The sequence below is a fragment of the Balaenoptera borealis genome (assembly GCF_965194805.1).
Source record: "Balaenoptera borealis genome assembly, chromosome: 18".
Taxonomy (NCBI): domain Eukaryota; kingdom Metazoa; phylum Chordata; class Mammalia; order Artiodactyla; family Balaenopteridae; genus Balaenoptera; species Balaenoptera borealis.
Window position 1 is genome coordinate 67,287,335 of NC_138877.1, and position 72,089 is coordinate 67,359,423.

The following is a 72,089-nucleotide window of genomic DNA, read 5'->3' on the forward strand; positions in this document are numbered from 1 at the left end:
ATGAAGCTTCAGCTGCCGGGCCCTTCACTTGCATAGAAGCCTTGCAAGGAACCTCATTTTCTATTCAGATTTTAATTTTTCTTACAGAGGGCCCTCAGATTGTGTACGTTTCAGGTCCCGTAAAACTTGGATCTGCCTCTGCACCCTGCGTCCTGATGTATTTTCAAAAGAATACTATCTAAATCTGACCACTTCAGACATGATCTCTGTTGATCCAAGCCACCACCTTCTCTGACCTCGAGTACTACAGTGACCTCCTAATGCTCCCACAGCTTCCTCACTTCCCTCCTACAGTCTATTTCCTATATAGCAGCCAGAATGATCTTTTGAAACTGTTTTTCAGGTCACATTCCTTACTTAACCCATTGGCTTCCCATTCCACTTAGAATAAGTCACACCACTGAACTATCACAGTGCCCCTGGGTCATCTGGCCCCTGCTTACCTCCAAGCCCCTTTCCTCACAGCTGACTCCCCTCTAGCTGTACCCTTCTTTCCTTGCTGGAACACACCAGACTCTTTTTTTTGCCTCGGGGCTTTTGTACTCGCTGTTTCCTCTGCTTGGGGGATTTCCCCCATTTCCTCATGTGTCTCCTCATCATTCAAGTCTCAGCTCAAATATCACGTCCCCTCAAAAGACTGTGTCCTCTGGGTGGAGACCCAACTCCTCCCCGGTCATTCATGATCCCATTATCCTCTTCTTGTCATGTGTCACAATAAGAAGTGATCTACTCAGTTTACTTTATTGTCTGGCTTCTTTCAAAGGACTGTAAACTCCGTGAAGTTCCACTTGTTCACTACGCATCTCTGCAGTGCCCACTGCAGAGAAGGTGCCATTAAATATTCGCTAAATAAATGAATAAGGGAAATGCTTGTTAAATAAATAATATAGTAAAATATGGTATGAAGAGGTACTACATGTAGAGTGGGTAGAATTGAGGAATATGAACTATTATGAAGTTTTTTTGTTTGTTTCTTCCTTATTAACTGAAGACTGTTAAAAATCTATCCTGCCAGTGGATGCAAATTTGAGATGTGCATTGATGTCACAATTAGTATTCCATTTTGTATGTCATCATAATGCATGAGGTAAAATGTATATGTCATTGGGTCCAAACTGTAAGGTGCTTGCCATAAATAGCAAGTAAGTGGAGAGGAAAATATACAGACTAAATCTCATCTGGATCTCCTCTTCTCCCCACGTATTGGCTTAGGAATGCCCAGAAGGTTTGAGGGTTATGAATGTTATCAACCATGTATTCTGAACGGAGCTAAATATATTGTGGAAAAATAGAAAAAATAGGAAAAAAATCAGTAATTGAGATCTGCATCAATTTCCTTCAGCTCTCTAAGAAAAAGCACTTTTTAAAATATCAGCTTTATTGAGCTATAATTCACATACCATAAAGTTCACTCTTTTAAAGTGTACAATTGAGTGTTTAGTATATTTACAAGAGTTGTGCATCCCTCACATTCCAGAACATTTCATCCCCCCAAAGAAACTCCATACCCATTTCTAGTCACTCCACATTCCTTCCCTTCCTCTCCTGCCCCCTCCCCTCCTCTCCTGCCCCCTCCCCTCCTCTCCTGCCCCCTCCCCTCCACCAGGCTCCTGGCAACCACTAATCCACATTCTGTCTTTCTGAATTTGCTGATTCTGGACATTTCAGATAAATGTAACCAAAAAAATGTGACTTTTTATGTCAGGTTTCTTTCACTTATAATGTTTTTAAGGTTCATCCATGTTGTACCATGTGTCAGTACTTCATTTCTTTTAATTGCCAAATAATATCCCATTGTATAGATAAGCCACATTTTATCTATTCATCAGTTGGCAGACATTTGGATTGTTAATTCTTTTTGGCTATTATGAATAATGTTGCTATGACCATTCATGTACTGATATAAGTTTTGTGTAGACATATGTTTCCATCTCACCTGAGTATACACTTGAGTAGAATTGCTGAGTCATACGGTGGTTCTATGTTTAACTTTTAAAGAACTGCCAAACTGTTTTTCAAATTGACTGCACCATTTTATATTCCCATCAGCAGTGTATGAGGGTTCCAATTTCTCCACCAATCTCTCCACCAACACTTGCTATTGTCTTTTTTATTATAGCCATCTGAGTGGGTATGAAGTGGTATCTCATTGTGGTTTTGATTTACATTTCCCTAATAACTAATGATGTTGAGCATCTTTTAATGTACTTATTAGCTATCTGTATTCATATATCTTCTTTGGGTAAGTGTCTATTCAAATATTTTGACCATTTTTTAATTGCGTTGTTTTTTTTGTTTTTTTGTTTTTTTGTTTTTTTTTTTATTTTTGGCTGCGTTGGGTCTTCGTTGCTGCGCACAGGCTTTCTCTAGTTGCAGAGAGCGGGGACCACTCTTTGCTGCAGTGCACAGGCTTCTCATTGCAGTGGCCTCTCTTTGTTGTGGAGCACGGGCTCTAGGCACGCGGGCCCTAGAGCGCAGGCTCAGTAGTTGTGGCGCACGGGCTTAGTTGCTCCATGGCATGTGGGATCTTCCCGGACCAGGGAGCGAACCTGTGTCCCCTGCATTGGCAGGCGGATTCTTAACCACTGCGCCACCAGGGAAGCCCAATTGCGTTGTTTTTTTGCTATAGAGTTGTAGAAGTTCTTTATACATTCTGATACAAGTCCCTTATCAGATATTTGATTTGCAAATATTTCTCCCATTCTATGGATTGTCTTTTCACTTTCCAGATGGTTTCCTTGGAAGCATAAACATTGAAGTCTTATTTATCTATTTTTTTTCCTTTGTCTTTTTGTGATTTTAGTTTTCTTCTGAGAATGTTATAGTTTTAGCTCCCACATTGAGGTCTGTGCTTCATTTTGAGGTTTGTATTCGGTGCAAGGTAGCAGTCCAGCTTCATTCTTTTGCATGTGGATATCCAGTTGTACCAGCAACCTTTGTTAAAAAGACTGTTCTTTCACGCTGAATGGTCTTGATACCTGTATACATCAGCATTCTCCAAAGAACCATTAGGATATATTATAGAGAGATTTATTTTAAAGAATTAGCTACCATGATTGTTAGGCCTGGCATGTCTGAAATCGTCGGGCAGGCCAACAAGTGGAAATTCAGATAAAAGTTGATTTTGTAGTCTGGAGTCTGAAATTTGCAAAGCAAGCCAGCAGGTTTTTCTATGTTGCAGTCTTGAAGCAGAATTGCTTCTTTCTCTGTAAACCTCAGTCTTTGCTATCAAGACCTTCCATTGGTTGAATGAGACTCACTCACCTTATGGAGGGTAATCTGCTTTACTTAGATCAACTAATTGTAAATGTTACTCACATCCACAATACCTTCACAGCAACATCTAGACTAGTGTTTGACCAAACAACTGGGCACCATAGCCTAGTCAGGTTGAAACAAAATTAACCATCACAGCACCCTTGTCAAAAATCAACTGACCACAAATAGGTTTATTTCTAGATTCTCTATTTATTCTCATTAATCTATGGGTCTATCCTTATGCCAGTAGCACAGCGTTTCGATTATTGTAGCTTTATGGTAAGCTTAAAAATCAAGGTGTGAGTCCTCCAATTTTTGTTTTGTTCAAGATTGTTTTGGTTCTTTGTAGTCTCTTGCAACTCATACGAATTTTAGGATCAGCTTGTCCATTTCTGGAAAAAAAAAAAAAAGAAGTTGAAATTTTGATAGGTGTTGCCTTAAATCTATAGATGAATTTGGGGAGTATTGCCATCTTAATATTAAGTCTTCCAATCCATGCATATGGGATGTCTTTCCATCTATCTAGGTCTTCATAAATTTCTTTTAGCTATATTTTATGATTTTCATGAAAGTGTTATACTTCTTTTGTTAAATTTGTTCATGAGTATTATATTATTTTTTGATGCTATTATAAATGGGATTTCCTTAATTTCATTTTTTTTTGATTGGTCATTGCTAGCGTATAGAAATATAATGGATTTTTGTATATTGATCTTGTGTCCTGCAACCTTGCTGAATTCATTTATTTGTTCTAATAGCATTTTTGTGAATTCATCAGGATTTTTTTCTATACAAGATCAGGTCATCTGTGAATCTCCAGTACAATGTTGAAAAGAAATGGTGAGAATGGACATTCTTGTCTTATTCTTGATCTCAGGGAGAAAGCATTCATTTTTTTCCCAGTAAGTATGATATTAGCTGTGGGTTTTTCATAGATGGCTTTTATCAGGTTGAGGAAGTTTTCTTCTATTCTTATTTTGTTGAGTGTTTTGTTGTTGTTTTTTAATCACGAAAGGGTGTTGGATTCTGTCAAAGGCTTTTTCTGCATCAACTGAGATGATCATGTGATCTTTGTACTTTATTCTATTAGTATATTACATTGATTGATTTTCTTATATACTAACCTGGCATTCCTGGGATAAATTCCACTTCGTCATGATATATAATCCTTTTTATACTTTTTATATGTTGCTGGATTCAATTTTCTATGATTTTGTTGAGAATTTTTGCATCAATATTTATACTGGTATGTAGTTTTCTTTTTTTTAATTTATTTATTTTATTTGTTTTTGGCTGCATTGGGTCTTCATTGCTGTGTGTGGGCTTTCTCTAGTTGCGGCAAGCGGGGGCTACTCTTCGTTGCGGTGCATGGGCTTCTCATTGCAGTGGCTTCTCTTGTTGCGGAGCATGTGCTCTCGGCGCACGGGCTTCAGTAGTTGTGGATCGCGGGCTCTGGAGCACAGGCTCAGTAGTTGTGGCGCACGGGCTTAGTTGCTCCGCGGCATGTGGGATCCTCCCAGACCAGGGCTCGAACCTGTGCCCCCTGCATTGGCAGGTGGATTCTTAACCACTGCGCCACCAGGGAAGCCTGGTACATAGTTTTCTCGAGCTATTTTTCTTTGGTTTTAGTATCAGGTTAACACTGGCCTCATAAAATAAGTGTTCACTCTGCTCCTAATTTTTGGAAGAGTTTAAGAAAGATTGGTGCTAACTCTTCTTTGAATGTTTGGTAGAACATTCATTTACAGTGAGGACATCTAGTCCTGGAATTTTGTGAGAAGTTTTTTAATTATTAATTCTATTCAGATCTTTGTTACAGGTCTATTCAGATTTCTATTTCTTCTTGAATTCACTTTCGAAATTGTGATTATCTAGGAATTTTCCCATTTCATCTAGGTTATCTAATTTGTTAGCATACAATTGTTCATAGCATTCCTTTATAATTCTTTTTATTTCTGAAAGTTTGGTAGTGATGTCCTCTTTTATTTCTGATTTTAGTAATTTGAGTCTTCTTTTTTCTTGGTCACTCTAGCCCAAAGTTTGTCAATTTTTTTTAATGTGTTCAAAGAAACAACTTTTTTTTTCTGTATTGTTTTTCTATTTCCTACTTCATTTATTTCCTTTTCTTGTCTTTATTATTTCTTCTGCTTGCTTTAGGTTTTGTTTGCCCTTTTTCTAGTTTCTAAGAAACTAGATTAGATTATTGATTTGAGATCTGTCCTTTTTAATGAAGATGCTTACAACTCTGAATTTCCCTATGGGAACTGCTTTCACTGCATCCCATAAGTTTTGGTATCTCATGTTTTCATTTTCATTCATCTCAGTATTTCCTAATTTCTCTTGTGACTTCTTCAAGCCATTTGTTATTTAGGAGGGTGATGATTAATTTCCACTTATTTGTGAATTTCCTTTTGTTCTTGAATTCTAATTTCATTTTACTGTGGACGGAGAACATACTTCATATGATTCCAATCCTTTTAAACATACTGAGGCTTGTTTTATGGTCTAACATAAGATCTATCCTGGAGAATGTTCCCTATGCACTTGAGAAGAATGTGTATTCTGCTGTCATTGGATGGAGTGTCTTACAGATAGATATCTGTTAGGTCTTCTATTTCCTGTCAGTCTTCTGCCTAGTGGTCCTATCCATTATTGAAAGTGGAAATTGAAGTCTCCAACTATTTTGTTGAATTTCTCCCTTCAGTTCTGTCAAGTTTTACTTCACGTATTTTGGGGCTCTGCTGATAGGTACATGTGTTTATAATTGTTAAGTCTTCCTGATTGATTGACCCTTTTATCATAATAAAATGTCCTCCTTTGTCTCTGACAACAATTTTATCTTAAAATTTATTTTGTCTGACATTAATATAGTCATTTCAGCTCTCTTTTGGATACTGTTTGCGTGTATATCTTTTTCCATTCTCTTATTTTCAACCTATTTGTGTTCTAAGGAAAAACATTAAACTTAAAAACTAATCTGTTCTGCTAAGTATATTTTTATCTCAGGTATTAAAATACAGCAAATGATGGTTTTTAAATCCATTTACCACCTTAAATGAAAATAATCAACATCAAAATAATAAAAGATATTCTTCCTTCCCCCGTCTCTTAACCAGTCCTTGATTTAACCCATAAGGATTTATTCCACAGGATCAAATTTGGAGTCTTACTTACCTTCTAAGGGTTCACAAATCTATTTAATATCCATCCAGCAGGGAAAGGAAATTCCTAAGCAAGGAACACTGCTCAGAAAGTACTGTACCATGTCTCCAAATCCCTGAGACTCAACTCGGAAAACTGGAAGCAACGGAAAGCACTATAAGGTAACTGATTTTCACTTGGTGACAAGTCACTTCCTAAATCTAAATGAACAAGGTATTCAGAACACCTATGTTTAGCTAGTTGGTTATTTTATTCTCTAGGAAAGCACAGTCCAATAAAAATATAATGTGAACTACAAATGCAAATCACATATGTAAATTTTAAAGTTTCTAGTAGCCATATATTAAAAAGAAAAAATAGCCAAATTTATTAATATAGTTAATAATTATAGCTTATTAATAAATATAATAATATATTTTATTTAACCTAATATAATATCATTTCTACATGTGACCAATATAAAATTATTATTCTTAATTTCCTACTACCTTTGAAATTTACACTTAAAGCACACCTTAATGCAAACTAGCCACATTTCAAATGATCAATAGCCATAATGGCTAGTGGCTACCACATTGGACAGTGCAACTGTAGTATTTAAAGCTGAAAATGGCCTTGAAATCCTCTATGATGATCAAGTCAAACCTAAAAACTTTTTCTTAACCGCAATTATTATGTATTGCTTATATAAGACGAGTATAAAAACGTAATAAACAGGTAGATGTGCAATCAGCATTAAATTTACAAATTTTGGAGGTTCCAATCTGCATTAGTAATGACAGCTAATATTTATTAAGCATTTGCCCTATGCCAGGCACTATGCCAGGTATTTTAAAACATGGTGAAAGGTACTCCTGTTATCTCTGTTTCATAGAAGATGAAACTGGGGCTAAGGAAAGTTAATTAACTTGGGCAAGATCAAGCAGCATGTAAGTTGTGAAGCCATTATTTGAACTCTCATGCTGGCTGGCTCTGGAGCCTGTGTGCCTGGCCTCCAAATTCTACTGCCTCCCTAAAATGAATCCAACCACCTGCAGACATGCGGTGAATTTCATATGTAAAACTATGAGAGAGAGAGCAAAAGAAACCGAGGCCAAATTTCCCCTGCCTGTGTTCCGTTCAGCAATTTGCTGAGGGCCTATTGTGTGCAGTGCCCTTGGGAATAAGGTTTCACTCGCCCCTGGCTGGCAGGCTCTGACTGAAACTCACTGCTCCAGAGAGGGGCTTGAACATTTTGATAAAAAACAGCTGAAGAAATGTGAACTGTTCAGCTTTTTTATTTTCAGTAAACAACTTTTCAACAGTTCTCATCTTTTTTGCCGGCTCTTGTCTAGCCAACTGATAACCTCAGTACTGGAAAGAGAAATCTTCTTTATCAGCCCAGTGTCTATTAACTATTCTTTAATCCATCCACATACTATTTTATTCTGCATAATTGAAAGACTAATAGAAAATATACATATATATTTTATACACACACAACTGTGATTACACATTTATATCACATGTAGCTTTAAGAGCTATTACTTATTTAAGGTCTATTTGTTATTTAACACCCAAATCCATCTAACTAATAATAGCTGACAATTACCTAGTAACTACTATGCAGACACCATGCTATGTGCATTTACAAATACTATCCTAACTTTTACAGCACTCCTATGAAGAAGTATTATTCCCATTTTACAGATGAGGAAACGAAGCCAACCTTTTTTCTTTGTACCATGTTAACTATTAATACAAACATCTGTAAATAACACCATCACCTTAAATCTGTGTACAGTTACAGATTATAATACTTTCATTTATACCATGTAAACTGACTCTCATAATAAGTAGTGATACAGAAAGTACATGTGCTCGCAACTACCAGGACAAGTAACTGTAGTTCTCTGGAGTCCTGGGGCAACTTAAAAAAAATTACAGATTGTTCATTTGGGAGAATCTTACTTTATTTACATTCAGCACCCAATAAACCAGAAATGACAGGCAAGACCAAATTCTACCACAGCTGAGAGAAGCTTTCACAGAAGTTTTATAGGCCTAATTTCTCCAGCCTCCTCTCATTTCTAGAACATGCCCATCAACAAGGAAGCCCATAAAGCCAAGAGCAGTAGCCAGAGAGGATTCTGATGCTCTCTCGTTAAGGAGTCTTGCCTCCTGTAGTATTATATCATGATCAGACAGACAGTGCAGTGCCTTGTAACAAACTTCAAATATCCTAAACTACCTAGATTTCAGGTCCCAGTTGAGAGAAACTTGCCGTTTTCCATTTTTCCAACCTCATCCTTTTTTACAGGGGGTTGTAACCGAGCAAATATACCTCCAGAACTTAATAGAGGTCTCATAAGCTAAAGAGAAGGGCATCAAGAGCTCGTTGTTTTCCCAGTGAATCAGCCCAAAGCAAAGGCAGCTAATTGGGAGTGAGCAAGATTAAAAAGTTTTCTGCCCCTCCATTTCATTTCCAATTATAATGTGATGTTAGAACTTTTGTGATTAGTAATATCATACCTTAAAAACCATTATTATTCCATCTTATAGATGAGAAATTGAGCTTTAAAGACATTAAGTGCCCGCTCAAGTTCACATAACTAGTAAGAGACTAAAGACCCAAATCCATTCAACCCAAGTTCAAGGTTCTTTACCTTATACCATCTAATCTGCTTTGGAAATAAATTTCTATTCTTGTGGGCTGCCTTTATACAATATCTGAGCTATTTTCTTTTGGGAAGAGAACACTCATAAAACAAACAGGACTCTCTCCATGGGAAATCAGTTTCAAGTGCAATAAATTCCGAGAAGTCTGAGCATTACAAACTCTCCAAAAATGGCAGGCAGGCCTGCTGCTGAAAGGACAGTTCCCACCTAGTAGGTTTTCTGGACACCAAAACGGGTCTCAATTGTCAGGATGTCTGTTATCCACCCCAAGTTTATAGGAATTTCTCCCATTAGGGAATCTCTTTATTCATTACCCTTAAAAATCTCCTCCTTCCCTTTTGATTAGATGCTGACAATATTAAAATAAGGATGGGCTGTCACTGCATATTCTAGCAGTTGATGTCACCACTAATACTAACTTGTTTTGCCTCTAGCCTGAAATAATTTTATGCTTTTTTGCCTCATCAAAAAACAAGCTTCCTATTTAGACAAATCTGTAGAATTATGCCAGAATTTCTATTATTTAAGAATTATTTAACAAATATATGTAATCTACACAGTCATTGCCTATAAAAACACATATTACAACAGGTGTTAGATCAGGCCATCCTCTGAGCAAGGCTGTAGGCAACTCATCTTACTTCACTGGTAACTAGTCACTAAAAATGGTTGTTTTAGTATGTAATCCCCCAAATCTTAATAACCTTGGGTGAGGTAATTAAGCTTCCTCAAACTCCAGACATGCCCACTGCAAAAACAAAAAAACAAAACAAAAAAACAAAATCTACCCCAAGTTAATGTACATAATGGTCTGTCTTTGAAGAAATGTATTATAAGAATGACAAATTGTCACATCTAAGAAACATCAAATCTACAAAGCTGGGTCGGCAGACCTCTTATAGAGAACCCTATCACTGTCATAGATAAAACTTTCTAAGGGACTTTTCTCCACGAATCAGTTAGAACCCTTTACAATATCTTGGCTGGCAATCACAGTTTCATGTGGATCCCAAGCCTCAGCCCAGAGGTTCTGGACACAGTGGCCTGGATTCTAACGTACAGGCAAGGTTTATCATTCATTCAAAAGCAAACGTTTTAAGTGGACCTTCAAAGACCAGAACCTCAACAGAATAGTCAACAGGAAATTAAATTCCCTAAGTTAAATACTATGAGTGGCCAGAAGTGTAGTAGTCTCTATCGCACTCAGTGCGGAAGCTTCTCACTAGAAACTGTCTTTTTGAGGCAGAAATGAATTGTGTTATTTTCTCCACCGTCAACCTTAACCCAATGCATTGGACATAGTAGGGGCTCAACAGAAGTGCCCTTTGATTTGAACACTACTGCTCTCTCAGCCTTTGGCAGCTCCAGAAAAGGCAGATTGGGGTATTATCTATGCATTAGTCTACTTCAGTTGAAACCAGGTCTCTGAGCCCCTAAGGACGGGTGTGAACCAAACACATTGAGAAATCAACCCTACAAGCCTGTGTTTCTTTAGGGAAGGGGGCGGGTCTTAACTTTCCTCAATCATTGAAAGAATGGGACCCCAAAACAAGGAATTCAAAGGAATAGTCTAGGATCCTGGGGTGGGAAGAGGGGGAGGCAAGTGTGCTACGTGGCCACTGAGGACGACAGCGGGCTGGGAGTGGGTAGGCCTGGCGGGGGGGGGGCCTGGGCCTGAGTAACCCCTCTTCCGGGCAAGGCCAGGGCGTGAGTCACTGGTGAGCCTGGTGGGAGGAAGGGGTGGCCTGAGGCATAGCCCTTGGGGAGGTCGGAGGGTCTGACTGATGGAGGGATCTCTGGAGCTGGGGGTGGAATTAAAGTAGGAAGTGGATTTTGAAATCCACTCTCTCTCCCTCTGCGGTGGGGTGTCTAGGGCTCCAGGGGCCGGGGGACTGGGGCTGGGGGCGCTCCTCGGGTCGCAGGGAGGGGCTGCCGGGCAGCGGGGGAGGAGACCTGCCAGCCCGCGGCGCCGAAATCTCCCGCGCTCTGGAGCTGGCCCCTCCTCCCCCGCCGGGCCTCACGCCCCTCGCCGCCGCCAGGCCCGCCAGCCGGCTCCTCCCGCTTTTCCCGCGACGCAAGCCGCGGCCACAGGAGCCACCACGTCCCCGCCCCGCCACCGCCCGCGCCAAGCCTGGCGGTCCGCCGCGCCCCGCCAGTGACGGCACTGCAGGGTGCGTGGCCAATCGGCTCGGCCCCCGAGCAGTCGGTGTCGGCCCCGCCCCTTCGCACCCAGGGCCAATGGGGCGCCGGCGCCGGCGTCCCCGACGGGGTGAGGGGTCGCGAGGCCCCGCCCTGTCCTCCCCTTTCCCCTTTGCCCCGCCCTTTCCCGCCCGGCCTCCTAGCCCCGCGTCGCTGCTGGTGCCGGTCCCCGCGCTGGGCCCGCCCCCGCCCCTCCCGCCGGCCCGCCAGCGCGCCTCACGGCTCCTGTTTCCCCTCCCTCCTTCTCTCTCTCACGCCTAGCGCAATGGCGGCCGCCGCGGCGGAGCAGCAACAGTTCTACCTGCTCCTGGGAAACCTGCTCAGCCCCGACAATGTGGTCCGGAAACAGGCAGAGGTAACCGAGCTCGCCCCCCCCGCCCCCGACTCCGCGCCCCGGCCGGCGCGCCGACCCTTCCCGCGACGCCGCCCGCTGGGCCTTGGCCGCTCAGCCGCGGCGGCGCAGGCCGGGCCAGGCGGGCGGCGGCCGCTCAGCCCACGTGTGAGTCGGCCCTCGGCTCCCGGCGGTCCCCCCCCCCGGGCTCTTCCGGCCCTTGCAGCCGCGGCGCCAGTTACCTCCCCGTCGCCGCTCGCACACACGTGCGGCCGCTGCTGACACGCTGCCCCCGCCCAGATGGGGAAGCCGGGCGGCGGGGTGGGGTGTGGGGCGGGCCCCGGGGCTCCCCTCGCCCCTTTCCCGCTTTCCCCCTCTCCCCCTCTGGGCGCCTCCCCCGGCCTTCCAGCTGCGGTCCCACCCTGCCCAGCGCTTTGGTCCCCCAAACCCTGGCTGCTCCCTGACCCGTCACCCCTGCTTCTCTCCTGCCCCTCACTCTTCACACACCGTCTGTCCATCGCTTCCCCATCCCTTCCTATTGAAATGTGCCTTGCCTTCTCGCCTTCTTTCCACCTGTTTACATTTAGTCCTCTTTCTCGTTCTGTTTCCTAACATCAGAAGCCGGATTTCCCTCCCCCCGCCCCCAGTTTTGTGAAGTTGCCTTTAGGATTTCTTTCTAAGCAGCTTGCACCGTTACTTTGCCCATCCTTCGGATACATTTTCTTTGATCTTTAGAGATTTGTGGTCTCATAAATGGGATGTTCTGGGACTTCCGTTGTCTAACTGGGCCAATGCCATATATTTAAGCCTTTAATTTCACTAAATCTAGCCTGAATCTCTCTTTTTTTTTAACCACCTCTGGCTCCTGACCTCCAAAATGTGGGGCTGTGGATAAAGTTTCAAGAGACAGTATTTCAAATGTCTCTGCAAGTTCATTTACCAGGTAGCTGTAAGGCACACTTGGTTCTGTAGAAGACTGTTGTTATACTAAGCCCTGAGATGCGATTTGAGACACCAAGGGAAGGGCAGAAATTTTCCAGTTCCTGTGAAGTGCATTATCAGACCCTATCCTCAAAGTTGATTATATATGGAGTTCTTTGCAACCACGTGATTGAAGATTTTTTATAAGAGTCAGTGAAGGATGTTCAGCCAGATATTCTTACGGAGCAAAAATTTATTTGGTACATAGGTAATGAAATTGGGGGACAAATCCTCTTCTAGATTCACGAGTTTTTATAGTTGTTTTTAAAATCACAACATCATTCTTACTTTAAATAGATGGAGGGTCTGCTGCTTATGCTTGGTGGTTTTCTAATCCGTGAAGTAAATACACTGGAAGTTCAGTTCTGAATGAAAAACACTTTAAACAACTGTTAACTTTATCCTAATGACTTTCAATTCATTTCTTATACACATTAAGGGTAAAAATTCAAACTGCAAATAGTTTGGGTTTTTTTTTTGGCTGCGCAGCGCGGCTTGCGGGATCTTAGTTCCCCAGCCAGGGATTGAACCCCGGCCATGGCAGTGAAAGTGCTGAGTCCTAACCACTGGACTGCCGGGGAGTTCCCTGCAAATTGTTTTTTTATGCCATTCCCCAAAGGTAACCACTTTTAAGTGTCTGGTGAATCTTCCTTGCGAATATCCTTATAGGCGTATATGTATACGTTGATTTTTTTACATGAATGGGCTTATAGTACGCATCCTGTTGTGCAGACTTGGAATTTTCACTCAGTAAATTTCACATTGCCACATAAGAGGGTTTTTTTTTAAAGCAGCAATGAATGCTCAACCAACCACCTATGAATGGATGTTGAGGTTTCCATTGTCCTGCTCGTAAAAATAGTGCTTTACATTGGAGTACATGTATATTATCTTTTCAGACTTTAACAGGTTTATTTGTAGAATATTTAGAAGTTGTATTTGTCCTTAGAAGTGATGTGCATTTTTATCTGCATCAGTTTGCACTGCTATCAGAGGGATGTGATGAGCCTATAAAAACATTTTAATGCTTTCTGCTAACTCTAGAGGTAATTTTTCACCAAAATAAGTTCTTAATCCCAACCCATAATAGAAATTTCCATGTGTTACAAAGCAGAACAGCATTGTAATTAGTAAGCTAGTTTAATTCTCCCTCTTCCCTCCAGTTGCTTAAGTCTCTATTGTCAAGCCTAGTGGGGAATCTCTCTTCTATTGAACTGAATACCAATGTCTGGTTTAGCTTGAATTCCGGTTGGTGCCTGTTGTAAATCTTTTATCACTCCCATCAATTTGGGGATGGTTAGCAGCATTCAGCACATTTTCTCATAAAGAACAATTGAAAATAAGTACTGTTATTCTCTTAGTCTTTTTATTCTGAGTGAAAACATTCAGATACTATACTTTTACTTTCATTGTATATCCTGGGACTGTATTAATATGTAAACTAAGTACTATAATATAGAATTTTCTTAATCTGACAGAAAAAAAGGTAAATGTTTGAAGGGAAGCTCCCTAGCACCATGTAATATAGTACTAAACTGGTCTGTAAATAGAGCTTCTTAGGAAAGCAAAATATTTGAAAAAGAAACGGCCACACATAACAGTACCTTAATACCACATTTTTCCCTTTTTTGCCGTATGAAATGAGCCCTTTATAAGTGATCAAACTAAATAATATTGAGTATTACAGTCTGATATAACAAATACAGAATTTTTTTTTTTGAAGTAAAGAATTGGCAAGGGCTCAGTAAATATCTTTGTAATTTACTCAGTCAAAATAAAAATACTTAGTTGACACATAAATACCAAACTGTTGACTAAAGTGACTTGTTTTATATTCAAATATGAAGTCAAGTACAGTAAAAGACTTACTGTTATATATTGTTGAAATCATTGAATGGCTTCAAAACTTTAAGAAGTTATAAACCTTTTTCCATTGTATAAACCATTTGGTAGGCTTTATATTTTATTTCTATTAAATCTTAAAGGATTTTTCTCTTTAACTTTACAGAAAAAAATGTTTCCGGTATTTTAAGAAATGATTTAAATGCCCGTCTCAAAAATTTAATAATTAACATGAATACATTGAATAAATAATTGACAGGTATTCCAGAGTCGAATGTCCATGGCATTCATGACTAGACATTTTTATATGACATAAGCTTGAGTAATCACTAATCATATGCATGGATTTTATATTCCCAGTTTTTTCCATTGACTTGTTCCTCATTGATTGTAGTACAGCACTTCATTAATGAGATTTGAACTGAAAGAGGTCAATGTATTGAAAATTTTACCTGATTTTTGAGGAACCAGGGTGTTTACTAGGTAAAAGTTGTTTGTCCCATCTTTACATTTCCATATACATGGAGGCTTACCATAAATATTTATGGAATAGTGAGATGAGTGCATTTTAGCATTTTTCCTTTCTGGGGCTGGGGGGTGAACTCCGCTTTCCATTGTGTGATTGTGTATGGTGGTGTCAAACGGAATGAACTTTTATGTGCAATAACACTTGGTAACATTCATTGAACCTGCCTGGGCTAGAGCTAGAAATATTCTTAGAAAAATTCTTTGCATTTGCTGTACTCTAATGTGCCAGGTGCTGGGAATACCATGAGGAAGAGATACCGTCTCTGTCTTTGTGGAACTCAGTCTACTTAGGCTAAGAGAAAGTTGTTCTTTTGACTTCATGGCTGTGTTCTTTTTGCCAGACTTTATCCTTGACTAGTGTCGTGGTGTAAATGTAATACTAGATCTGGATTGCCATGCTGGAACATATCAAATGGGGAGAACCCTCTCTCAGGAGTCAGATATCATACTAAACTCTCCTTCCATTGACTTTTAATTTGTTGTGGAATACAGTTTACTATTTGATTTACTGTTTATAACAAGTTTTCTGAGACTGGTATCTTAGTGAAGAATTTCTTATCCCCAAAACTTGATTTAGACCACTGGAAATTTAAGTGTTAAACATATAAAGCATCTACAGGGCATTAGGGGCTAAGCTAGTACAAGGAATAAAAAGACATTTTTATTATACTGTAAGAGACTTTGTTTAAATGAAAACGCTGCTGGTTTTTGAGTTGCTTTGATAAAGATTAAGTGAAAAATCTCAAGGTACATCCATTTTTGCAATCATTTTGTAGGTATCTACATAAATTATCATTTCTGGATAAGTAAATTCAGACTATCTTCTCAGCTGTGAAAACTTTTTGTCACAGTTTTCAGCATTATTATGTTCCTGTGTGCTTATGTACTAGAGGGGAACTTGAGGTCATCAGAAGATTTTGAATTGTCCTTTTCCCAAAATGTGTTCTTCCCGAGATTCAGATATGTTTGAGAAGTTTGAAAACTGTACAGCATTGCATAAATAGACCTGGTTGTTTAGTGGAGTCAGGCCCCAGAGGTGAAACCCAGAGAGGGCATTCAGTGTCAGGGAGATTTTGGGTACAGCTGGCCTCAGAAGAACAGAATTCTTTCTACTGTTTATTGTCTGTGACCTTGAGCAAGTCATTTAACTTCTGAGCCTTTATTTCCTTATCTGTCAATATCCCAGGGATACCACAGAGCACTAGATAAATGGGAGATATGGATTCAGAGAAGCACAATTTTCCCTTCCTTGTCCTCATCACTTCTGTCTAGAGAGAAACTAGGTAGATTATAGAAGATGGTAGCAGAGCAGACAAGCTCTTTGAATTTAGACTGCTGAGAAATTAACATGTTATCTACATTATTAACCTTCAAGTGGATAGATGAGAATAGAATATTTACTAAGAGGCTTCTTGGAAAACAATTCCAAGTGTACTTAAAATAATGATTACTGGGGCTTCCCTGGTGGCGCAGTGGTTGGGAATCTGCCTGCCAATGCAGCGGACGCAGGTTCGAGCCCTGGTCTGGGAGGATCCCACGTGCCGCGGAGCGACTGGGCCCGTGAGCCACAATTACTGAGCCTGCGCGTCTGGAGCCTGTGCTCCGCAACAAGAGAGGCCGCGACAGTGAGAGGCCCGCGCACCGCGATGAAGAGTGGCCCCTGTTCGCTGCAGCTGGAGAAAGCCCTCACACAGAAACGAAGACCCAACACAGCCATAAATGAATAAATAAATAAATAAATAAAAAAAAATTAAAAAAAAAAAAAAAAAAAAAAAAAAAAATAATGATTACTTTTCCACCTTAAAAGACTGACATTAGAAATTGTATGCATGCACATGAATCTACACTTCGATTTACTTTTGTACACGTCATATACTTAGGTCTTATTTTTTGATCCACTCTTATCTACCTTTTAATTGGCATGAATTTTTTTTTACTGTTAAACAATTTGCTCTCATTTTACGTTATTAATGGAGAAGGAAAGAAGTGTCCTGAGTCACAAAACCTAGATGTCTAGATTTATTGAAATGATATTAAGTTTCCTGACCAACTTTATCCTGACCATATTCATTTGTTTATGTATATAATATGGTTTCGGTATAATCTTTGCTTGAAAGAAAATGTAGCATAAAGAAGTTGAATATTTTCCCTTTCTCTGACTTGCTTCATCTGAGGGTATTTCTCTGGTGGTTGTAAGTAGTAACTTGAACCAATTCTACATCATTTGGTCTAAAAAATGTTGACAAGATAAGCAGTTTTCCATGATGTAAGGGGATATTGAGTGAGCACTTCACAGCATGGTAGCTCAACACTGGTCAAGTTTTTGGTTCTCTTAGGCCTTGAGTTTTATTAATCACAGAGGAGCCTAAGGTAAGAAAATGTGCACATACATTAGAAAAATCTAGTTAAGAGACAAAGGTGGAAAGGTACTTGATAAGTAACTTCTTCAACATCCTCTTTCCTGACTTGTCTGAAGTATGTTCTCTTGCTCAGGAGAAAACTTTCACACCATACCTAGGGTGTTGGACTCCTCATGCATGGATCTTTCCTGCTCTTCCTTTCAGTTCTATAAATGGTGTACTCAGGAAATTTTCTAACATGATATTCTAACCTTTAATGTTTTTCTTTTTCATGTAGGAAACCTATGAGAATATCCCAGGCCAGTCGAAGATCACATTCCTTTTACAAGCCATCAGAAATACAACAGCTGCTGAGGAGGTACTACTTTATTTATTTTATTTTTTTTTTAAAGGCAGGATTTCATTCATTTTTTTTTTTTTTTTTAACTTTTGGGTTTGTTTATTTATTTATTTATTTATTTATGGCTGTGTTGGGTCTTCGTTTCTGTGTGAGGGCTTTCTCTAGTTATGGCAAGCGGGGGCCACTCTTCATCGCGGTGCACGGGCCTCTCACTGTCGCGGCCTCTCTTGTTGCGGAGCGCAGGCTCAGTAGTTGTGGCTCACGGTCCTAGTTGCTCTGCGGCATGTGGAATATTCCCAGACCAGGGCTCAAACCCGTGTCCCCTGCATTGGCAGGCAGATTCTCAACCACTGCGCCACCAGGGAAGCCCCGGAGGTACTACTTTAATTCTTTGAATGTGACTTTCTTACAGTCGGGTATTAGATAGTCCTCAGAGTGGGTAATGAGAACTGTTGTTTACTGCATAGACATTACCAGAACTCTGAACTTAATTCTTTGTTAAAAGCTACTTTGGAGTTATAATTTTTTTGAAATACTCTGTATTAAAAATGAGAATTTCTTTTTTTCCATGTTAGATGATTACATAAAAATTATTAAATGTAAGTTATTTTTTTGGTAACTATAAAAATTTTTCTTCCTTGGAACAATTCATTCTAGAGGAGGAAGTTGAATTCATTCAGTGTTTTAATGTGTTGCCAAATGAAAAAATACTTTTTGTCTTTAAAACTTTTATGCTTATAGCTATTTCTGGGTGGTGAAGAATACGTGCTACAGATGTGTAAGGACAAAGACACACTTTGTTAGAATCCTTTAAAAATCATGGTTTTCAGCAAATTACTGTACTAAATTCAAATTTATAGTATGTTACTGCTTCTCTGCATTTAGCTGCTAACTTTTTCTCAAAAGTAATATCCTTGTATATAGTTAATGTTAATTGAATATCCTCTCTTCTGGAAAAGGCATCAAAATACCCAAGTGTAGAAAACTTACTCCACCTACGAAACATTGCATTAGAATTTGTAAAGTGAGACTTCATTGCTAACAGTCACACGATATGGAAAATGCTTATATTAACACATGATGGAAATGAAGTCACACTAAATCTTCTATATAATGTTACACCTGCCTTCTTCTAGTCAGTCAGTTTAAACTGGCAATTTAGTGTTTTCTGATAACACTTAGAAAACACTATAATAAAGTGCCTTCGTTTTTTTAAAACAGGTGACAAAAGGCACTTCTTCACCTTTGTAGCATACTATTTTTCTTTAATTCAAAATAAATGTCAAATATGAGGACAAACATAGAAGTAACTTAAATCTCTAAAATAGTTGGCTATTTTAATTCTTGAAGATTGATGCAGGTTAGCTGCAAAACAAGTTTTAAAGCCAAGAATAATGTGAAAATTATTGAATTTTATTTCTAAAAGCCTATTTTGAACCCTATTTAGATCCTGCTTTGACTTAGGAATTAGATGATTATGAACTAGCCTCAGCATCTTCATGATTCAGTGTATGTGTGAGAAGAACTGCACCAATTTTAACCACTGTTTAACCTCTCTGAATCCTTTCTAGAGCATAAATTAAAATTTTTTAAAAGTTTGCTATCAGCCAGAGTGATTCAGATAAGCTTTCTCAGTGAGAAGTAAATGGAGGGAAAAAAATGGCAAATTTTATTTGTATGGCTTAATTCTTTTTGTTATTGTTGGTCACAGTCTCAAAGTAATTATAGTGATAATGAGTACCTGCAGTCCAGAAAAAAAGAATATGAAAAATTGGGTTTAATATTTTCAATGGCTTATTGACTTCTTATGATAAAATTTTAGAATGGCATTTGTCTCAGCTTTTCTTTTGATACTCTGAATGAATATTATACAGAAAGTGCCAAATTTAAATACATTTTACAAATTTGAAAATGGGATAAGAATATACACATTGAGATTAGGGCTTTTTAGATATGGGGAACTTGTGATGTTTGTTTGCATGAATGAAGTATAAAGATAAATGGATTTTTTAAATTAATTAATTAATTTTTATTTTTGGCTGCATTGGGTCTTCGTTGCTGCGCGTGGGCTTTCTCTAGTTGTGACAAGCGGGAGCCACTCTTCGTTGTGGTCCATGGGTTTCTCATTGCGGGGCTTCTCTTGTTGTGGAGCACAGGCTCTAGGTGCACGGACTTCAGTAGTTGTGGCTTGCGGGCTTTAGAGTGCAGGCTCACTAGTTGTGGCTCGCGGGGTCTAGAGGACAGGCTCAGTAGTTGTGGCGCACGGGCTTAGTTACTCTGCGGCATGTGGGATCTTCCTGGACCAGGGCTCGAACACGTGTCCCCTGCATTGGCAGGAGGATTCTTAACCACTGCGCCACCAGGGAAGTCCCAGATAAATGGATTTGATATCGATTTATCTAAGAGGCTAATGAAAGGGCGGTGATACAGTAAGATTGGCCAGGCTGGGAGCATAAGATTAAGTAAGAAAGGTACTTTATACACTAGAATGAGAGCCAGATAGGGAAGTAAGAAAAGAGCATTATAGGGTTTGCGATTTATATTAAGATTTGTTTTTCTCCAAAGAATATATTTAAAATAGGAATTAAAGACAGGTTTATCATTGCTAAGATATGTGTTCCTATTCAAGATCTAATATGTTCAAGGCTTTTCCTCAGCTATAAACAAATAACTTTTGTGTGGCATTTTCTGTACAGTAGACTAATGTGATTAGAAAGATTTTTATGTATGTTACCTATTATTTTTTTTAAAACTCTAGCGAAATGCTTTTGAAATGAATTGTAAAACTAGAATAGTAAAGTACATCAATGGCAGAGTGAATGTAGCTTGTTGGAAATTTTTTCTCCAGTAAGACACCAAGTTATTAACAATGTTATCTATTTATAGGCTAGACAAATGGCTGCCGTTCTCCTAAGACGTCTGTTGTCCTCTGCATTTGATGAAGTCTATCCAGCTCTTTCCCCTGATGTTCAGACTGCCATCAAGAGTGAGCTGCTAATGATTATTCAAATGGAAACACAGTCTAGCATGAGGAAAAAAATTTGTGATATTGCTGCAGAGCTGGCCAGGAATTTGATAGGTATGTGTGCAAATATGTTTATCATTATGTTGTTGAAGAAAATGAATACATATATCTTTTTTTTAAGTGGAATCTTGGAGGAAGACTCACAGTACTTGAGTATCATTTATTCTGTTCGAAATGAGAGTGATTATGGATTCTGCATTTAAAGCCAAAAATTACAGATGTTTGTGAAATGCAGATATAATTAATACTTACCTATTGATCTTCAAAACTGTTTCTCTGTGTGGAGAAATAATTTTCTAGTTTACTTGAGAATTGTCAGTTTTATTTTCCCCTTAATCTGTAGTTTTGAAAGCATAGTTTAACTTATAAACCTGCCAATAGAAGTAGAAATCAGTGGACTCCAGGTGGTTTTTTGCTGTTAAAGTTGTGTTTATAAATTAAGCACATATGCTTATTATACTACTATAGTTCATTATTAAATACCCAGAAATATTTTAGAGGATAAGGTAAATGAAAACACCTAAAAATGCATTTTATCGGCAGCCAGAACTCTTTTTGGTCACACTAAAAACATTAATGATATAATTGGATATGCTTTGTTATTTTTTTTTTGACAGATTCATACATGTGATTTTAAACTTGGTTCATTTAGGTGGCATTTTTAAAGGTTGAAAAGAATACCTCACTGAGATAAGGCTAACTGGGAGAATATTGCTAGTTGTGCTTAGTAAATTATGACACAATTTTTTAATCTCCACTACTAGTAATGCAGATGTTCAATTCAACTTACTGATACAACGAATTCTTAAAAACCAATAGGAAACGTGTTAAATTTTTATATTTTAAGTAAGTTCTAAACCCACAGAAACTTGAATTTTTTTTAACTAACTTGGGAAGTTCTATTTTCAAGTTTTTTAAGTGTGCAGATAGGAATTTTTATAGATTACATCATTTCTAACTCAAAATCACTAAATAATGGAAGCATTTCCAGAATGTTTCAAAGTGCTCTCTCCATAAATTTTTTTGTCAGCACCCTACTCACTTCAGAGAAGTTCAGCAAATGGGGGGGGAATTTTTTTTAAAAAAATGCATAACTCGTCTGTATTTTCTATAACTCTTGAGTTCTTTGTGACAATAAAACCAGTGAGTCTCTTAACTGGTACAGTAGATTTTGGTGGTGGTTCATTTTTATCACAAAGTATCACAAAAATCTATATTTTAAAATCTTGTTAAAACACAACCACATTGATAACATCCTATAGTACTTAAAACTGCACAGTGTGATCACAGCTCTGGGATTCCCATTCCCATTCTCCAGTTTGCAAGTAATAAATATTTTGGTTTTAAGACTTGTTACCAAATATTGGCTTTGCCTGCTTTTTAAACTCTTTAATAACAAATAGTACGTATGAAAGACAACCAGTCCAGTAGTCAAAGTGTGCTTCCTTTTCTCCAGAACCCACTCCTGAGAAATAACCACTGCTGATAGTCTGTGCTTATGTAACCCAGATGCACACAATTGCTTTTACTAGATTATAATGCCAGTTTATGGTGGAAGGACTTGATTTTATTGGAATTTTTGTAAAAACATAGAGCGGGTGACATTTTCTACAGCCACATATTTTGAATGAGGCTTACAAAATGAAAGCATTCACTCTTGATATTTTGAAGTTTTGATTTACACAGGTTATGCCTGGATTTCTTTCCTTTTAGATGAGGATGGCAACAACCAATGGCCTGAAGGTCTGAAGTTCCTTTTTGATTCAGTCAGCTCTCAAAATGTGGGACTGCGGGAAGCTGCCCTTCATATTTTCTGGTATACACATTGATCTAATTTTGGGGGGGAAGTTTAATGTTATGAGTGCCCAAAGCACATTTTAATTGATTATTTTAGTCTAGCTTAACTTTTTAGCCTTAAATAATGCCTTTAGATAAGCTTTGTATTTGTGTTGGAAGCAAAATTGAAAAGAACAAAGCTTTTCATTTTACATTATGATCCTTTTTTGTATACGGGGATTCTCTGCAATTTTATTTCTTTCCTTTGTCTTTTATGATTCTGAAAAAATTTCTGGGACAGTTTCTTCCTTAGGAGATTGACACAGTACCAGCTGTAGCTTTTAGAAAGCCACTTTAATAATGGCATCTGGAAGAAGAGAAAGAAAATGCTGGTGAATCCCCACTGTCTTCTGGGTCTTCTGTGACCAAGCTTTAGAAAAACATAATATTTTAATAACCTCATTTATAAGTAAATGATCTAAGTTTAGAATTAAATGATTAACTGCATTTTTAAAAATTTGGCCTACTGTACAGTTCTACTTCATTTAAAATAATATACAGTTGAATTTATAACTTATCAAGATCATATGCATTTTTTTTTGAGATCTACCTTAAGACTAGATATTACACCATTTTCTATTTTAGTTGTCAAGTGTATCTTTATATCAGTAGTCCAAATTGGAGAATTAAGTAAAAGTATTCAGTTTAATTATTTACCACATTTAAAGTAGAGCAGAACTTGGACTGCCTGGATCACCAAGGCTGGGAGCAGAGTGTGAGCGTGGTTACTACAGTTACCACCTGAGCCCCTGTGCTTGCTCTTGTCCCCTCCTGCACTTCAGGTCAGCTTCCCCCTGAGACAGAGTGATAAGGATAAAGCAGAGAGCTGGGGTGGGCGTGCACCTGGGTCGCCTCTACTCCCAGTCTGATTCCACTGTGTTTGTTTTCTGTTCACCTGACCCCAAAATAGGATTGCTTGGAAAATGGGTAGATGAAGTCCAGCCTTAAGGATTCATGTAAATTTTAAGTCAGTTAGACACGTAATTAGATGTTCTAGCTGACACCTTACTAAGATATAATGTAGTTTTTTTTTTTTAATAAATTTATTTATTTTATTTATTTTTGGCTGCATTTGGTCTTCATTGCTGTGCACGAACTTTCTCTAGTTGTGGCGAGCGGGGGCTACTCTTTGTTGCGGTGCGCGGGCTTCTCATTGCAGTGGCTTCTCTTGTTGCGGAGCACAGGCTCTAGGCGAGCGGGCTTCAGTAGTTGTGGCTCGCAGGCTCAGTAGTTGTGGCGCATGGGCTTAGTTGCTCCGCGGCATGTGGGATCTTCCCAGACCAGGGCTCGAACCCATGTCCCCTGCACTGGCAGGCGGATTCTTAACCACTGCACCACCAGGGAAGCCCCTATAATGTAGTTTTTAAAGGATGCCTTGGATCATTTTTTCAGGAACTTTCCTGGAATTTTTGGAAATCAACAGCAGCACTATTTAGACGTCATCAAACGGATGTTAGTTCAGTGTATGCAAGATCAGGAACATCCATCGGTAAATAATTTCAATTCCATTAATATTAACACCTAATTTAATATAGCACCTAACTTGTGAAAGAAATTTATGTGTTTGGAGATCGTCTTTGCTTTTATACTTTAAAATATAGCTACTAGTTTTACTGATAAAGAAAATTTTCAACTTGAGTAAGAAAACTTGAACTTGCATCTATTAAGAATTTCTCATGATTGGCATTTTTGCTGTCTTCATTTTAGATCAGGACATTATCTGCTAGAGCTACCGCTGCGTTTATACTTGCAAACGAACATAATGTTGCCCTGTTCAAACATTTTGCAGACTTGTTACCCGGATTCTTACAGGTAAGAAAACAGTTTAGAATAGGTGATAATTATGTCCTTACTGGTTTTCTGTTGCTTACATTCTCATCAGAGTTCTGTAATGCATTCATTTATTCAATAAATATTTGTTGCCTACTATGTGCCAGCTGGGGATACAGCAGTGAACAAAACACGCAAATCTCTGTCCCCATTGAGTTAATATCTTTTGTCTTTGATAGACCTTTGGTCTCTTAGTTTCAGATTTTTTCTATAAGGTAAATGATATGAGCAATTTATGGTTATTATTGAATATGTAATCACATAGGTTATTTCCATTAGAACAACCAAATAACCTATGAAATGTAATGCCCATTTTTACATAAGGAGAAACTAAGGAGGAGAGGGTAAGAAACTTGCCCAAGGTCACAGTGTTGGTAAGTGGTGAAGTCATGCACAATTGAAACCCAAATTGGACTGCAGTCCTTACTGTTAAATACAGGGCTTGTAACAGTTTGTCCTGTAAAGTAAGTAGTTTATGGTTAGTTGACGTTATTGGATTCCAAGGATAAGTTACTATTTGAAGGACATCTGCCTCAATCAGAAAGTGAGATAAGCTTGGGTGAGTTAGAGTAGTTACGCTCAACCTTGTCAGTCCTCAAACCCCCTTTTATAACAAGTATTTTATAACTTTCCATAGTCTTTCTTAAAATGAAATGCATAGTAACAACTCATGTACACGTACAAGTTTTTAAAATATCAATGTATGTCCTTAAGTGGATACAAAGAAGAAATAGAAAGTAATGTCTAATAAAATGACATGCTTTTCCACATATAAATGCTAGGGCGTGACCACAACAAAGAGACAGTAGACTGGGTGATTTCTAAGTGATCTATACAAATGCAGTAGCTAAAAATGTGGACTGATACAGAGGTATCATTGGCGGTTCGAACACCATGATTTCTGTTACTGTTGGTGATTTGAACTGGTGATTTCCAGAAATGGTGAAGTTCTGGACAAAACAAAATATCTATTCCTTCTCAATTTATACAATATTTACATTTTGCGGGGGATGGGGACATCATGGTACATTAAAACCAGGCAAAAAATAATTTGTGAGTTAGGTTCTAAGTTCAGATCATTATAAATGAGTTTTTCATTTATGTAAGTGTCTGGCATAATCATGCAAGATGCATGATAAAGTCAGATGAGTTCCTCGTAAGCATTTGTGTCACAGATGTAGGACATATAGTACCCCTGGCCTTTGCATTTCCTCCATCTGTGACAACCAGTGAAGCACCTCCTGAGAGGAATAGTGCCCCTGCTGAGGACCAGGTTAGAGAGGATTTAGGGGAGCTAAAACTAAAGGTTCATATGTGATAGAGTTATTACCAGAACTTAGTAGAAACTTTTTTCCCCATGCTATTAAGCTGAAAAGATAGTTTAGGTCAATGACAAAACATTAACTGATGAAACATTGTATTGTTTTAGTAGTTTATTATCTACAAGTCTTTTTTTTTTAAATTTTATTTATTTATTTTTGGCTGCGTTGGGTCTTCGTTGCTGCGTGTGGGCTTTCTCTAGTTGCAGCGAGCAGGGGCTACTCTTCGTTGTGGTGTGGGGGCTTCTCATTGTGGTGGCTTCTCTTGTTGCAGAGCACGGGCTCTAGGCACACAGGCTCAGTAGTTGTGGCCCACGGGCTTAGTTACTTCACGGCATGTGGGATCTTCCTGGACCAGGACTCGAACCCACGTCCCCTGCTTTGGCAGGTGGATTCTTAACCACTGCGCCACCAGGGAAGTCTCTTATCTACAAGTCTTGAGTTACACACTGTTTAAGTCTAATTTCAGATTTTTCTTCATCTGAATTTAGGATAAGGTAAAATGTTAGCCAGAACTTTTAGGAGTTGTGACTCTGAAATAGGCAAAGGTAGATACAAAATGCGTACTTAAATTCCACAGTGACCAAACTTGACATCAAAGAGAAATAAATCGGGTAATATTGCACACTTCAAATGTATCATAGGATCTAGTATTTACTATAAGTGTGGGTATTGGAAGGACAGAGAAAAAGGGATTCCTTCTGGTTACGAAAAAATTCTTTGCCAGTCTTAAGTGTTGTTGTGGTTATTATAGTTGCACTGATTTTAATTTTTACTTAGGTTTAAATCTTTATGTGTTTCTAGTTAACATTAGGCAAAAGGAAAATATATATGTGGTTGTAGGTAGAATATCTGCATAATGTTGATTGCTAAGTTATTACTCAGTGAAAAATAATACTAGTATTTCTTTGTTATCTACCTCTTGATGTTCTGGCCAATGAGGCATCATAAAGTGACTCTTGAACACAGACCTTATTTTTTTATTCATTTCACCTTTTCTAGGCTGTAAATGACTCATGCTACCAGAATGATGATTCAGTCCTAAAATCCCTTGTTGAGATTGCGGACACTGTTCCAAAGTATTTACGTCCTCATTTGGAAGCAACTTTACAGCTAAGTCTGAAGGTAAATTAAATACTTAGGTAAATGTTCCGTTTCTTATTTTCCGTGAATAAACTACTAAATGTATGCAAATATGTCTTTTTTTGTAGTTGTGTGGAGACACTAGCCTCAATAATATGCAACGCCAGCTTGCCCTTGAAGTAATTGTGACCCTCTCTGAGACTGCAGCTGCTATGTTAAGAAAACATACCAATATTGTTGCACAGACTAGTAAGTCAAAGGTCTTTAAGTAGTTGGTGTTAAGGTGGCAAAATTGTTGGATAAGTTTGCTGAGAGTGGTGCAAGTCCACAGATTTTATTGGTAGAAGGAATGTCCTTTCAAACTCAGGTGAATCTGGGGAAATGCACTTTTACATTCTTAACTGCATGGACCCAACATGATGGCCATGCAACAGCACCCTGAAACCTCAGAATAGCAGGCATGACTTATAATACCTGGAAGTAAACCGAAAGATGTACAGGACCTCTATGGGGAAAATTGGATGATGCATTGAAAGACTAATAGGAGAAGCAAATATCAGTACTCCTCAAAGTAAACTAAAAATTCAATATAATTTTAGCCAGAATCACAATAGAGTTGGTCATGATAAGATTGATTCTAAAATTCGTGTGGAAGAACATAGGGCCTGGAGTAGCCAAGACAATTTTGATGAATAAAGTACAGATCTTGCCTATCAGCTATGAAGATTTAGAGTTTGTTGATGGTGCAGGTAATAGATGAGTTGGATAGGATGAAAGGGTCCAGGAGCAGATCCACTCACATGGAGACAGAATGGACTTAAAAAGATAATTCATCAAAGGTCATTGGCACAACTGGTTATTTCTATGGGAAAAACATATCCCAACTTCAAATAGCCTATGAAACCCAATTTTCGGTTGATTAAACGTGAAATAATAGATACATTTTATAAGTAAAGCTTTTAATAGTAGAAAGTGATTTTTTTTTTAAGACTGAGTCAGAAACCATAGGTGCAAACATTACTAAATTTGTACTAGAACAATTTTTTGACCATCCAAATACATCATAAGTGAAATTAAAAGATAAGCCACAGACTGAGAGAAAGTAGTTCATTGCACACAATCAACAAAGTTTTGGTGTCCAGAAAATTGAAGCTGGGAACAGGAAGTTCGCAATAGAGGAATCTGAAATAGCTATTAAACACTGCTCAGTCTCCATAAATACAAATGCAATTGTCAAATACCAATTGTCAGAAAGTTTGACAATATCATGTGTCGATGAAGGGTGTGGAGCATAGAGAACTCACAGGAGCACTTCACACCTTGTGCAATATACAGACAGGCCTCCTTTTGAACTTCCCATAGGAATCAAGTTTATGCCGCCACTATGGAGAGCAGTTCAGTGGGTTTTAGTAATATTAAAGATACTTGTAACATTTTCGTGCCCTGAACTCACACTTGTCAAGGAGATATGTATAAGAATCTCATCAAAGCAAATTTTGTAATAGGAAAAAAATTGGGAACAACTAAAATGTTCAACAGGATAGTGTGTTTATATAATGAAATGCTATGAAGTAATGCAAATGAAATCCATGTGTGTTGAGAAAAAAGCAAATTGCCAAAGGATATATATAGTGATACTATTTATTATGTAAAAGTAAAATCTTGGACTAATACTATGCGTTATACATAGAGAAAACTATAGTCCAAGTGTAAAAACAGTTTGGTAATGAGAAATATTGATTTTATTATGGTGATTGCTTCTGGTGAGGGAGGAAGAGGATGTAATAGGATTTGGAATATTTGACTTTTATCCTTAATGTTACTTCTTAAAAAGAACAAGATCTAAAGCCAGTGTGCTAAAAAAGGTAAAAATGTAACAAACCAGATTTGGGGAGAACAGGCAAATAATTTTTTTGTTTTACTCTTAGAGGCAAAGCAAATCCTTTGTTTTTTACTTCTTAAAATTGTTAGTACATGGTGATATTGACAGAATTAAAGAGACAGTCTTCGTGTATGAAATACTTATTTTCTTTAGTTCCGCAGATGTTAGCCATGATGGTTGACCTTGAAGAGGATGAGGACTGGGCAAATGCGGATGAACTAGAAGATGATGATTTTGACAGGTAATCACACAGACCAAACACCGTGAAGTTTCCTTGACAGGATAGAGCAAGGTCAGGTGGCAGTGAGAGCTTAGGATTACAAGGCCTATCTCTTCCCCACACTGTATTCCGTAAATCTGAAGTTAAACTTTTAAGTTTGGAATATGGGACATTTAGGCTTTCTCTGTTGTGTGTTTTTCTGTACCAAATTTTGTAAATACTTATCTTTAATAAAGTAGCTATCTTTATTACCCTGTTTTACTCTAAATTTTCTTCAAGAATTTTTTAATAGTATCTTCTAAAATATATATAAAGACGCTTTATTGTGATAAATGCCTTTCTATGCATAGACCTTAACTTAGAATAGTTGTTTCAGCAAATCCCCTGTATTTTCCCCAAATAATGCAATTTATGTTTAGGATAGAGAGGAGGCAATAATGGTGAGATTTATACACTGGGTGACAGTAACACTGAAATTACTATTTTACTTGTTTCAACTTAGTAGGTACCCATGAATACAGATTCCTATGGAAAAGTCAGTCAATTTATATTCACTGTGAAGTAGTGATAATGGCTCCTTACATATATGAAACATAGCACTTCAGAGCAGCTATTTTAATTTGATTCTTTCAGTGGTCCTAAAGGGTATAGTATCACATTATAGATGCGGAAATGGAGAGGGAGGATTGAGTGATTTGTCCAGGGTTGTATAGCCAGTTAGTAGACTGGGCTTAATACCATATCTCTTACTCTTCCCAGTGCATCATACTGCCTTACCTCCTTTTCTTAAAAAGAACTGAAATTATTTCCCTGAAAGACTGGTAGTTGGTGTAAGCTACTATAACAGATATTAGATAGAATTAGACATTCGATTTACAGAATATATGGTGTCTTTTTGAAACTTAATCCTGTCATTAAAAATGACTGACTTTTGGCCTAAATACTCTTTAGAAGTATGAAAATAATCCTTGACGGGAAATCATCAAATAGGGCTGAAGAGAAGACTGGGCTCCAATCAGGTTTTCTTGCCCTGGTTCAGTTACTGTTATGTGCTGCTACCTGGCTTAATTTGCCCTGTAAAAGGCACTTAAATTTATATGGTTATGAAGCTATTTTTTTTCTGGACTGGGTGAATAAGATTTTATCTGTGAGTAAATAGGGCGTAAATATATTTTCAAGGTCAGTTTAAGTCTAAGAACCTGTTCTGAAGGTCATAGTTTCATCTTTCTCGTCTTGCCTTCACACAGAACAACAGTTAAAGATTATGCACATGACAAACTCATTGCTGATCTTGCAGTTCTAAAACAGAATAAATGTGCAAAGGCTTTTATGCCCAAATTTTTCTTCAGTTTTCGGGGAGAAAAACTAGAATTGACTTTCACCAATGCATAGTTTTTTGCGATGCAAATTGCACCCCTTAAAGATGAATAAGCTCACAGTGAGGAAAAAAATCATATACCGGCTCAGTACCTTTTTCAGTTTTCTATGTTCTCCCCACTGATAGGTTTGAAGAATATATTTCCAGGAAATGAGATACACAAAGCTCTCCTAAACACTCTGCTTACCCCTCTGAGTCTTGAAAGTGTCAGAAACAAAGTTTTAACCAGTGAGTGGTGTGGTGGGGGGGAGTAGGAAAAGGCTTGAAAGATCAGATTCAGACATAAGACTTTTAAACCACAATGAGGCATGATAAAAATTTTATCCCCCCTCTTTTTTAAACTCTAGGGTTTTTAACCCACAACTTCACTACATATATTAGAAAGACCACTTAATTCTTCAGTCTCAGTTTAATAACATGTTTAGAAATATATCCATGCAGTGTCCTATTCTCGTGTATTTTGCTTATGTCGCGATTACATCATTTTGTTTGTGTGTAGCAATGCAGTTGCTGGTGAGAGTGCTTTAGACCGAATGGCTTGTGGACTTGGTGGAAAGCTCGTCCTGCCGATGATCAAGGAACATATTATGCAGATGCTTCAGAATCGTAAGCTGTTATCTCTTTCAAATGCTAGAATTGTGGAGTGTGGCTTTCCAAATCTTAAACTCTAACAAATGCTTAGACTGTGTCTAAAAGTTAGTCTTTGCCTTTTTATATTCTATGTTTAACCTAATTCTCATATTGATAGAATCCTATTCAGTCATCTTTAGAACCACTCAGTCTTACAGTAAAGAATATTTTTTCCTCAATACTGCAAATATTATTCAATTCTCCTTCCCCAGAATGGGCTTCAGTATATGGGAAAAAATTAAAAATTCTAAGGAAAATTGACAGATTTACTCCCTAGCCAGAAATATCTAAATTTGAATTTAAATAAAACGCCATTATTTGAATGTTTATGAAGTATGCATGTATTTGATTCACAGTCTTCCTTCATCTAATATCTTTTATTTTTTTTAAAATACCTACTTCTAGAGGAGAAGCTACTTCTATATTTCTCCTTTTATATTCCTAGCAAATATTTGGTCATTTGTTAGCCTTGTACCTGTAATTTGTATCAGTAACAAAAGTTGTTGTTTTGGTCCTTTTAATTACAAAGTTAATGTGCTTGACGTTTTTTAAAAATTCAGATACAGAAGTGTATGAACTGAAAGTCCCTTAACTTAGATTCAGGGGTGGCCACTGTTAACAGTCCTCTGAGACTTGAGTCTCTGACCTCGTTTACGCACGTGTGCAGTTGTGTTTAACGTGAGTATAGCACACAGATGCCATGCTTCCGCTCCACAGTGTATCATGTCACCACCCGATGGCTTCCTTTCGTTTAACAGCCACCTAGCATTCCACAATTCCCCATTAAACCATAATAGTTCTGTTCATAACAAATAATGCTACTGCATACACTCTTCTACAGAAATCCTGGCTTACATGTATGAGCATGTGTATCTATAGCATGTATTACAAGAGACAGACTTGAGGGTCAAACCATTGATTTGGGATCTTAAAGTAGTGAACTGGAATCACAGAATACCAGCTTCACATGAAAGTGAATTTTTGAGAACTCCAGCCCTTAGCCTTTACCTAGGTCCTCCTTATCCTGTAAGATTCTTATTTATCCTAAGAAGCCGTGGTCCAAAACCATTATCCCTTCTTAGTGATGTCATTTTACATCTGGGCCTGGAATAATAGTTTTTCCTGTTTTTACTCCCTAAATTTTGAGGGGTTTTTCCCCAAATGGATAGAGACAGTCAACATCACAGGTTGCTCAACCTATAAAAGCTACTAGAAAGAATCTAGCTTTTCCATTTTTAAGATGAAAGTAAAGCCCAGAGACATGAAAGGTTACACACGGTCACCCAGCTATCAGTGTTTCACCACTGCTTAATGCCATTCTTCAAATATGTTGTGGAACTGCTTGTGATTTGTAGTTAAAGAATTTAAGTTCCTGCTACAACATAACTAGCTGGCTGCAGAAGCCTTCACATGTATGGCAATGAACTCTTAATAAAGATTTGTTGCTGTTAAATGTATGGCTTTGAGCAAGTCTGGACCTTTGTTTCCTTGTCTGTTAAAAAAGAAAAAAAAAATAGGAAAGTGATGCTTGCCCTACACCCAGGTTTGGAGTTAGGATCCAAAGGTGTATTTAATACTTCATATGAAAAGGGCTTTAAAACGATGCATATTTTCTAGTAACTAACTATATACCCCACTTTATTTTAAAAATAGTTTTATTTTTTCTTTAAATAGTAAACACCAATTTTTTATTTATTTTATTTATTTATTTTTGGCTGCATTGGGTCTTCGTTGCTGCACGCGGGCTTTCTCTAGTTGTGGTGAGCGGGGGCTACTCGTCGTCGTGGTGTGCGGGCTTCTTGTTGCGGTGACTTCTCTTGTTGTGGAGCCAAAGCTCTAGGTGCCTAGGCTCTAGGTAGTTGTGGTTCACGGCCTCCAGAGCGCGGGCTCAGTAGTTGTGGCGCATGGGCTTAGTTGCTCCGCGACATGTGGGATCTTCCAGGACCAGGGCTCGAACCAGTGTCCCCTGCATTGGCAGGCAGATTCTTTATTTATTTATTTTTTTTTAACATCTTTATTAGAATATAATTGCTTTACCATGGTGTGTCAGTTTCTGCTTTATAACAAAGTGAATCAGTTATACATATACATATGTCCCCATATCTCTTCCCTCTTGCATCTCCCTCCCTCCCACCCTCCCTATCCCACCCCTCTAGATGGTCACAAAGCACCGAGCTGATGTCCCTGTGCTATGCAGCTGCTTCCCACTAACTATCTGTTTTACATTTGGTAGTGTAGATATGTCCATGCCACTCTCTCACTTTGGTAGTGTATATATGTCCATGCCACTCTCTCACTTCATCCCAGCTTACCCTTCCCCCTCCCCGTATCCTCAAGTCCATTCTCTAGTAGGTCTGCATCTTTATTCCCGTCTTGCCCCTAGGTTCTTCTGACCATTTTCTTTTTTTTTTTTTTTAGATTCCATATATATGTGTTAGCATACAGTATTTGTTTTTCTCTTTCTGACTTACTTCACTCTGTATGACAGTCTCTAGGTCCATCCACCTCACTACAAATAACTCAGTTTCGTTCCTTTTTATGGCTGAGTAATATTCCATTGTATATATGTGCCACATCTTCTTTATCCATTCATCTGTCGATGGACGCTTAGGTTGCTTCCATGTCCTGGCTATTGTAAACAGAGCTGCAATGAACATTGTGGTACATGACTCTTTTTGAATTATGGTTTTCTCTGGGTATATGCCCAGTAGTGGAATTGCTGGGTCGTATGGTAGTTCTATTTTTAGTTTATAAGGAACCTCCATACTGTTCTCCACAGTGGCTGTATCAGTTGACATTCCCACCAACAGTGCAAGAGGGTTCCCTTTTCTCCACACCCTCTCCAGCATTTACTGTTTGTAGATTTTTTGATAATGGCCATTCTGACCGGTGTGAGATGATATCTCATTGTAGTTTTGATTTGCATTGCTCTAATGATTAATGATGTTGAGCATTCTTTCATGTGTTTGTTGGCAGTCTGTATGTCTTCTTTGGAGAAATGTCTGTTTAGGTCTTCTGCCCATTTTTGGATTGGGTTGTTTGTTTTTTTGATATTGAGCTGCATGAGTTGCTTGTATGTTTTGGAGATTAATCCTTTGTCAGTTGCTTCATTTGCAAATATTTTCTCCCATTCTGAGGGTTGTCTTTTCATCTTGTTTATGGTTTCCTTTGCTGTGCAAAAGCTTTTAAGTTTCATTAGGTCCCATTTGTTTATTTTTGTTTTTATTTCCATTTCTGTAGGAGGTGGGTCAAAAAGGATCTTGCTGTGATTTATGTCATAGAGTGTTCTGCCTATGTTTTCCTCTAAGAGTTTGATGGTGTCTGGCCTTACATTTAGGTCTTGGCAGGCGGATTCTTAACCACTACGCCACCAGGGAAGCCCCCAATTTTTTTTTTAATCTTAAAATTCAAAGGAGGAAAACCATTTTCAAATCCCAGTACTATTGCATTTGCTGAACATACTTCTAGGAACTCTGCACATTGAGAATATATGAGACATAACTTTAAAATGTCTGAACTAAATATAGACATCTTTCTATTTCAATATTTATGCATTAAAATTTTTTTTCTTTACTATTTATTTTTGTGTGTTTTTTTTAATTTAATTAATTTATTTGTTTGTTTGCACCGAGTCTTAGTTGCAGCTTGCTGGTTCCTTAGTCGTGGCCGGCAGGCTCCTTAGTTGTGGCATGCACGTGAGACCTAGTTCCCTGACCAGGAACCCAGACCCCCTGCATTGGAAGCGTGCAGTCTTAACCACTGCACCACCAGGGAAGCCCCTTGTGTGTTTTTTAACTGAGTTATAACTGACATAACATTATATTGGTTTCAGATGTGTAGTGTAATGATTCAGTATTTGTATACGTTGCAAAATGATCACGACAATAAGTCTACTTACTCCTCTTTAAAATAATGTGTCCAGTATGCAAAGATTAGTATCAGATATTGGTTTCTTAGAATTATTATTCCTCAGTTGAGAAATTTGGCTTAATGGTATATTGAGTAATTGAAATACAGTTAAAGCATATATGTAATAATGTTATAAATAATAATAAAGTTTTAATGTTTAACAGGAAAAATTGGCAATTTTTCAGAGGAATTAGTTACAACAGACTTCATCTTTTTTTTTTTTTTTTAGAGAGAAGTAGTTTGGTTTTGCTCAAGCAGAGTTTTTTTTGTTTTATTTATTTATTTTTGGCTGTGCTGGGTCTTCGTTTCTGTGTGAGGGCTTTCTCTAGTTGTGGCAAGTGGGGGCTGCTCTTCATCGCGGTGCGCGGGCCTCTCACTGTCGTGGCCTCTCTTGTTGCGGAGCACAGGCTCCAGACGCACAGACTCAGTAGTTGTGGCTCACGGGCCCAGTTGCTCCGCGGCATGTGGGATCTTCCCAGACCAGGGCTCGAACCCGTGTCCCCTGCATTGGCAGGCAGATTCTCAACCACTGCGCCACCAGGGTAGCCCAGACTTCATCTTTACATGGGTTTTGGGCTCCCCAAAGGAAAGGGAAAAATTAAGTCTAATGTCTAATTTAGGATTTTTGTACAACTTAGTTAACCCTTATACCAGCAGTTCTCAAACTTTCATTCTCAGGATCCTTTTACACTGAGGATCCCAGGGTGCTTTTGTTTTGGGTTTTTTGTTTTTGTTTTTTTTGATCTGAACATTTGCTCCCCTTTATAATATGGTGAGAGCATTTTTTTTTTTATTGGAGTATAGTTGATTTACAATGTTGTGTTTCAGGTGTACAACAAAGTGACTCAGTTATACATACACATATATCTACTTTTTTTTAGATTCTTTTCCCATATAGGTCATTACAGAGTGTTGAGCAGCGTTCCCTGTGCTATACATATACAGTACGTTCTCATTGGTTATCTATTTCATATATAGTAGTGTCAATCCCAATCTCCCAATTTATCCTTCCCTCTACCCACCATATTGCCTTTTAACTTTCAGAGTAGAAATGCTTGTGTGACATAACCACTGTGACAATGAAGTAATCCAGTCAGGCACTTTTTCTATTTTTCTGGTTAATAAACACATATAAAAGTATTTTGTTACTCTTTTCCAAATAAGGAGAACTTCCTTATACTTCTGACTACCAGAATGACGTGTTTGTAGTATCTAATTGCTGTTCCTTCCTGTGTAATTCTGTTCTGTAGCTGACTGGAAGTATCGGCATGCAGGATTAATGGCCTTATCTGCCATCGGGGAAGGATGCCACCAGCAAATGGAAGGAATTCTAAATGAGATAGTAAATTTTGTTTTGCTTTTTCTTCAAGATCCTGTAAGTACCAGTAAATACTTGATTCATAATTATTGCCTTAGTTTCACATGGGACCCTGTTGCCTTTACTAATACAAAGGCACCTATTCCAGCATCCCAGAGTGAGGTATGCAGCCTGTAATGCCGTGGGACAGATGGCTACAGATTTTGCACCTGGTTTCCAAAAGAAATTCCATGAGAAGGTAAGTAATGAGTCTGCAGACACTCTAACTCTAAGAAGAGGGATGGCATTTGAAAATGTCTGTGTGTGTGACTTCGTTTCACAGGTGATTGCAGCTCTGCTGCAGACCATGGAAGACCAGGGCAATCAGCGTGTGCAGGCCCATGCCGCTGCCGCTCTCATTAACTTCACCGAAGACTGTCCCAAGTCACTGCTTATTCCATATTTAGATAATTTAGTGAAACATCTGCATTCCATCATGGTCCTTAAACTTCAAGAGGTAAGTTTCGAGATCTTTAAGCTCCCTATTTATAAAGATTAATTTAATTTGATAGGTAAGACCTGGAGAAAGAGGGACTTTTCAGAATGGCCATAAAGAATAGAAAGTTAGGAGGAAGACATTGCAGGCTGTTCTAAGTAGTATAATTCAGGCTTGACCAGAGAATGGGCCGCTCAGTATTAGACTTGGGAAAGATATGGACTAAAGGTTAGGTAAAAGCAGCATGTGAATTGCCTGGAAAACAAGCCAGAGTTATTTTTGAACTCTGTAAATTATTTATGTAAATTTGGAATTACATAAATTAATTGCTGCAAGAAACCATGAAAACGTGATTGTAGGAAATTAGCACAGTAGCAACATGAGACATAAACGTAAATGGGGAAGATTTAAGGCAAGACCATCATACGATTATTGTTCAGTGAGTTTGGGTGGTAATAGTGGAAATTGGAAGGAAAAATGATTCTGAAAGATGCTTCTCAGGAAGCATTAGCAGTTTCTTTCTGCCAGTTTGAATTTAAAAAGATGAAAGAGAAAGAAGCAAAAAGTGTTGACCACTCTCCTAACCTGGGTGAGAGAAATAGAGAACGTGTAAAAAAGAATATCCTTTTTGTTTTAAAAATGTTGAATTCTTAAAATAAGGCCTGGCCATCCAAATAGAAGACAGTTTATAGTTTCAGCTTAAGTAAGAGGCAACCTAAAAACAAGTGAATGATGTCAGTGTAGCATCATGAGAGAGAGAAGATTCAGGTAAGAAAGGCAAAGATTGAAGCCCAGTTTGTTGTCAAATATAATGAAAATAAATTTCTACTCTAAAGTGAAATGAATAAAAAGGACATGCAAAATAAAAGCCGTTTAACTATTATATTCAGCAGACATAAAGTTACTGTCAAATCACTATATTAATACTCAGTTTCTATACTTTGGTTCATGATGAACTGGTAACAGTTGGTAAACCACAGTGTGCCTAGCACTGGTCTAAAGCAGAACAGGGAGGAAGAGAGGAAATAATGTCTCAGAAGGCCAAGAAGGGGGTTTAATTAAAGCAAAGGATGGGTGCTCAGTGTCCAATGACAGCAAACTAAGAACATGATACAGGAACATGTGTGTATCTGGAAACAGACAGAGGTAGACAAGTTGAAGGCAGATCGGTTAGGTTAGTTAAATCAGGAATTGATGGATCAGATGTGACATTACTAGTAGATTTGGGTAAAGGGCTGAAGTGTGAAGGGTGGCTCTGTATAATCCCCCCTCCCCTCATGGGTCCAGTATGTGAGATACAGACTGAAGGAAGGAGTTGCTAAGATGGGCTGGGGCGGAGGGTAAAGTATGTGAGCAAGAGCAATGCAAAGAGAGAGTAGCCAAGGAAGAAAGGCATTCCAGTGAGATCAGAGGCCAGCCATGACATTAAACACAGAGCAGATGCTGAGATGCAAAAGAAGGGAGTAAGTTGACCTTTTAAAGGTGTGTTGGGGCCTGTGGTACAAGGAGAAAGAGCTCTGCCGAGAGTGGCTGTGGTTGACGAGCGGCATGAGGAGCATCTGGAGTAGTTCAGGAGCGCTGTGTTAAGGAGAGAGCATCACACATAAATATAAATAGTTTGGCTCGGTTCTTAACATTTGCTTTAAGACCTACAGTCTCCAGTGTGGCTGCCGGAGGGTGGGCTCAGCTTGCGGTTTCAGAAAAGCCCTCGGGAACTTTCAGGGAGTGTTTCTTCCATGTTCTCATTTGTGTGATTGATGTTGTGTGTCTTCCTTCTAGTTGATTCAGAAAGGCACCAAGTTAGTTTTGGAACAAGTTGTGACGTCTATCGCATCAGTTGCAGATACTGCAGAAGAAAAATTTGTCCCCTACTATGACTTATTTATGCCATCACTGAAGCACATTGTTGAGAATGCAGTTCAAAAGGAACTCAGACTTCTCAGAGGAAAAACTATTGAATGCATCAGCCTCATTGGTCTGGCTGTTGGGAAGGAAAAAGTACGTGATTTGTAGTACGTCGAATTTTTTGTTTGAATTTGGCTGCGGAGGTATTGAGGGTACCAGAGGGTTTTTTCCTTCTGATAAATGGTTTTCTGGATACTTGTTTTTTTCCATCATCTTACTCTCATATTAACTTTAATTTTATATATAAATAAATTGTTGCCTTCATTTTTTCATCGCTAATATTAAGGTTTCTTCTTAACTCAGTTAAGCTCTTGAAACCTTCTCTTATGGGTACAGTCTGTCTCTATGGAGGCTTGTGGAATTCAAGACCCATATGTTTAGTTTCACCCACTTGAACATGTGCTTGGGAACATTCCAGTTGCTTTTCTGTTAATCCAAAAAGCATTGAGTGTCCCAAGAGAAATTTATATGCATATAGTTCTTCAGAAAATAATTAGCAAGGACGATTGGCCAGTGCGTTTTTCTTCCTAGCTAACATCTCAGACCTGTCAAAGCTTATTCAAAAGAAGCTCCTCTGTCATCAGCCCCTCATGTTCTGATTCTCAGAGCTTTCAATATAGAACCTTTTTGTCTGATTTCCTCCAAAACCAGCATTATTATCTTATAAACTGTTTTCTGGGAGACACTGAGAAACTAACCAATAAAACATTTTTATGTTCTGTTCTCTGCGTTTTGGCTTTCAAACTGTTTTTGAAACAGTTTATACAATGGAGATTGCCAGACTATGCAGAGAGTTAAATGAAAATCATACAGTTCTATGGAGCAACCCAAAATTGTCTTTCTGGATTTGGATTATCTTTTTACTGCTGGAAATACATAAGCCATGGACCAAAACTTGATGCCACTAGAACCGTCTTTATACTGCAATTCATTTTGACCTTCGCTGGAAAATGTATTTTTCTAGAAAAAGCACTAAGTCCATTGCAATATAGATGAAAAATTTTCAATATAATACTTTTATCTGAGGTGTTATAACCCGTGTGGGAAATGTAATAGATTTGGGGGGAAAGTTTTATTATTACACAAGAAACAAAAATTGGGTAGCAGTAGTGCCTCTCTGATGTGATATACATGAGTAATATTAGTGTCTTTTTTCCCCAAATATTTCCTTCCAGTTCATGCAAGATGCATCAGATGTGATGCAGCTGTTATTGAAGACGCAGACAGACTTCAGTGATATGGAAGACGATGACCCTCAGGTGAAGCAGCCCTCACATGCGCCTGCATCCTTTCGGTCGATAGCTCAGGGTTAAATGGATTAAAAAAAAGAAATCCGGTAATAGGTTTCTGGCGATAATATCAGCCCGTGGTTTCAGAGACATTCTTCTGGTTTTCCTTCTACTTGGCACACCGTTTTTTCCTTGGTCCATTCCAGGCTGCTCCTCTTCTGACTAGTTTTTGGTTCCATTGGGGATCTGTCGTGCCAGGCTCTCTGACCTCTTCACTCTCCTTGAGCAGCGTCATCCATAGGCACGGCTTCGGTTTTCCTTCGTATGGTTGTGACTTCACGTCTGTCGCTGAATTCAGGGTTCATTTGTCCAGCCCCTTACTAGACATCACCATGTGGATGTCTCCTGGCCCTTTGCATGCCAGATGACTTCCCTCCCCTGTCAAAAGCAAAAGAAATACGGAAACCCAGCAGTTTTAGAGCATGTCATGCTCTTTTCTCTGCCTGTGAACAAGCCCTCGTTGAGCTTAGAAAGAACCCTCCCACCTCAGGCTGGTTAACTTCTACGCGTAGTTCACGGCTGGTACCAGTCTCGGTGGTGGGTACTGAGGACCCTGTAGTAAGAACGTCGTGAGTGTCTGTCGCGACCTTAATGATAGTCACAGTGTCTACTGTACCATGAGCATTCAATCCCTAATCGTTGCCTTAAATTTTAGCTTTGCACAGCCACCCTGTAATGTCTGCCATACTTCAAAATGCTTTTTCCAGGCACTTAAAAATTTGTTCTGTTTTGTTTTGTTTTTTTTAAATTAGGAGTGGGGAGTGCGTTTGCACATGTAGGCATGTGAAATAGACAAATATATAGATGGATGTCGGAGGGTAAAAATCACTTTTGGGGCCATGGGGATGAATTAGAACCAGATTCTCTGTAGGTAGATTAAGTCTTTGTAAACACAGTAGTAGTAGAAGAGGTGTCTTAAATGTGGACAACCCCTTACACAGAAAACTTAAACAGCTAGGAGAAAGGGGTATTTAGTGTTTAATGAATGGAACTTTAGGCAGTAGGCCAAGTCAGGTAAGTTCCTGCCTTCAAGAAAATTAGTGCTTAAGGGTTGATATGTTTAAGTGGGCTTTGTTACATGATTCAGATGCTGTTAGAGAAAACTATGTATTTTGAAATATATAGTTCTTGAAAGTAGGAAAAAATAAGACAGAGTCCTGGTCTCTTTTGCCTCAGCTGTTGTCTGTATCCTAGTGTAGAAGTTCACAGTGATTTTCCATGGTTTCTGAACATTTTAAGTATGTGACCTTAGAAAATGCACTTATTGCTTAAAGAGCCATGAATGTAAAAACATTGTTTCCATGAAATGGGGAAGGGGCTTTCTTTATGTCTTATTTATCCATTTTTTATTAAAAATCAGTTTTAATTTAATTTTTAATTTTTCTCCCCAGATCTCTTACATGATCTCAGCATGGGCCAGAATGTGCAAAATCCTTGGAAAAGAATTTCAGCAGTACCTTCCAGTGGTTATGGGACCTTTAATGAAGACAGCTTCAATTAAGCCTGAAGTAGCCCTTTTAGATAGTAGGTGTCTTCATGAGGACATGGCAGTTGTACAATTCCTCTTTGTTATCATTTTTAACATGAATTTGCTTGCTTCTTTGTTAATAGCCCAAGACATGGAGAACATGAGTGATGATGATGGTTGGGAATTTGTGAACCTTGGAGATCAGCAAAGTTTTGGTATTAAAACTGCAGGACTGGAAGAAAAGTCAACTGCTTGTCAGATGCTGGTAATTATAATGTTTACTGAACTTTGTTTTACAACTTCTCATAATGAATAAATATAATGTATATGTATATATTTCATTATGTATATACTTATGTATATTATGTATATATATTTCATAGGAGTGCTTTTCATGGATGCTGAAGAAGTTATTTTGAAGAGCCAGGAATGTATTCTTTAATAAATAAAATATAGAAACCTTTAGACCCAACATTTCCACTTATGGATTTCCATCCTAAAGAAATGTGGATAAAACCTTTCATTACCAGTGCTGTTTTTAATAACAACAACAACAGAAATGAATAGCCCAAATAACTATTGTTAGGAAGATGATCAGTAATTACTGTGCCCTGGAGTATTACACAGCCATTACAAAGCTACCTGAGGGGGAAGGATTTTTGCCTGTTTTGTGTTTAGTGTATAGTAGTGGCTAAGGAATATTTTTGAATGAACAGAAATCTGCTCACAGTATTAAAGATAAAGTTGGTATGATTTCATTGTATTAAAAAAGATAGACATGGTAGGAAAATCAAAATGTTTACAGTGATTATTTTGTGTGGTATTATGGGGTCTATGTATGTTCTCTTTGAGTTTCCTTTTTTAAACCTTCATGAACATGTGTTGTAGATAGCGAGAGTTTTTTGTTGTTTTTTTTTTTTTTACAAATAGAATTAAGAGATTTTGGTAACAACATTGTAAATCAACTAAACTTCAATGAAAAAGTATTTTAAAAAGAGAGTATGGTACATTACAAATCTAGCAGTTAAGTAAGCCTAAATAAAAGTTAATGGCTTAAATTTTATTTTGTATTAGTAAAGTATTGTGTTTTCTAATTAATTTAAACATATTTCTTGAACTTATTCTTATCAGTACTTAATTGCCTATAATTTATAAACAATTTGGATTTTCTGTAGTATCGCTCAACTTGAGAACAAATATAAATGTAACATCTTCTACAGAATTACCAACTCTTTTCATGTAGTGAAAGATAATAAAGAAACAATTATTTTAAGACAATTTTTTCTGTTTCACTGTTGAAGTGATTTTTTTAAAATTCAGAATAGCATAAGCCTGTTTGCTGCAGATTTACAGAAGTGATGTGCTGTGATTACATTTTCAGGTTTTGGGTTTTTTTTTAATTTTAGGTTGCCTTAATTAAGTGGCATCTTTTGTTTGAAGTATTTTCAGAGTGCTGAAACTTTTGCTAAATTTTCCCCCCCACAAAATAAGAATATGAAGTATTCCCCCCTTCGAATGACAATATATACTACAGTCGTTTCATGGTCCTTTCCCATTTTACAATTCCCTTTAGTTAAAAGATTAATTTCACAGTCCTGCATACAGCTCTAAATGTAGTTAGCTCTAGTTAGGATATAACATTCTGTGGTCCTCATGGTTTTGCAGTTTGTTAATAAATATTAATACATCAAAATTAACATGGGTCTTGTTTTCTCTTCAAATACTTTGGTTTCAGGTTTGCTATGCTAAGGAATTAAAAGAAGGCTTTGTGGAGTACACGGAACAGGTTGTGAAACTCATGGTCCCTCTACTGAAATTTTATTTCCATGATGATATCCTATAATTTTTGAACAGAAAACATTTCTAGATTTACTTAAATTGTAGGCTGTTGAAGTATTAGACTTTGTGCTAACCAAAGTAAGTGTACATCACCAGTATTCTGTTTGCACTGACAGTGGTTTCAAGTTATAAACTTGGTTCTTTGCAAGTGCCTTTGTTTCACTTGTGCCGAAAACATGAAAAAGAAAATGTCAACTATCCTCTAGTTGACAGTTCTCTGTGGAGCACTGAAGAGCTTTAAGGATTGTTATTTTATTAGCAAATGTTTATGGTTGTGTATAATTGCTGCTTTTCCCGATTATCTTTTGGTGATGTTAAGCAAGACCTTTTAACAAGTTAGAGACCAACTTATAGTACTTAACTTTCTATATAGCACTTAACTTTCTATATAGCTCATTTCAAATGTGGATAATACCTCTGGGGAGAAATGTCTCTTGGTAAATCTGTGTGAAAGTTTTCCTCCTCAATGTAATGGTAGTTGTAATTAATATGTATAGGTAGGTTTTTATGCCATTTCGTGCACACACACACACTTTCGTAAATGGGTTAAAAAAAATGACAGCCCAATGGAATGGTAGAGCCTGGACCCAAACCCAGATCTGTCTGGCTCCAGAGCCCCTTTGCTGTAGTTCTTCGTGCAGTATCCTGCAGCGGCATCCTTTACAGAAGATGGCTTTTGCCCAGCAGACTTCCCATAATGCCTGAAGACAGAGCAGAATTATTTTTAAGAGGAAGTCTCAAGACCTTATTTTAGAAATGGTGTTAGATAGGGAGAGGCAACTCATCTTTATCGAAAACTGAAGAGGCTGATTCAGGAAGAGATCCTCAGTAGTTTTCTTTAGTAAAGTCATTGCTTCAGTTGCATTTGTTAGAAACATGCATTACCTCAAATTTGGGGATAGGTACATTCTGAGACATACTGTGAGAGTCCCAGGTCCTTCCTCAGTCATTTTTATGTTTAGGGGTTACATCTGAGCCTTCATTCCTGTTACATTGTAGGTGACGGAAAGACAGGAGGTATGTCTTGGGGACAGGGAGACTTCTGTTTTTATACACAGGTTATATTTAACACAAGCTCTTGGAGAGCAGTCTTAGATGAACAGAAGTTGCCTAGCACGCCACAGTCTTGAGGATAGTGATTACACTAAATGTAATCTAAGGATAGTGAGTACGTTTCCTTAACAATAAAACGTGTTCGAGTGGCAGCAGCAGAATCCATGCCTCTTCTCCTGGAATGTGCAAGAGTTCGTGGTCCTGAGTATCTCACACAGATGTGGCATTTTATGTGTGACGCTCTAATCAAGGCCATTGGCACAGAACCAGATTCAGATGTCCTCTCAGAAATAATGCACTCTTTTGCAAAGGTAAATATTTTCCTCTTCAAGAATATGTATAAGATTGTGTGTCCATTTATTAGTCTTGCTAAATAAATGGGGGGATTTTTTTTTATGCTGTAACAGAAAATTTTCTTTTTCTACCAAAAATGTTTAATATTTTGGTGCTTTCACTCTTTTTGTTTTTCTTTCTTTTCGAGAGTAGCTCTTCTTGTATTCTGGTCTTCATTAGTTTCCATCATCATTACCTGGTAATCCAACTACAGAAACTTGGCTGTCATCATCCAAGTCATGTCTAGTTTCTGTCCTCTTCTCTCTCCCCTAAATTCCCTTCTGTTTTTGCCGTATCTCTTCTTTTTGCTATTGAAATAGCTTCACTTGGTCTATTCCGGAAGCCATTCCTTCTTTTCCTCATAGTTCATTCGCCTTTCCTCAAGCATTAACTTGCTCTTTGAGTCACTCCCCTTCCCATATTCTTGGTCATCTCCATTGCTCACAGCTCCATAGCTTGCTCCGCAGTTTGGTTTAAAAATTCTTTATTTGTCCCCATTTACACTCCTGAAGTTCAGATTTTCTTTTATTTTTCCAAAGAACGCATGCTTCCATGTCTTTGCCTGTATCATTCCCTCCACCTGTAACACAAGCGTAGCCTTTCTCCAGTGCCATCTTTGTACAGAGTACGCATGTGGTAACTGAGCCCCTTAGAAGCTGGTCTTTTCCATCTTTGAATCCACAGCATCCACCATAATTCCTGGCACTTAAGACGTGCTCAGGACATGTTTAAAGGAAAAATATTTTTTAAATTCTTCTCTTTAAAATAGTGGTATGGTAGCAAATACAAACCAAGTGGATTTACTCATTTAATCATTAATTTTCCAGGGTACTGAGTTATGTTAATTTTTCTCACACCACCATCTGATTTTTTTTTTTTTAATTTATTTTATTTATTTATTTTTGGCTGCGTTGGGTCATTGTTGCTGCGCACAGGCTTTCTCTAGTTGCGGCGAGTGGGGACTACTCTTCATTGCGGTACGCGGGCTTCTCATTGTGGTGGCTTCTCTTGTTGCGGAGCACGGGCTCTAGGCGCACGGGCTTCAGTAGCTGTGGCTCGCGGGCTCTAGAGCACAGGCTCAGTAGTGGTGGCACATGGGCTTAGTTGCTCCGTGGCATGTGGGATCTTCCCGGACCAGGGCTCGAACCCGGTCCCCTGTATTGGCAGGTGGATTCTTAACCACTGTGCCACCAGGGAAGTCCCTCCACCTGATTCTTAATGGAGTTTAACTTTTGACTCCAAAAACACTTAAACCTTATGAGTTGCTTTCTTTCCTCAACCTCGTTTTAGTGCATTGAAGTCATGGGAGATGGATGCCTTAATAATGAACACTTTGAAGAGTTGGGAGGTATATTGAAAGCTAAACTTGAAGAACATTTTAAAAATCAAGAATTGCGGCAAGGTAAGTTTTCCATGCTTTTATTTCTGAATGTAATCCTTGACCATTTTGGCGACCATTTAAAGACATTTATTTGGGTGTGTTTTAGTTAAAAGACAAGATGAAGACTATGATGAACAGGTGGAAGAATCACTACAAGATGAGGTAAATTATTCCATTTAGAACTTAATTTACACGACCATTTGCATCTGGAAGATAATGCTTAAGTTTCTGATTTATCTGACTTCTCATAAGATGTACTTCTTATTAATCTTTAGTAGAAAAATCTGACATGTATTTCATTTATTAATTTAGAGAATAAGTAATTTGAAATTAGCTGATTTGTGTTTTGGATGCTTTGTGTGCATTTTGTTGCAATGACCTCACATATGAAAGCACTTGGGAGTTCACCTCGTTTTTTCTTCTACACTCTCACAACAATCATGTATATTTGGTGGTGCTTTCACCATTTTAAAGATAGTGAACTCAAACTCAGATGTTAAATGACTGCCTACAGCCTCACTGTTGACAATCTCATGCTTAAGGCCAGATCTTTATGTAACACCAGCTGTCCCTCCACTGGACCACAGAATTGTGCACATTTCCCCATAAATAATATACATGCAGTGGTTGACATAATTCTTCACATTGTTACTCAGTTCTGTCACCATCAAACCACTTGATGCCATCAAACATGTTTCAGCTGTGTGTTTAGGGTCTGTCATGTGGCATGTGGCCGTCTGGGGGACCGGTGCTGACACGTGCAGGTCATCCCAGTCCTCTGCAGGGTGCTCGCATGCTGACGCACACGTTGCTCCCAGGGATGTAAATAACTGGCCCCACCATCCTGCTCCAAAACCAGAAACGTTCTTGCAGAAGACAAAAAAATAGTAAAGTAAAATCACTCTTGTTTCAGATCTTTGAGATTTGGGTTAATTTTTCAACCATATATTTTAAATATATTCCAAGAAAAGTATTTGCAGTAAGTGCAATACTTACCACACTCCTTCCTTTCTTTCCATAGCCAGACAAGAGACATCACTGGGGTAACCTCAGTCTCTGGACTCTTGCTATGCCCTTAAGAAAATGAAGAGAAATTTAATTTTGTACTTTTCTTATGTTTTTTATAATAAATGTTACTGTTAATAATAGTGGGGATACTTTTTAAATACATATGGGTATGTATGTGTTTGTTTTTTTTAGGATGATAATGATGTTTATATTCTGACCAAAGTGTCAGACATTTTACACTCAATATTCAGTAGCTACAAGGAAAAAGTGTTACCATGGTTTGAACAGCTGCTTCCGTTAATTGTCAACCTAATTGTAAGTGTTACCTCTTTTTGACAATTATTTTAGATAGTTGACCTGGAAATCTTTCCTTACAGCATTTGAAAACTTACACTTTCAAGTCAGAATGGATCGTAGAAATCATGGTTTCCACTGTACCTCTTTAATTTACCAAGTTTATTGCATTGCCCTGGATATTTTCTCCATCAGTATATGCTTGAAGTTTACTGATTAGGTTTTCCATAGTTCAGTTAATTTATAATACAGTCTGAAGGCATAGAACTGATTTATTATTATTTCAGATTATCTATACCCTGCTGAATTAACAAATGGAAACAAAATGGTTGCAAGTTTTTGTTTTTCAGTAGACCCTAGAAAATTCCGTTTTGATCCTTATTATATACCACCAGCAATCATAGATTCTGGATGATAGCCTTATATGTTCAATTTTAAAAATGTATTATAAATTATAAGCAATCATCAGATATTTATGGGTTTTTTTGGCTTTCAATTTTGTGTTTTATGAGATTTAGTACTGCAGTATCTTTTTTTAAATGATTTAGGCACATATGACATCCTGTTGAATCAGTACTATAAAGTTAAATCTTTGCAGCTTTTACTGTTGTTGTGTTTTTTAAATACAGCATTGCTGTTATCTGTTTTGTAAAGTAAATGTATATACATAGCTGCTGCTGTCAGTTCTTCCTGATACTTGGTAATGTCAGATTGTGGAATTCTGTAACAAATCACCCAAGTCTTTTAAACCTATACTTTATTAAATCTATGTAGTAATTTGAGGGCTGTTATTCACAAGAACTGATTGTTGCTATGTTGTTTTTCATTACCTATATCAGGAATATCCATGTAAGATGACAGCCTATAGTGAATAAGTGTTTCTTTATGATCTTTTTTTGTTGTTGTTCCATTAGTTCATGTCTTTTATTAACTAATACACAGTGACTTGTCTTCTGATTTGTTGAAACAATAGGTCAGACAACATTTGCCACAGTAATGTCTGTCAAAGTGGCTGGCCATAAAAACTCCAGCACCACATTCATCTGAATAGTCAAAGCTTAAAAGAGTATCTCTTTTGTAGTGTCTACATAGACCGTGGCCAGATAGACAGTGGGGCTTGTGCATCTTTGATGATGTCATAGAACACTGTAGTCCAGCCTCATTTAAATATGCAGAATATTTCATAAGGCCAATGCTCCAATACACATGTGACAGCAGCCCAGAAGTCAGGCAAGCAGCTGCGTATGGCCTGGGAGTCATGGCACAGTACGGCGGAGACAACTATCGTCCTTTTTGTACAGGTACTTCTGTTACGCTATGTGCGTCTCATCCCAGGCGTCCCTGTTATCCCTGCCTTGCTTCCCCCCGCACACCGCCCGCCCCCGCAAACATACGCTGCTTCGTTCTCTTCTCCTTTTTCAGACACCTCACTGTAGCACTTAGGAGTTCACCACCCTGTTCTCATAGAAATGGAAGTGAGACCTGGGTGGAGACAGAGCCTCCTCGCCCCAGTCCCAGGGTGCAGTCCGTCTGGGCCTTGGAGGGTGTACTTTCAAAACCTACTGGGGTCCCTGTAAGTTCAGCGCAGGAATATAGCGGGGCGGCTTTCAGAAGCTGCAGTACACCGAGGTGATGAGGAGGGTGAATCTGGAGGCTGCTGACCTATTGGGGCCGGTAGACGAGTGGAGTGCAGGTGCTCTGAGCACGCCAGGGCGCCTCCCTTTCCCCGTGGCTGGCTCTGCAGTCACAAAAACAGACATTTCTTACACTTGAACATTGCCTCACTATAATTCATAAGTGGACCAAAGATAAGAAATATTTATGGGCATTTGCATGAAAATGTGAGACTTTAAATGACTTTTTTTCAAATGCTTTTTTAGAAGCACTTCCACTACTGGTAAGAGTTATTCAGTCTGCTGATTCTAAGACCAAAGAAAATATCAATGCTACGGAGAACTGCATCTCGGCAGTAGGGAAAATTATGAAGTTCAAGCCTGATTGTGTGAACGTTGAAGAAGTCCTCCCACATTGGCTGTCTTGGCTTCCACTACATGAGGATAAAGAAGAAGCTGTTCAGACTTTCAACTATCTTTGCGACCTGATTGAAAGGTAAGAAATGGGGCAGGTTAGGCCTTATTTCCTTCCCTTCCCGTGACGCGGTGCTTCCTGTGCACAGCTTCCAGGTGTGTAGGTTATAATAGTGCCGTCTTTATAAATCAGGCTAAGAAGCCGTATCACAGTTAAGAGTGCCGTATAAGCACATCTAGTTTTGAGTTATTCTTTATGGAACTCAGTTCAACAGATCATTATAGAATGTGATGTTCAAGGAAGGTTCTGTTCTGTCTCCCACCCCACTCATTCATTCATCCATTCATCCATTCACTCACTAGCTTTACTGAGGTATAATTGACATACCATTCATTAGTAGAATGGGATCAAAGAACATTGTTAGTACTATTATTTGACCCTCTGAAATACTAGTGTTTCTCTTTGGATTGAAAAATCAGTGGTATAAGGGAAATATACCAGACGGGCAGTCAGGATCTGGCCCCAGACCTCTGTCATTAATAGTGTTATTTTGTGCCTGTGAGTATAGCTAAGAATTGCAACAACCTTGGAGGTTATAGAAGCTATCAAATCAAAGCCGTGTTCATTGGTGGTCTGTTTTTCTAAGTCCAAGTTCCCCTAGGTACTGGATCCGGGCTCTGGCACTATTAATTACTCCTTTTAGTTCATAAATAAATCCAAGGGCTACAACCACTCATCTCCTGGAGTTTGTAGAAACAGGCCAATGGCTATATTCCTTCATGCCTGTTTACATTCTTGCTCACACAAATACTGGGAGTCTTCACAGGGAGGACATCACCATTAAGGAACGTAACAGCCATCCTGGAGACTCCTTACCTGCTCCTGCCTCTGAAGTGACCAGTTCTCCATCATGCTATTTAATCTTCTCCCTTGGAAATGACTACTCTGGAATTTTCTTAATGAAAAAGACTGGAATTCTAATTAGATTCACTGTTAGGTTTCTTTCCATCAAACTTGACTGGAGCTTATTTCCCGGCTTACATTTAGAATGCCTGTATTATCTTTTTGAACTTCAGATTTATTTTAGAAACCATTTTGCAGTGTCTAAATAAAATTTGTGTTAAGGAACTGTTCTTAGTAATATCTTGGGGTTTTTTTAACATATGTGTATATACATATATATGTATATATATAAAATTTACATGGGAAGAAACTGAAAAGCTAATAAGTAAAATTAGCTGGTTTTCCTCCTACTGAATTTAAAGGCAGTTGATTTTAGTGAGTGCATAATCATTGTATAAAGACCTAATAACAAAATTCAGTGTTGGGGGAAAGGTGTAGAAAAGTATGAGTGCTTGAGTGATTTCCTATTATAATTTTCATTTACAGTGGTTTTCTTCTCTTTCTTTTTTCAGCAATCACCCAATCGTTCTTGGCCCTAACAATACCAATCTGCCCAAAATATTCAGTATAATTGCAGAAGGAGAAATGCATGAGGCAATTAAACATGAAGATCCCTGTGCCAAACGTCTGGCTAATGTAGTTCGCCAAGTACAGGTAAGCTGGTTTGGTTAAACTGGGGAAGAAGAACTAAAAACGTTACTTGGTTTTGGCTTTTTTTTTCATATTCTTCTCTATTTAGAGGAAGGAAATAGAAATCCAACTAGCTAAGGAAATTTCATTTTTATATTCTCTTGTCATCAAGCCTCAAATGGATTATACTTATTATAATCTACCCATATATTCTCATTATTTATTAAAACTAAAACCTTTGTCTTAAGTCTGAGACTAGCACATACTCATTATGTAGAAGTTTTTCTGCATATCTGTGAAGAAAAAAAGATGAGATTTTAATAGTAATAAAACTGTCAGCTACCAATGACTTTTCCTACCTAAATTCATGTGTATAGATTACTTGAATGTGTCACCTAAAGCTAAAGTGTAGCTTTATCAATGCAAAAATGAGAAAACTTACTGTAAATGAAATAAACTTTATAGAAATGAAAAGATTTCTTGCTTTTGCAATGATGTTCATGAGGCTAATCTACTGGAAAGAAGGTATTTTGGCATTATTTCAGTCTACCTAATGATGATTATTAAAATATTTCCCAGTGACCATTTTCGCCGAATCTAAATGTGTGACAATGTTCTTTCCCTAGACGTCTGGAGGACTGTGGAGTGAGTGCGTAGCGCAGCTTAGTCCCGAGCAGCAGGCAGCCGTACAGGAGCTCCTGAACTCTGCCTGAAGGGCCTTAATGTCACCACCAGAGAACTCACTCCAAATAAACGTTTACCCTTTTGTTTAGGTTTCTTTGTTTTGTTTTTGAGCAAAAGAGAACGGTAGAGTTGTGTGTAGGCCATTCTTCTGCAAAGCCACAACAGCAGGAAGAGAAGCCCTGGGTTTCAGGATGGTGTTTAAGTGGATTTCTTCCACACCACTGAGGAAGTCCCATGAGCCCTGCAGTAGCACTGAAGAGTATTTTTCTATTGGTATAACCCACCCATGTGAAGGTGAAAGGGAAATAAAATTAAGTTTTCTCACTAGATATAAGGAGATGTAAGACAAAAACAGCTTTAAGATCAGTTCCTCAGCATTAGCTGTGTGTTAAAACAAGTTGCTGTACATCTAGTGTTAATTCTATTAATTGGAGTGTGAGTCTTTCTGTACAGTAGAAAGAAGCCTTTTACCCAGCAAACTAGTAGATCCAAAAATTGAAAAAAAGCTGAAGACAAAAACAACAAGCATGAAGATGTTATTTTATGTCACTTTCGATTCTTTTCCCCGAAAGGCTTATGCAGTGACTCAGTTTGGAAAGCTTTTCAGCTTCCAGCCCTTGAATGTGAAGTGTCGTTGGCATGTCTGGCAGTAGTCTCATTCACTCCTCAATAAACAACGTTGAAATACGAAAGAAGTTTGTGTAAAAATTTAGTACTGTCTGGCTTTGATTCATTTAATGTTTTTAATATAAGAATAATCTAGTATTTTTTAAAGTAATAAGGATGGCTCTGAATTTTGTTCCCCCCTGATATTTTCCTTGTGCAATTCAAAGTTAAAAGCATCTAGTTTTTACCATCTTCCACTTTAATTTAAGCTAAGTTATGATACACCTACTCTGTTCACATTTGGTGTGCAAACTTCAGTCGTTTTAAAGCTAGCATTGTTCCTGTTAGAAAAAAAGATTTGGCTTAGTATTTTTATTGCAAATTGTAATTGCTATGGAACCACACGCAACTTTTAAACTTTTAATTTTATGATAAGTATTATGGCTAAAATTATTTACTGATAAATTCAGTAAAATGTGTGAATGTGTTTTTCTTTATGTATTAACCTCATAGCAGTAAATGACTTGCTGTTGTTTCTTTAAATAATTTTTCTAAGAGGTCTTATTAGATTTCTGTTGAAACTCCAGTGTTAACATTTTTATAGTTTGTACTGAATTTAACCGTGATACAAAAATGAATTTTATGCCTAGATCAGAATTTAAAATTAAAGGTTTTTTCTTTAAATGATTTGCATTACTTTATTAAAACTAAATCTGAAATGGAATGGAAAGTAGAATAAATTATATTAAGGTGGTTTGGTTGGGGGCAAATACCCCTCACATACATTTTGTTTCCGGCCCAGAAGCTTTGGTATCTCGCAGGACAAACGCCACGTTGAGTGACTTCTCTAGTAAGATCATTGCTTTCAGTGGGTACCTGTGTGACTCTCAGCGTGTGTGGGGAAATCTGAAGCTACTTTATATCCTGTCTTCCTGTCGGAGTAAAAATGTGGTAGTTCAACCCCTCTGTACTTTCTGAGATAGAATGCTGTTTGGAAAGCCCATTCGTGTACTGATGCCAAACAACTGGAGCAATTCAGGTTTGCTTTTTTTAAATTTATTACACTACTTAAAACGTTAAAAATGTGGTGTGCTCACCTAAGTTGAGATGGAAGTATGGTCAGAAGATGGGTACCTGGTTTTCGGAGAGTCTAGTGTTTGCAGAGCACTGTCCTAAGCACTTATGGCATGTGGTAGAGAACCTCGTAGCTTCAAGTTTAAACATCAGTGGGGAAAGTAGGAAGATGTACCCATCAGAGGGGTCTAAGGTCCCTGAAAGAATCAATTGCAGACTGACTACATCTTTTCTGGATAGAAGTAGGAAAACAAGTAATTGGACTTGAATCAAGTTAATCAGGAAGGTCAGTTTTAAAGACTTGATGTGACATGATCCTGAAACTCATAACTGATTGTAACACAAACTAACAATTCTTTGGAATTATCTGGGGCGACATTTTTAATACCTCATTTGGTCTATACAAGATGAAAATTCATGTTTTTTTCCTTTTGTACCAAATTTAGTGGCCTAGTGGCCTTGCATGTCAGCCAGTAATTATATATTTATGAGTCCGAGCTATTTCTGGAGGAAAAAATCGTGTGTGGCCCTTACATTTTCTGGATATTTTGTAACATAGAGGGTTAAGTTATGTGCACAAGTGTCAGAAGTTTTTAGCATAACTCATTTGGAATATTTTTTTAACGCTAAATCTAAAGAAAAGCAAAATTGTCTTAAAGCTAGTTTGACATTTCTGTAATGAGAGGCAACTTTATCGTAATTCTGTAGCTGTAGTTTGACTAACAAAACCATCAGTAAATGCATAAGCAAGTAAACATTCTCCATGTACCTGGTCTCATAACAGCTAGCGCTAAATGATTTACTTAGTAATTAGTACTGCTTCATTCTGCCTACGAGTATTGCATCAAACAGTCTGACTCTGAGCTTGTTCCATGGAAATCACTTTGTTCCTCTTATCCCTCTGCCTCAAAGGAGTCATAGCCAAAATCTGCCATCTTTCATTTTCTTAGTCCCAGAAGTATGAAGGTTTAGAAGAAAGTGAATTACCTGCAAGGAGTGGGCTTGGATTATTACTTCCAACACTTGAACTTCTGACCAGGTGACGGGGAGGTGGGCGGTTAACTCTAAAACCATCCTGGACTGACTCTCTCCCCCCACTTTTTTTTTTTTCTCACACAATCTGTAATCCTGACAGTCATTTGCTAGACAATATTTGGGCATATTATATTTTCTATGTATGTTGTATATTTGAGTGGATGAACGCAAACACTTTGAAGATAAATTATAGCTCAGTTATTCATTTCTAAGAAATGAACCCCAAAGCAGTGTGATAAGTTCTTATCACTTAAAAGAACTTAAAAATTAAGTTCTTATGTAAAACTCCACAAAGTAATGTTTTTTTTTAAAATTCCAGTTAGAGTAGCAGAATATAATTCTGAAATGTGTGTCGGTGATTCCTTGTATGGTTCTTGATCTTACACATGTCTGTCCTCTTAACTAGCATTCAGATTGTAATGGAAATCAAGTCCAGTGGACTTGTGGACAAGTCCATTTGCTATAGATTAAAAATTAGTTCCCCTGCTTCTCTTAGAGGTTTTGTAACAAATAGGTACAAAGTGTAAGTTTTGAATTACAACCTGACAGCATTCCTGCGGTCTTAAGGTACATGGTGAAAGATGGTGCTGTTGAATGGTTAAGAGCAGGGGTCAGCAAACTTCTTCTGTAAAGGACTGGATGTTAAGTATTTTAGGCTTTGCAGCCCCTAGGATCTTCATCACAACCACTTAGCTGCTTTTTTAGACAATACTCAACAAACGGGTGTGGCTGTGTCCCAGGAGACTACAGAGACAGGCTGGCACCTGATTAAAACCTTTGCTCGGGTTCCAAAACCTCACTGTACACATTCTGACACTTTGGACAGGTTAACCTCTGTACCTCAGTTGCCTTCTCTTTAAAAATGGGAATAATAATAGTACCCACATTATAGAGGATTTAAATGAATTTAGAAGTCAGGCATGGTGTTAGCTGTCATCACTTAAGTTCTCTTAATTTTTCAAAATCAAGTATTTTTTTTTTTTTTGCAAATTCTCTGAAGAGCCTCGGTGTTGAGAGGAAGCCTAGGAAGTTGTGAAAACTATCAGCAGCTTTGCCGAGGCTGCGGAGTTGTACCACGAGTGTAAGTGGCCGATGGAAACGCAGTTTTACTTGCTCAGCACCAAGGGACTGGTGTCGGAAGATCCTCATCTGCACGTGGCCTGGCCCCTAAATGCACCCATTACCTCATCTGCACCACGACCTGAAAAAGAAGCAGTTTGTCCCTGACCGGGGAAGAAGTTCCCGTTGGACTCACTGTGAGCGCTGGGTGGCTCTGTCCACCAGACTCAGGGTCACCAGGGACGCGTCCTCACGGTGACTGGCAGGAGGAGGTCCCTGTGGCGGCCATCCAGGGGGAGGAGGAGCACTGGGGAGTCTGGACCCTTTGCAAGCCCCTCAGCCTCTCTGTGCCTCCGTCCTCACTTGTAAAGCAGTCCATCAGCAGTACCTCCCGCACAGGGCAGCTGTGAGGTTTGAGGTGATGATATCCATGAAGCCCCTAGATCAGTGCCTGGCAGTGTCAGTTCGCTTTTGTGAGTACACGCGTTTGAAGAGACGGAATTAAGTTTGGTTTACAACTGATTAACAACGTCATAAAATACTCCATGGACAATGGGTGCAGTACTTATACCCAGCAAGACAGATACTCCGGTCAAGAATTTTATTGAATGAAGCTATGTAACAAAAACTGATGGCTTGAGGGCAAAGGCTGAGCAAAACGCACGGGCGGTCTGCCTTCACGTAGGGACACATCAGAATTTCAGAGCAATGAAAGTAGAGGGTGTGGAGTGTGTAATAGAAGAAATCAGGGAAACAGCATTCATCAGTGCAAATAGGATGTGTATCCAGTGGCCGCAATCTAGTCATTCTAGCAAACTGCACCAGACACTCAAAATCTGGCCTCTCCTGGTCATTGAAAAGCCCACCCTGAGTGGAGGTCGTCTCTCCAGACTTGCCACCGCGACTGGGACTGTCCTGGGGCTGTGTCACAGAGATGGCTCACAGGCGAGCATTTGGGACCAGCGTGTAGCATGTGCTGCCTTGGAGGGTGAAGGAGCCAGCGGAGCAGGAAGTCAGGAAGGCTGAGCTCCAAGCCCTCCCCCCACGCCCACCTCTGGTTCCTGCCAGGGAGGGTATTGCTGCCAAGTCGTTACTGGGTTGACAGTGAAGAGAGAATGTGCTAAATTGTAGCCCATTTACATTAACTTGGCCCCAGTCCCTGACTGCAGTTACCCACTTTTTTTTACCTCCTCGTAGGGCAACTAGTGGCTGCTGCTTTCCACTCAATTTCACACTCTCCTGGATTTTTTCTAAGCCTCTCCCCTTGGAGGAAAACTATGTAGTTTTAAACCGCCATTGAAATGAAGTAGAGCCCCCGTATGACCAGGAAATAGTGAAAGAGTTTATAGGGTTATGACCCTATTGCATTTTGTTATTAAAAAACATGCACTGGAAGTTTACTATTAAAGGGCCAGAAAAGATGGTTCCCTTTTAGGAAAAATATAGCCCGTCAATGTTTTAGTGTTTGTGAATTGGGTCTCATGGGGAAAGGTTACCACCACTATAAATGATCAATAAGCCATAAGACAGAAGCTCTTCTTGAAACTGCTGTTTCAAGAAGAAAGTAAAATAGCAACACGAATTTGGAGACATTATAGTGATTGAAATAACTAATCGTTTCTTAAAAGAGCAGTAGCGAAGGATCATAAGGCAGAACGAAGGTTGCATTTGAAGATACTCACTTTTTTTGTGTCACAAAAGGGATTGCTCCTTGCTCCCCTCCAAAGTAGAAACTTCAGGGTCTCTGTCAGCAGAGGCAGTGAGTGAGGGGCCCCTCCCTGGCCTTCAGAGATGCCACTCACCCTGCAGCGACTTGCTCTGCCCACACAGCCTGCCCAACTCCAGTGCAGCGGCCGCCTCCAAGAAGTCATTCCCGAAGGCCTGCAAAGCTGGGGGGACGGCCAGACAGGCCTGATTCTACCCAAGCATCTGACTCTGGCCACCGTTCCCTTCAGCCCCAACTTCCTTCCCACCTGATAAGGGAGCCCTGGACCCACAGGCTTCCTGCCTGAAAACTGCAGCCTCCACCTGCAGGTAAGGCCTGTTCCCCTTTATGCCCGCTTCTGCTTTATTATACAGTAGAAGGAGAGCATTCGCTTCTTACCTGGACCTGTTTCATTGCAAACGTCCCATCTTGGCCTTTGAGCTATCTGGAATAGATTACGTTATTTCCAAATAGTTTCTTTTGGACGCTCCAAAGGCTTCCTCTGATTTGTGTGTGGTGGAGGGCGGGGGTGAGCATTGGATGGAATGATGTAACCAGAGTGCAGCGTGCTCAGGGGACTGAGGTGTGGCTGTTACCGTGACAGCTACACCCAGGCCCTGGGGACCAGCCCCCAAGCATGCAGACATTCCAGAAACCAACCAAAATTGAGAACCTACTAATCTGAGCTTCCTGCTTCTGAACTCTGCTGGAAATACTGTAATTATTTATGAAAAAAAAACCTTGACATATTTTCTCAGATGAGGTGTTAGGAGCAAGTGGGTAAGTAAGGGATGCTCTCTCCCTTTACTTATCACACGTGACAAAATTTGTGGGTATTTTGAGGAGAGGCCCAAATTCTGGAGAGTCTTCAATTTTTTTTTTTAATTACTTTACACAAAGGGCCACCTGTACCTAGTTCAGAATTCAAGGTTTATAAAACATTATTCAGTGAAAAGTCTCTTCCCACATTTGCTCCTCAGCCACCTCTGCCCAGCTCGCCTCACAAGGAGAACTTTGCAGAGCTGGTCCCACCAGAACATTTTTGCTTAATGCAATTCATAACCTTCTGGAAGGAAATTAGCATTCCTGACGAAATGCAGGTGTATCTTCCTATGGATATGAGTCAGGTTAAGAACTACTCTGAGGGCTTCCCTGGTGGCGCAGTTGTTAAGAATCCGCCTGCCAATGCAGGGGACATGGGTTCGAGCCCTGGTCCGGGAAGATCCCACATGCCGCGGAGCAACTAAGCCTGTGCGCCACAACTACTGAGCCTGCGTTCTAGAGCCCGCGAGCCACAACTACTGAGCCCACGTGCCACAACTACTGAAGTCCGTGCGCCTAGAGCCCGTGCTCCCCAACAAGAGAAGCCACCGCAATAAGAAGCCTTCGCACTGCAACAAAGAGTAGCCCCCGCTCGCCGCAATTAGAGAAAGCCCAGGGCCAACAACGAAGATCCAACACAGCCAAAAATAAATAAATTTATAAAAAATTTTTTTTAAAAACTGCTCTGAGAAACTACCCACCCTCCTAGGTAGCCCAACCTGAATTCTTTAACGGGACATTTGGATTATCTCTTTTTTCCCCAATAAGTCAATTGTGATTAACCTAATTTTTATTTATTTATTTATTTATTTATTTTGCCTCTAAATACCTCTGCTGTGAAAGAAATCCTTGAAATTGGCCAGCTCGAGGTCTATGCCCTTGCAGTTTATAATAAAATTCCAACATAACTACATTATCTGAAAATGATTTTTTTAAATATTCTCAAAAGGGAAAATTATGTTTTTATGTATGCTTCCAGGGTTATAAATATTCAAATGCCTGTTTGGAATAAAAGTAACATCATTTTGGCTAGGAATTAATTCTCAATATCCAACTCTATTAAAGATGGAGGTTAAATATCTCTTGCCCTTTCCAATAAATGAGGATATATAAATTGACATGCACAGTTCTTGGTACCATCAAAATGTTAAAACTAGATCATTATATTGATTTAGAACCCCATTTCATCTTAAACCAAGTGACATCAGGCTAAATATCCTTTTATTATTAAATCAGCACAAAAAGTTCCACTCTCTTTAGGGAACATATTTTCAAGTATGCATTTTTATAAATTAATTATCCTGTCATTACATTTTATTTTTTTAAATTTAATAACTTTTTTTTTAATGTATGTATTTTTGTGGTTGCCTGCTATTTTTCTATAAAAAAGTCAGAGTTGACTTTAAATTATAATGTAAACAGAGGCACAGTTGCTTTGTGGCACGTATGCAGATGGTACTCATGAGTGAAGTTCAGGAAACACTTTTCCTTGGCTGCTGAGGTTTGTAACGCAGTCACATAGGTTCAAGAAGTTTTGTTCTACTTGGTTAGGAGAAATACAATGCAGTAATTATCCTGTCAGGTCAGATGAACAAAACTCAGCAAGAAAAATAGGGCTCAGCCGCTGAGACATTTGGAGGCATGAACCAGACAAAGATAACAGAACTGGACAGGTTTGGGGCTGGGGGGGGGTTACTTTTTATTTTAAAATAATTTCCAATTTATAGGAAAGTGTAAAAAAAAAGAAAAACTCGCATGTGTCTTTTGTCTATATTTTAAAATATTGTGACATTTTCTCTCTGAATCCCTTGCGAGTGACAAAGACTCTCTGAGCTCTCTTCCTTCACCTAGGCCTCGACTTTTCAGACTGCCATGTTTGTCTCTACATTGTCCAGTTTTAGCAAGAATCCTGCTAAGTCTGTCTAGCCACCCTGTGAACAGCCACATACAGTTTTTGTCATTCTCTGACTTATTTCACCAAGCATAATACTCTCTAGGTCCATCCACGTTGTTGTAAATGGCAGAATTTCATTCTTTTTTATGGCTGTGTAATATTCCAATTTATATATATGTGTACTGTATCTTCTTTATCCATTCGTCTGTTGATAAATACATGGGTTGCTTCTGTATCTTGGCTATTGTAAATAATGCTACTATGAACATTGGATATACTTATCTTTTCAAATTAGTGTTTTCATTTTCTTTGGATGTAAATCCAGGAATGGGATTGCTATATGGTAGTTCTCTTTTTAGTATTTCGAGGACCCTCTATACTGTTTTCCACAGCGGCTGCACTGATTTACATCCCCACCAACAGTGTACGAGGGTTCCCTTTTCTCCACATCCGCACCAACTTTTGTTATTTGTCGACTTTTTGATGAGGAAAACGCATGGACTTTGCAGTCAGATCAGCCTGGATTTGAATTGCATGTATCCTCTTTATTAGTTGTGTGGATTTGGAAAATGTACTTGGCCTCATAACCTCTCTACCTCAGTTTGCTCACTGGGAGATGGGGAAATACCTGCTCTGCTGGATCTCTGTGAGAATTCAGTTTGCTCACTGGGAGATGGGGAAATACCTGCTCTGCTGGATCTCTGTGAGAATTCAGTGAGGTCAGGCATGCAGAAGTTCTGGCGAAGGATGGGTGCCAGGTCAGCTCTCTCCCCATCCCTCCCACAGACATGTTATGCCTACGGAACCAGAGGGGGGCCTGTTCACAGTACTGTTTACAAATAACAATACCTGAAAGTTGACCTTTTACAATGTCTGGTAAATTCTTGTATCTCAGAACAGAAATTGAGTCGGTAGGCTGATGGTGGACACAGTAAAATAATAATCAAAATGGAATTTATTGTGACAGATTTATACTGTAGGTATCTTAAAACCTAAAAACACCTGAAAAGAAACGGTTTTGCTGGGAATTCCGTGGCGGTCCAGTGGTTAGGACTGTGCGCTTTCACTGCCAAAGGTGTGGGTTCAGTCCCTGGTCGGGGAGCTATGATCCCGCAAGCCATGCAGCGCGGCCAAAAACAAAAAAAGGTTTTGCTCTTTTACCATAAAATGTGCACAAAATATATTTTTTAACATTTTAAAGATACATCATCCCTGAATTTTGCTAAATGGGAAGTAAACGGTCACCCCATGAAATAAGTGTGTGGAAGATAAGATTACTGTTTTTTAATAATTGATACTATCAATAGTTTGCCCTGTGAGCAGCCTGTGTATGGTTTTTTTTTTTTTTTTTTTTAGTTTATTTATCTATTTAATTTTGGCTGTGTTGGGTCTTCGTTTCTGTGCGAGGGCTTTCTCTAGTTGGGGCAAGCGGGGGCCACTCTTCATCGCGGTGCGCGGGCCTCTCATTGTCGCAGCCTCTCTTGTTGCGGAGCACAGGCTCCAGACGCGCAGGCTCAGTAGTTGTGGCTCACGGGCCTAGTTGCTCCGCGGCATGTGGGATCTTCCCAGACCAGGGCTTGAACCCGTGTCCCCTGCATTAGCAGGCAGATTCTCAACCACTGCGCCACCAGGGAAGCCCTGTGTATGGTTTTTATATTCTATTTTGGGTGGCATTTGGGGTTATTTAAAATTTTGTCTCCCTGGAGAAAAAATGTGAGAACCTTGAGGGGGCAGCAGAGGAGCGTCATTGCTTTAAAGAGTTTAGAGAACAATGACTTTTTGAGTTTCATCATTTTGGAGAAAAAATACTAATGTATATGGAAGCTGATTCTAAAGAATATAGCAATTACATTAGAAACACTCCAACACTGAGGCCTTCTCTTCAGTCAGGTGGATAGTATGGCTGCCATTTCCTTCACTGGTCAGGATTACACTTTCATCCTTGCGTGGTCAACTTTCACAGCATAAATAGGCAAGAAATGCAGGTTATTGTGAATTAGAGCCCTTGGGGCAGAAAAGACAGCAAATGATTCTCAAGTGGAATGATTCTCTCCTGGACTAATTATTAGTGAGTTTCTATTATCTTTTCTGATCCTCCTCCATTACTGGGACAAATAATCTAATTAATAATACACACTTGGTAAGGCTTAAGTCCTGAGCTATTATGTTGAAAATTTTCCACAGTGGAGGACTTCAAAAAAAAACAAAAAACAAAAAAACTTTCTATACATTCAGTGCCTGATAAATGCCAACCAATTATTTGATCTTCAATAAATATATGATGGAGAATTAATTGCTGTTTGATATCTAGCATTATTTTTTTACAGCAGTATTTAGAACCCAGGTTCTATGCATTCCCTTCAGAATTACAGCCTGGTACAATATGGTTAAGCAAGTGAGCTAGAAGAATTTGGAGAAACCATGAGCGTTTTCTAGTCAAATGAATAACACAGTAGAATTAAGCGATTCATTGAGGATAAATGTTAGAAAATATGAAAAATAACATGTTTCCCTAAAATACAGGTTAAGCTAGCTCTGTGTACTTAACACATTTCTGAAAAAGAATATGTATACGATATGGTGAATACTTTTTTACATTGTTATAAATTTGGCATATGCCTGTGGAGAAAACAGTAGCCTTTGTATATGATAAAAACACATAATTTTTTTTTTAAACACATAATTTTGACAGTACTGAATTTGATAAATTATGTCTTTTGTCATTAGTGGTCAATATGAATACATTTAGTTCTCCCACACTAAGCAGGCAATACGAACGTTCGATGTATTAATTTTTGTATATAATCAAAGCTTGTGTGTATTAAAATATGATGTGGTTAATGATGGTGAACATCTTTTCATGGGCTTAGTTACCATCCATGATTCCTGTTTGGTGAAATATCTATTCATATCTTTTGCCCATTTCACAATTAGATTGCTAGTCTGGGTTTTGTTTTGTTTTTTTCTGTCACGATCTGAGAATTCATTGTACATTACAGATATAATGTCTTTGTCAGATATGTGATTTGCTAATATTTTTTCCCAGTTGGTAGCTTATCTTTTCAGGGTCTTTCGTAGCACAAAACCGGACAGGGTCTGTATGCTGAAAATCACATGTTGAGTAAATAAATCAAAGAAGATCTGGATAAATGGAGAGATACATTGTACTCTTGGATTGGAAGACTCAATACCATAAAGATGTCCATTTTCCCCCAAATTGATCTATAGATTCAACACAGTTCATATCAAAATCTCAGCCAAAAAAATTTTTTTGTAGCTGTAGACAATCTGATTCTAAAATTTATATGGAATGGCAAAGGAACTAGAGTGGCTAAAACAATTTTTAAAAAGAAGAATTAAGTGGGAGGAAATAATCTACCTGATGTTAAGACATACTATAGAACTATAGTAGCCAACACAGCGTGGTCCTGGAAGAGGAGTAGACACATAGATCAATGGTGCAGAAAAGGGAACCCAGAAATAGATCAATGCACTATGTCCAATTAATTTGGGGGAAAGGTACAAGTCAATTTAATGGAGAAAGGATAATTTTCAACAAATGATGCTGGAAAATTGGATATCCATAGGCAAAAAATGAAGTTTGACCTAAACTTCATGCTGGATGCAAAAACTAAGTCAAAAATGGATCATGAATTTAAATGTAAAACTCACACTTTTAGAAGAAAACGTAGGAAGAAGTCTTTAGGACCTAGCGCTAGGCAGAGTTCTTACACAAGATACCCAAAGCACAAACCGTAGGTGAAAAATGTAATAAATTGCATCTCGTCAAAATCTGTGTGCCCATCTCCTTTGAGGAACCAGTCTTCCTCCCTCTAGATATGGGAGCTGCTGTTTTCTTAAATGATCCCACCTCTATGGCCCCCTAAGCTGGACCAGTTGAAATACTCCTGGTCATGGGAATTGGTGGGAAGCATGAATATGGCATAAACCAGGTCAGTCAGAATCCCCTTGAGGTTTTTCTTTTTGTGGCCTGGGGCAGTGAGCCCCCTTCTCTAACCATGGGCTGTGAAGGTAGGAGCCCAGGAGGGGTCAGTGGCCACGTGAGACAGCAGGTGTGCAATGGAAAAGAAGGACATCAGCTTGCCAAGGAAAGCAGTGATCGGCCTTGCCTGTCCTTCCATCCAGGTGCTAGCCCTGGCTGTCCGCACTGCTCCTCCCCAGGGCTGAGGGGAGGAATATCCCAGCATGCCTGTAACACATGCACAGTACACTGCTTGAGAAGCTCTGCCCTAGCCAGTAAATCCCCCTTTTTTCCATAGGCTGTTTGGGTTGGGTTCTTGTCACTTGAAATGGAAGAAATTCTGACTACTTTGGGGGCAAGCTACTTTGTGGACCTAGGACTATCTGTTTTCAAAGGCTGTGCTTTTTACCACCATGTGACATATTGCCCCTAACATGGGTGCCCCAATCTCGTTGAAATTACACTTCTTAGAGATACTTTTTCCTTGTTTTGGAAACTCTCCCTTTTGAGAGAGTTTCCAAAACTCTCCAGTTTCTGAGAGTTTCATGATGAAACTCTCAGAGTTTCATCATTGATACATCTATCATGGTTTCCACTGTCTTTTCAACTACGGTGAACGCTCATTAGTAAAGAGTATTGAGATTCAACTAATAATTGTTGATTGTCTATACCGGGCCAGCAAGTAAGCTTTCTCGAGCTTTTTCATATAATCAGTTATTCCTAATGAGGAAACTAAGGCTCCATGAAAGTAAGGAACTGGCCCAAGGCCCAAGGTAATTTTCATCCCACAGATATGCCTGTGTTCCCTGTGAACACTGCTCTTAATGAACTCTAAGAATTTATGGTCTCTCTAGTGCCTTTCCTTTTTTTTTTTTAATTAAAAAATCCTATTGGAATCCTCATATATTGCTGATGGGAATGCAAAATGGTTCAACCACTGAGGAAAATCATTTTATGATTTCTCAAAAAGTCAAACATAGACTAACCATATGGGGGACTTCCCTGGTGGCGCAGTGGTCAAGAATCCGCCTGCCAATGCAGGGGACATGGGTTCGATCCCCAGTCCAGGAAGATCCCACATGCCACGGAGCAACGAAGCCTGCGAGCCACAACTACTGAGCCCACATGCCACAACTACTGAAGCCTGCACACCTAGAGCCTGTGCTCCACAACAAGAGAAGCCACCGCAATGAGAAGCCCACATACTGCAATGAAGAGTAGCCCCTGCTCACCACAACTAGAGAAAGCCCGCACACAGCAACGAAGACCCAACGCAGCCAAAAATAAATAAATAAATTAATTAAAAAAAAAAAAAAGGCTCACCAAGGAATGGATGGGCGGGCTCATTTAAAAATAAAAATAAAGAATAACCATATGACCCAGAAATTCCACTCCTAGGTATATACCCAAAAGAGTTGAATGCAGGTACTCAAACAAATACATGTACATGCATGTTCATAGCAACGCTATTCACAGTAGCCAAAAGGTGGAAACATCCCAAATGTCCATCAATGGACCAATGGATAAACCATATCCATACAAGGGAATATTATTCAGCCATGGAAAGGAATGGAGTATTGATACATGCTACAACATGGATGAGCCTCTAGAACATTAAGCTAAGTGAAAGAAGCCAGACACAAAAATCCACATATAATTTCATTTATATGAAATATCTAAAATAGGTAAATCCCTAGTAACAGAATGCAGATTGGGGATTACCAGGGGCAAGAAGGAGGGGAAGAATAGAAACTGCTGAGTGCATATAGAGTTTTATTTTCTGGTGATGGACATGTTTGGGAGCTAGATTGAAGTGTGGTTGCACGATATTGTGAATGTGCTAAATGCCACTGAATTTTTCACTTTCAGATGTTTAATCTTATGTGAATATCACCTGAATTAAATGTTTAAAATTCTCATACACACATGCATATCATTGCACCAAAAAGCTTGAAATGCATAAATGTCATCATACTATATACTGTGATGGTTAATTTTACGTGTCAACTTGACTGGGCTGAGCAATGCCCAGACAGCTGGTAAAACAATTTCTGGGTGTGTCTGTGAGGGCGTCTCTGGAAGAGATGAGCATTCGAATTGGTGGAGAAGGATGTTCACACAGTGTTCTTCGCCCCGGAAGGTGCCAGCCATTGTGACCGCTCTGAGAATGAATGAATGCTCTTCCTTGAGTGGTCTTCCCTAATGAAGATGGACCCTGCCCTGGGTAAGTCTGGAATCCTCCAGCGCGAGATAAAAATGAGAGCTGGTGCCCGGGCTGAGCCTTGCAAAGTCCCGGTGGCCTCTGATGTTTCCACAGGCCTCTCCTAGTGGATGGAAAATATGATTTTGCTATTTACCAAAGGAAGGAAAGTAACTACAGTTTTTTAGCAGGGGGAAGTTCCAGATTTTTGTGGCACTTAGAAGTTATACAGTTTGGGGGGGGTGGGGCTTTTTAAAAAAAAACGAATACAAAAATATATTGCTTTTGCAAATTTTACAAAAGTTGATGAGCAAGGGAACACACCACTACGGGCCTCGAAAGAAGCTCATGCTAATAAGGAAACCTGAAGCTTAAGCTCTATTTGCTTTTGAGTGAATCCACCCCTGCTTTTGAGGACCTACCCTGTGTTCTCTCATTGACCCCTCCCAACAATCTCGTGAGGTACGTGCTCTTACCTCACAGGTGTCCAGGATACCAAAGAAAAGTAACCACTTTTTTCCTTCTTTATATTTTTTTGTAGTATTTGAATTTTCTGTATAACATGTATTTTGTTTGTTATCATAAACAGTGAAATCATTTTCATTTCCGAAAAATATGAGAAAGAAAAAAACATGCCCACAGCCTTTGTGTATTGGGTTTAATGCTATTTCACCAGCATGCCCCAGAAAGCCTGGTGTTCCATATGTCTTCAGTAATATTTGTCATATATCCAAACCCAGACTAAGTTTGCTTGGAGGTTCTCATTCTTTGCATACCCAGCTTGTCACTGAAGGGCTCAGTACCAGGCAAGGGGAAAGGGCAGACCACCTCATGGATGCCAGGTCTGCAGCCAACAAAGACCATGATCCCAGAGAAATCAGGAAGGCTCTTTGCCCCCAAATTCTCAACCCCATCTCCTTCACCATCATCACCCCTGCAAAAAAAAGCCCTTGTTCTTATGTCTGTTAAGGGTTGATATTCCTTTAATAACAGGTAGCAATATTTTGTCTCAGAATTAAGGCTTTATCATTCCTCTGGGATTGTGACATGAATCCCTCCTCTTACTGCTGCTGACCCTTAAGAATGCTTTTGGGAGAAGGTGGTGTTCTAAGGGTGCAGTAGGTTCTACAGAACTGACTTCCAGGGAAAAGAGGGCACCATCTCCACCAGAATCAGTAAAATCTGATTGTGCTGTGGAGAGGAAAGATGTAATAAGTTCTCAAGATACTGGCTTGGGAATCTCTGTTGTCTACCTATGTCTGTGTCCATCAGGGGGATTTTAAACCTTCCTCATTTAGTGTTTGCACACATCTGTTCTGATCGCCTATTCACCGCACTGGTGAAGAAGGGATTTCCCCACCCTGAATAGTGTGTGATTGCTGAACACACAACGCCAACCCTGGACAGATGAGATGGACCGCAGTTTATTAGTCACACACTCACAGCCCAGGGGGGGAGGGCACCACACACCATGCAAGACCACACAGGGGTTGTACTTGGGAGCTGAGGGGGGCCGACTTTGCAGTAACAAGAGGGTGAGGTGCCCCTTGGTTCCCACAGGAGAATGCGATTGGTTTGTTTGAATAAAGGGAGGAGTTTGTTTGAATAAAGGGATGTGATTGGCTTCTTGGATAAAGGGAGGAGCCTTTCCCACTGGGTTGGGGGCGTATCCCGCAAGAGAAGAACTTATGATCCAGCCTTTGGGGCCCCGTGTGTCTCAAAGATACCAAGGCAGCATATGGAATTTCAGGCCTTACAATGCAATAGCTTGTTAAATTTATTCCTGAGTATTTTCTCTTATTTTTTACTGTCATAAATGGGCTTTTTCTCCACCATTATGTTCTGTAACTTATCAATATTTTTAAAAAGTTAACACAGGAAGCAGAGTGAGACAGCTGCCATTCAGAGACATGAAGACAAGAAAGCCTCAATTTTACGACTGAAAAATCAGGGAAGATATTTACAGAGCAATTTAGGACCAAGCATTACCATCTGAGGTCAGTTACCCTGTCAAGCTATTGTGCTCTGAGAGTAGAAAAGCAACATTTGTAAATCCTCAAGAACAGAAAAGGCCACCATTAAAAACCATTCATTTCAAGGACCATTAAAAATGGACAATTTAATTTGCATCTCAAAGAAAAGAGAAAAGATAAATTTGTCCCTATGACTAATGGGGAAAATTTGACGGTGCAGATTATTATCTTTTGTCTTAACGGAAAATACAATATGTAACAATGAGGTATTAAAAAAGGGACTTAAAAGGTTTTAAAGCAACGATATTAATGATTTAACAAAGATAGAAGACAGTGAAACTAAGTGTTCCTCAAAAGGAACTTCAAACTATTTTTAAAAATCCATAAATAGCCAAGAGTAATGTTTCATTCATTTCTTTATTCAACAACCATTTACTGAGTGCGTACTATGAGCCAGGATCCATTCAAAAGCTGGCATTCAGAGGTGAAGTTTGCAATCCTGGCCCTCAAATCACCCTCAGGCTTACAAAGGAAGATGGACAAGCAAACAAGGTTGTACCAGGTGCCACAGGGCACTAGTCAAGCTACATAAGGAGAGGAAGGGGCACCTGCCCCAGACTAAGAAAGAAAAGGCTTCTCAGCAGAGGGGACACCTAACCCTAAGTTTCTAGAGTAGAGAGGAGTTATCCAGGCAAATTAAGGGGGAAATTCCAGGCAGAGGGAAGAGAATCTACATTCAGGGACATAGAATATGAAGCAGGTGTGGCTGCAGCTTACAGCAGAGGAGGGTGTACCGGACAGGTAGGCAGGGTTTGGATAAGAAGTTTCTTGTATTCCACGTGAAGAATCTGAATCTAGTTCTGAAGGCAATGGGGAGTGTTGAAGGGTCTTAAGGAGGGGAGTAATAGGATCAGACACAGTTTTGGAAAACAACTCTGGCTTCATTGAGAGGAAGAGACTGTAGGCTAGGAGGGCGATTAGGAAGATAAGATAGCAATCCAGAAGGAAAACTCTGAGGGCCTGGAGGCAGTGGGATTAGAAGAGAGAAAATGAGATAGATATGAGATATATTAAGGAGAGAGAATCAGCAGGTCATCGACTGGACTTGAAAGGGGGGCGGCGCGGCAGGTAAGGCTGTCCCCAAGCCTTCTGACTTGGATGGCTGGGCTTTTAAGGAGCAAAGAAGATGGTAAGTTCTATTTGTCATGTGCTGAGTTTAGAAAGATCAGAAGCACTAAAAAGTTCATTGGACCAAAAGTTCTCAAACCTTTTATGTGTATGAGAATCACCTGGTGATCTTGTTCAGCTGCAGATTCTGTTTCTGTAAGTCTGCGATGGTACCCGAGATTCTTTTTTTTTTTTTTTTTTTTTGCGGCTTAAAACAGAAATTTATTCTCTTCCAGTTCTGGGGGCTAGACGTCCACAATGAAAGTGCTGACAGAGCAGTGCTCCTTCTGAAGGCTCTAGAGAAGAATCCCTCCTCTGCATGTTTCTAGCTTCCGGTGGTTGCAGGCAATCCTTGGCGTTCCTTGGCTTGTGGCTGCACCACTCAAGTCTCTGCCATCATCTTCACATAGAGACACCCAGGGAGAGAGCTGTATCCAAATTTCCTTAGTCTTATAAGGATACCAATCATTGGATTAGGACCCATTCTCAACCCAGTTTGACTTCATCTTAACTTGATTAAGATGAATCAAGGGACCCTATTTCCAAATAAGGCCACAGTCACAGGTTCCCAGTGGACATGAGTTTTAAGGAAACATTATCCAAGCCAGTACAAGGCCTCTTGCAGCCAGTTTTGCCATCCTGAAGGAAGCCAGCCTGAGAATGAAGTTAACACATGAAGCCATACAGAGTCAAGGTGATCTCAAAGTAAATGACGTCATTAACCTCTGGATAAAACTGCCTAAAGTTTATTATACTTTGGATAATTTAATTTATGTAAGCCAGGAAATTTCTCTTTTTATTTAAGTCACTTTCTGTTGAATTTTCTTTTGAGGGTTTCAAAAAGACTTCTGAATTTTGTTGAGAGACGGGAAAAGGTCATGCTATATAACAGGGAATGGCAGGAGGAAAAAATTCATGAGGATAAAATGAAAGGAGCGTTGGAGTGAAGGTTTGGTACCCGAGATTCTGACAGGCTCCCAGGTGATGCTGGACCACGAACCACACTTTGAGGAGCAAGGATTTCCACTATGAGGCCGATCAGATAATTATGTCTTGATCTCACACGAAAGAAATAAGGAAACACCTATTTTAGGATATCTGAAATTTAACAACACAAATACAGTGAGATGAAGAATAAACTCAAAGATGGATGACTTCTGGAGAAATGCTTTGTTAAGAGCGCAGGGCAGGAGGTGAGACCAGAAGCACCAGGTAAGAGACAGCCCGACACAGGCTTTTGAAGACGATCGGAAAGGGAGCAAGAGGACAGCGTGCTGGGAGGAGGGCCACCTGGTCCGCCCCCGTGTCCCCCACCCAGTGAGCAGGCTAGTGGTCTTGGTGGGCGGGGAGGGGGACGTGGGGCGTGTGCGCACGTAGTGGGTTTGGGCGGGCTGGGCGCTCCGAGGCACCGCGGGGTTCTGCATCCACGCGGGCAGTGCAGGGCCAAATGCAGAGCCAGCCGCAAGGATGAAGTGGACAAAGGGCCAGCGGACAGCGGGTTACAGAAGAAGTAAAACACACGTGATGATGAAATGCAGTGCCGCCTGACAGGTCCAACATGGTCCAATGCCTTTCAAAAGGAAGAGCCGCTGAGTGACTTTAAAAACCAAATCCAAGGATTTGATGGATGTGGGATGACGTCCAAAGACTCACTTAAAGAAAAAATGGCAAATTAAAATGAATGCCTGTGCCGATGTAAGAAAGGCAGGAGTTTAAATAATGAGCTCTGACGAAACAGACTTCAAGCAAAAGCCAGAGGAAAGAGCCACGTTGGCACATTAGAGTGATAGGCACAGTAAGTAATGAAAACACAGCGACATTCATTCGGTGCCACACAGTTCCTAACAACATAATATATATGTGAAAAGGTGACAGTCATCCAAGAAGAAACAAATGCAACCCTATGAGGGTTCCATAGTACCTTCAGAATATGGCCGATCACATACACGAAAGAATGGTTCTAAAAAAATCACAGCTGAACAGCATCATTAATAAGGTAGGATTAACAGGTTTAGATGAAAAATTAGAGAATCTTCCTTTTAAAAATGTATATGAGTCTCTCTCACACTCCAAATAACTATATATTAGATTGAGAAGTTTCAAGTAAATAAAAAGAATGTACAGATAGCACATATGTTGATAAAATTAGAACTATAATAGCAAACACTTGGATGGTGTTTATTATGTGACAGGCATTGTTCTGTGTGTGTGTGTGTGTGTATGCGTGTGTTCACAAATATTAACTCAATTTTCATTAAATGAAATCTTATAAAGTAGGTTTTGTTATTATCCTCATTTTACAGATGAGAAAACTGGAGAGAAGTTAAGTAACTGGCCAAAGGCTTTACTAGGACGTGACAGTCACTCCGCTGTATACACACAGGTAGCTGCCCAGTTTACAATTCTTTATTCTGTGACCCCCATGACCCTCAGAGGCCATGTCTGTGCTGTTCTTCCCACTAGACCTGGAAGTAGACCCGTGACCCTCAGTGAGCCAGACTGAGGGTCTGAATGAGACTTTCTCTTCCTGCTACTTAAACCTGATGCAGAGAGATCTGGAGGCTTGACTTGATTTCCCAGCTGACCCCAGTAAAGCAAGGTTGGGGGGGCGGGCCCTAGAGGCTGCAGGCACCTGCATCTGAGAGCTGGCTGTTAGCCCTTTACTATTAAGCGCTCTCCCAGGATCCTTCTAGTACTTTCTGCCTTTGCATAAGTTACTCAGTAAGCTGAAGAGCCTTACTGAATACGCCACAGCATTTAAAAACACTCCCCACAATAGCATTGAAGTCACAGAGAAAATTCACAAAAGTTAATACCATCATATTTTAAAAACACAAACTCTGCCCACCAAAATTCATGAGTGCAAAATGTTATTTAGAAGAAAATGCATTTCTCTAAATATATTAATAAGAAGGCAAACGGAAGATGTAAAATAGATCTCATAAGGGATTTAGAAAAGGAACAAAGTAATTAAGCAATTAAGCATTGCTCAACAGAATAGCACTGAACAAATGAGAAACTTAAAAAAAAAGAGAGGAACTTCCCTGGTGGTGCAGTAGTTAAGGATCTGCCTGCCAATGCAGGGCACACGGGTTTGAGCCCTGGTCCGGGAAGATCCCACAGGCCACGGAGCAGCTAAGCCCAGCTAAGCCCGTGCACCACAGCTACTGAGCCTGCCCTCTAGAGCCTGCTA

The 72,089-nt window shown here is 39.2% G+C and overlaps 1 protein-coding gene and 1 long non-coding RNA gene across 4 annotated transcripts; one reads left to right on the forward strand and one right to left on the reverse strand.

Moving 5' to 3' along the window:
* Positions 1–3,448: 3,448 nt before the first annotated feature.
* LOC309616040 lies at positions 3,449–10,868 on the reverse strand. The gene is made up of 2 exons (XR_014237227.1): positions 6,433–10,868; positions 3,449–3,650 (listed from the first exon to the last, which is right to left on the reverse strand). It is a non-coding gene; the product is annotated as an uncharacterized lncRNA (long non-coding RNA).
* A 543-nt stretch (positions 10,869–11,411) lies between these two features.
* IPO5 (importin 5) lies at positions 11,412–52,074 on the forward strand. Of its 3 annotated transcripts, none has more exons than XM_082366085.1 (26): positions 11,483–11,632; positions 17,597–17,677; positions 20,546–20,738; positions 22,398–22,500; positions 23,913–24,009; positions 24,228–24,332; positions 26,672–26,794; positions 26,881–27,001; positions 28,788–28,875; positions 30,732–30,838; positions 36,022–36,146; positions 36,238–36,327; positions 36,412–36,585; positions 38,344–38,562; positions 39,645–39,728; positions 41,150–41,282; positions 41,370–41,491; positions 42,962–43,058; positions 44,257–44,429; positions 45,742–45,853; positions 45,939–45,994; positions 47,033–47,155; positions 48,216–48,435; positions 49,015–49,243; positions 50,578–50,719; positions 51,952–52,074. In XM_082366085.1, exons 1-26 carry the CDS (start codon positions 11,543–11,545, stop codon positions 52,030–52,032), a joined length of 3,288 nt encoding a protein of 1,095 aa, XP_082222211.1. In that variant the 5' UTR covers positions 11,483–11,542; the 3' UTR covers positions 52,033–52,074. The 3 variants fall into 3 exon arrangements, with proteins under 3 accessions (XP_082222212.1, XP_082222211.1, XP_082222210.1); XM_082366084.1 differs by lacking the exon at positions 51,952–52,074 and adding an exon at positions 51,322–51,467; XM_082366086.1 differs by lacking the exons at positions 49,015–49,243; positions 50,578–50,719; positions 51,952–52,074 and having other exon boundaries at positions 11,412–11,632; positions 48,108–48,220.
* The last annotated feature ends 20,015 nt before the right edge of the window (positions 52,075–72,089 follow it).

Bases quoted from the DNA above. Each gene is read 5' to 3' on its own strand.
- IPO5 (XM_082366084.1), top strand. From the start codon at position 11,543: ATGGCGGCCGCCGCGGCGGAGCAGCAACAGTTCTACCTGCTCCTGGGA. The intron at 26,795-26,880 runs GTAAATTAAATA...CTTTTTTTGTAG, and splicing joins CTTTACAGCTAAGTCTGAAG to TTGTGTGGAGACACTAGCCT. The intron at 27,002-28,787 runs GTAAGTCAAAGG...TATTTTCTTTAG, and splicing joins CAATATTGTTGCACAGACTA to TTCCGCAGATGTTAGCCATG.